This window comes from Lissotriton vulgaris, chromosome 4_1 (assembly GCF_964263255.1).
Source record: "Lissotriton vulgaris chromosome 4_1, aLisVul1.2, whole genome shotgun sequence".
Classification (NCBI taxonomy): Eukaryota; Metazoa; Chordata; class Amphibia; order Caudata; family Salamandridae; genus Lissotriton; species Lissotriton vulgaris.
The window spans coordinates 1,551,623,717-1,551,695,805 of NC_141691.1; positions in this window are offsets into that span (position 1 = coordinate 1,551,623,717).

A 72,089-nucleotide genomic window follows, 5' to 3' on the forward strand; every position below is an offset into this window, starting at 1 on the left:
CAACCTTGGTTTATTCACACAACGCGTTTCGGCGACCTGCCTTGATCACGTGTGACAACACAGTGAAAAAAAGTGTGCTTTTTACATACAATAACATGAAAATCGAGGTAGGACTATGGTTAAATCAGCACCAAACGGTCAGACATATTGGAATGGTCATCATATGTCGACAATGTGGCAAAATACAATCCATCATATAAAACAATACATATTATATGAGTGGCATTAAAGTTTATACCACTATTATCCCCTGTAGTGGGAGAAATTAATCATAAAACTGGCATTATTCAGATGTAAAGTTGTTCATGGTATTAAAACAAAAAATTGTTGTCAAACAGTCAGACATATTGGACTGGTCATCATGTGTCGACACTGTGGCAATATACCATCCATCATATACAACAGTTCATTTTATATGGGTGGCATATAAAGTTAATACCACTATTATTCCCAGTAGAGGGAGAAATTAATCATAAAACAGGCATTTATCCGTTATAAAGCTGTTCGTGCTACTTAAACAAAAAGCTGTCAGCCATGTTTCTACACCAAATGATATCACCCAGCAATGAGAAATATCATCAAAGCCAGGTATCACACTATCATAGACATCAAGTGGCATAACATTATAACACATGCGGTCCATTGATCATGTAGACTTGATAAATATTGTCCAGCCAGTTATCCATATTCCAATTGGATATCAAATGTGCGTGTTGGCAATGAAACGAAAGTCAAAATGAAAATAATGCGTTCTAGCCACCATACATACGCGGCAAACATGCCAGTGCCCCGGGTAGTGAGTATCCCCGAAAGAGCATTCTGATTGTGTAGAAAAGTGCTTCAGTGCAACATGCAACGATATCAAGACCACATAAAAGTTCATGGGGGTCTTGATCAAAAGGTATTTCTCCGCATAGTAAGAATGGGGATCTTAATGACAAGTGTCCATGGGATGAAAAAAGTGCCAGTCAAAAGCCACTCTAAAATAAGGTGCTAGAATAACGTTCACTGAGTCCTACAAACGACTTAAAAAAGTGAAAAACAGGTGAGTGAACGATACCTGACCGTGAAAAGGTGTCTAAGAGAAGAAGTGCAAACTGGAAGTGTCATTGACAGTAGTGCCCAAATCTGGAGTCCATTCATACCAGGAAACCCTGACTGTACACCTGTAAACAAATACATGAAAAAATAAAAAATCATTAAAATAATGTTCAAGAGTAATACTAGCACACCTCAAACATTTCGGCAAAAAACAGGCAAATTACAATATTAAAGCACATTCTTATACCAGTTACCCATTGTATTCAGTCCTATATATTCGTATAGTCTAGGAGTCAGCCCTCAGGTGTATTTCTAACTCCTCATCCCAGTTGAGCCCACCTGGGTGCTTGCTTTGGAAGTTAATAATGTGTTTAGACTCCTGTTGTCTAAGGGCCCTTAGCCCTTAGCCCTTAGCCCTTAGACAACAGGAGTCTAAACACATTATTAACTTCCAAAGCAAGCACCCAGGTGGGCTCAACTGGGATGAGGAGTTAGAAATACACCTGAGGGCTGACTCCTAGACTATACGAATATATAGGACTGAATACAATGGGTAACTGGTATAAGAATGTGCTTTAACATTGTAATTTGCCTGTTTTTTGCCAAAATGTTTGAGGTGTGCTAGTATTACTCTTGAACATTATTTTAATGATTTTTTATTTTTTCATGTATTTGTTTACAGGTGTACAGTCAGGGTTTCCTGGTATGAATGGACTCCAGATTTGGGCACTACTGTCAATGACACTTCCAGTTTGCACTTCTTCTCTTAGACACCTTTTCACGGTCAGGTATCGTTCACTCACCTGTTTTTCACTTTTTTAAGTCGTTTGTAGGACTCAGTAAACGTTATTCTAGCACCTTATTTTAGAGTGGCTTTTGACTGGCACTTTTTTCATCCCATGGACACTTGTCATTAAGATCCCCATTCTTACTATGCGGAGAAATACCTTTAGATCAAGACCCCCATGAACTTTTATGTGGTCTTGATATCGTTGCATGTTGCACTGAAGCACTTTTCTACACAATCAGAATGCTCTTTCGGGGATACTCACTACCCGGGGCACTGGCATGTTTGCCGCGTATGTATGGTGGCTAGAACGCATTATTTTCATTTTGACTTTCGTTTCATTGCCAACACGCACATTTGATATCCAATTGGAATATGGATAACTGGCTGGACAGTATTTATCAAGTCTACATGATCAATGGACCGCATGTGTTATAATGTTATGCCACTTGATGTCTATGATAGTGTGATACCTGGCTTTGATGATATTTCTCATTGCTGGGTGATATCATTTGGTGTAGTAACATGGCTGACAGCTTTTTGTTTAAGTAGCACGAACAGCTTTATAACGGATAAATGCCTGTTTTATGATTAATTTCTCCCTCTACTGGGAATAATAGTGGTATTAACTTTATATGCCACCCATATAAAATGAACTGTTGTATATGATGGATGGTATATTGCCACAGTGTCGACACATGATGACCAGTCCAATATGTCTGACTGTTTGACAACAATTTTTTGTTTTAATACCATGAACAACTTTACATCTGAATAATGCCAGTTTTATGATTAATTTCTCCCACTACAGGGAATAATAGTGGTATAAACTTTAATGCCACTCATATAATATGTATTGTTTTATATGATGGATTGTATTTTGCCACATTGTCGACATATGATGACCATTCCAATATGTCTGACCGTTTGGTGCTGATTTAACCATAGTCCTACCTCGATTTTCATGTTATTGTATGTAAAAAGCACACTTTTTTTCACTGTGTTGTCACACGTGATCAAGGCAGGTCGCCGAAACGCGTTGTGTGAATAAACCAAGGTTGCAATATACTTCTGGCCTGAGTTTTGATTCCTGAGAGCGTACTTCACTGGACTCTTGTTATTGGATATATATATACATATATATATATATTAATATTTAAAATTATTTATTTTGCATTATTTTAATGTTATATGTAAAAATATTTTGGATTTACTATTTTATAATATATGTATATAGTATTATTAGTAAATATATATATAATTAAAGTCAATACTTTTGTATTATTTTTAGCAATATTAGTGTGAGCAATATTTTGTTCCGATATTTTTGTACTTACAAGTAGAAGTAGATGATTTTTTTGACATGATATTTGTGTAGGATGATATTTGTTGTTCCTATATTATGTCAGATAATCGTTCTTATCATTTACTCCATCCGTGGTACATATCAGTATACCAGAGCTTCTCCTTCAGTCGGGAGATGGTTTTTCCAAAGTCCCGATGTCCAACATGCACCTGCTGGTTGATTTATCCCCTGATGATCCTCGGAGTAACAGTGCATCTTGCCCTCAGCAGTAACCCACCATTTCTGACACCTAGTTTATGGCAGGCCCTCCACAACATTGAATGTCCTGCCTGCTGACTGCGCCATGTCTGGTCAACTGAAAAAGGATAGGGTCCACTCATTTGATATGACCGGCTCCTTTGCCAGTTGGAACCATTTATCTCCTAATGATGCAGCTGCTTTGTTCTGACAGGATAGTGGCTTTTCGGTAGCTCCAGTCTGTGATAAAATGAATGCACTCTTCCGCATCTTATGTGGAGTTGCCTCTCATGGGTCCTGATGCCTGCAAAACAAATATGCTGGGTTGTTGCACCTGACTGCCACCGAAGTGCATACTAATATTGGTGCAGCTGAAAAATCAAGTTTTCCTTTTTGGGGAATTCGAGAAAAGACGTCCCGAGGAACAGAGGCACCATTGGTTTATAGTTCACAGTTATTTCAAAATTCTGCCCTTATACGTATAAGTGAAAGTGTTAGTACCCCCTCCAGATGACCAGCACCTCCCTTTCAATTTGCAAATAGCTTTGTTCAGCCTCAGCCAAAGCCCGACTGACAAACACAATAGGGCTCCAATCATCTTCAATCACTTTTTGCAGCAGTACGGCTCCCAGCCCTATCGGGCTAGCATCAACCACCAGGCGTGTGGGCTTTCAAGAACCAAAGTATCGCATTGCAGTGTCAATGAGTAACTCAGCTTTTATCACCTGGAATGCTGCCTCCTGGGCACCTTCCCACTGCCACAGCACCCCCGTTTATCTGAGAGATTGTATCTGCTCCATCAGAGTGGCCAGTTGGGGAATAAGCTGGTCATAGTATGTGGTCATTCCTATGAAACTTTGGACTTCCAAGACAGAGGACTGTGCTTTTAACTCTAGAATGTCCTTTGCCTTCTGAAGATCTACGCTTACACCTAAGAAGACATAGAACTGCACTCTGTCAGTGTGGAACCTGCTATTTTTTATGTGGAGAGCAGGCCTCCAGCTTGTCTTCACTCAGTTGCCCGAGCCATGTGTTGTGTTGTGTTCTGGAACCGTCTGGGCATATATCAACATTTCATCACTAACATTGAGTACTCAAGGTAGTCCAGACAGGGAATCCCTGATCAAATTCAGGAAAACCTCAGAAGCAGAGGAGATCCGAAAACTCAGCCTCCTACATTTCTTAAGGCCAATATGCATGGAGAACGTTGCAAAGTTTCTAATTGCATCACTCAGTGGGTTTTGGAGGCATCCCATATTTAGACTAAACTTCGAGAAACTTCAGTCCTTTCAAATCCTATAGTAGGTCATAGATGGTAGGAGTGCTGTTATGAGTTCATGTTTCCCACTCACGTTTTCACTCATATTGAGGTGTTCCAGCTTCCAGCTGTATGAGACACTCTAGTTCTTTGAACAGTTGGTGGAACTCCCTTACAATGTTTTCAATGCCCCTGCGATTCACCTGGCTGGCAAAGGGCATTAGTTTGAGCGTCTCTGCTGTTTTGCAGTTGAGAACAGTGTGGATCACTGTGGCAGGAACGAACAATTTCACTTATGTGATCTTTTCCTTATGTCTTACGCTGGCTGTGAAGACCCTTGAAATGGGATCAGGTAACCGCTACCATATGCAAAGAATCTAGTTCTCGTCCTGCCCAAAGCAAATTGGGCCGGACCCATAACATTCACTGATGCCTCTGTGTCAATGTATTTTAGAAAAACAATGGTTCGTATTAGTGATTGACTGAATTTTAAGATAACACAAAGCTACAATGGCTGTATACAAGTATACTGTAAAAAAAAATAATACTTAGGATGTGAAGAAGATGGAACCAAATGAAGCAATAATACATCCATATAATAAAAAGAGGCAATATAAATGTATGCGTTCCTTAGGACAACAATTAGAACAACAAACAACTATATACGTTTCAATATGCCACAGGAGGAGCTCCCTCCTCCACCCTCAATTCATCGTGGTAGGAGATTTTAACATCCATATGGACAAAACAGACTGTGCTGTGGCAGAGCTGCTCAGATCTACGTTAAATACGGCCAAGCTTAGGCTGATTAATGATGGCCCTACGCATACAGCGGGTCACATGCTCGATCTCATCTTTTCTAATATTAAGGATGTGCAGCCAGAGGCACCACTACCACTGACATGGTCAGACCACTCATTGGTCCCATTTAAACTGAACATGGCATATGACAGTCCGGCTTCAAGCAAATGCTCTTTCTTGAAGAGACAATGGAAAAAACTGATTCCCGATATTATGGGCCCTGTTCTGGCACAGAACACCCCATCTCTCACCGCCAACGCGAACACAGACGCACAGCTTCTTAATGATTGGGTCGGGAATATGGTTTCTTCCATTGCACCGGCCTGACGAGCGCTATCGAAGAGAGACTCCCCCTCAGCCCCCTGGTTCTCGCAGGATCTTAGAAAAGAGAAAGCAGCCTGTAAAAAGCTGGAAAGACTATGGAGAGCAAACTACGGGATGGAATAAAAAGCCAAATATAAGGAAGCATCCAAAAAACTACAGAAAGCTATTAGAAAAACCAAAAAACAATTTTATGCGGACTCTATTCAACAGGCAGAACAGTCAAGCAAACAGATCTTTAAGGTGGTACAGTCTTTTTTTAAACCCAAGTGCATTGAGAGGGAGGTCCCTCTGTCACCTACTCTATGCGAAAACATCTCTGAGTTCTTCGACCAAAAAATCAAAAAAGTTTACGAATCCTTTAGGCCAGAAACAAAAACGGTGAAATCGGACCTAGCGATTAAAGATGCGATGGGTGAAACCCTCACTCAATTCAAGACTATACCCCTGAGTGCGGTGAGACAAGAACTTGCCCGATGCAAATCCGGCTCTCCGGACGACCCATGTCCAGCCAAACTATGGGGCTCCTTAGCTGATTTTGTAGCCCCTACAATACAACAAATCTGGAACTCATCCACAGCTTCGGGAGTATTCCCGAATGTCTGGAAACATGCTACACTCCTCCCGCTGAAAAAAAAACCTAATGGGGATCCAGAAGACCTCAGTAATCTTCGCCCGATCTCGCTATTAGCTGCCCCCGGAAAAATGTTTGAGAAAGTAATACAGCGCCAGCTGAGTAAATTCATCGAAGTAAATAAGATACTTCATGAGACACAATCAGGCTTTCGTCCCAGCTTTATTACGGAGACAGCGCTAATTGAGGTAGCAGAGTCAGTAAGGTGGTCGATGGATGCAGGCAACTCAGCGATGCTGGTACTCCTGGATCTGTCGGCCGCCTTCGACACGGTTGACCACGCCAGACTACTGATGCGTCTGGCCGAGACAGGTATCCGTGACAAAGCACTGGGGTGGATACACTCGTATCTGTCCCTGAGAACACAGAAGGTGGCACTAGGGACGGTCTCTTCAGCACCCAAAGTCCTCAGTTGTGGAGTCCCGCAAGGGTCGGCACTCAGCCCCCTTTTGTTCAACATCTACCTCGCTCCTCTCTTTACGTTGATTGCCAACTGGGGTGTCAAGGCAATTTTTTATGCCGATGACACCCAGTTGGTATTTCCGTATTCAGAGGTGTCGCAGGAGTCCTTCTCGAACTTCAAAGGCTGTCTCCAAGATATAGCCTGTTGGATGAATACGAACAAATTAAAACTAAATGCCAATAAGACTGAAGTGATCTTCTTTGGAAAAGGCCCTACTCCTCCCTCAGAACTATGGTGGCCTACGGAGATGGGCTAAGCCCCCTTACCCAGCCGCACGGCAAAAAATCTTGGAGTGAGGTGGGACGATAGCCTGTCCTTTACCTCGCATATTCAACAAGTTGCCGGCTGTTGCTTGAGTAAGCTGAGGAACCTCCGTAAGATCCTGAGACTCCTCCCAGAGAGTTGCCGGAAAACTGTAATCCATGCCACTGTTATATCTAGGCTGGATTACGCCAACGGACTATATCTGGGCCTACCAAAATACCTGACGCAAAAACTTCAGGGGGTCCAAAATGCAGCGGCGAGACTGCTGCTGCGAATCCCTTTCAAGCAGTCAGTCTCTCCGCATCTGCGATCACTGCACTGGCTTCCAGTTGCCAGCAGAATCAAATTTAAGGCACTCACGCTGGCCTTCAGATCTCTGTATGGCACCTGCCCGGAGTACCTGAAAAGCCGGCTCCCGAGATACTCCCAAGCCCGCGCGCTGCGCTCCAACTGCCGCGTTCAATTGGCTGTCCCACGAACTAGAAGGGCACGATTAGGAGGTCAAACTTTTTCGGCAAATGTTACACCATTATGGAACGCCCTACCCCCAGCAATCCAGCAAGCCCCCTCCGAACTTTGCTTCAAGAAGTTGCTAAAGACTTGGCTCTTCACTCAACCTCGCTAACTCTCTCACTTCTTACCCCCAGGTCAACTGTGTTCTCCTAGCGCCGGGACACCTCCTAGCGAGGTAGCTGTTCGCGCTTTACAAAATGCTGTATTATTATTATTATTAATTATGGTAAATGTGTGCCCTTGTAAGGGGACTTAAAACTTGGTTTGTGTGTGTTATTTATGTGTCGACGACATTTTCGACCCAGTTAAGGGTTTTGGGTCTCATCAGGACCAACAAATATAGAAACACCTTAATTATGTCCTACAGGACTGAAAACAGAAAGTGAAAGCAACAATACCCAATGTGCTTTAAAAGTAAAGAATTGCTTACTCAAGGAAATCCAGTAAATGAAACCTAGAGAAGATACAGCATGGACACATGTGCCTTGAGAATCATGCACAATGAGCAGTTACGGTAAACTGCTGGCTGGTATGCGGTCACAAGTTGGTAGGAAAAGGCCCTGCATCAAGTGCCTCAAAGGGATGCAATTGGAAAAAGTATGTCGTTCTGTCGAGTGTATGCTACTAGTTTGCACGTGGTATTTAATACGTAAGGGAAGGAAGTATGTGTTAATCATACGTTTCTGTATCACACCAAGTACAACAACTTGTTTATATAGGCAATGAATTTCTTTACTTTTCCTTCATATATAGGCAAATGAATGAAATGACTGTCTACGATATGCAACACATACGGCGAAAAAACAAAATACAATTTATATTTAGTGACTAATAGTGATATGTGATATCGTGCTATACAGGTGTGACATACATGACATATGTGATATGTACAAAACACGGAAAACTACTTATGTTTTCAGTCCAATGATGAATGCATAGATACCAACCCTGATAATGATTTCTAATTCAAGTTGGGGAAATGCCCAGGCTCCCATTCCCCATCTGAGCGTCGAACCACGGTTCTCAGACCAATCACAATGCTGCATTTCAGTGTTGTGATTGGCTTTGGGGAACCTGGGTGCTTCCTGCTTCCTGTTTGTACAGAAGCCAGGAAGAGGACGGAGTGGACGGAAGCAAGAGAGGCGGTGGCCCGCCAGCCAGCTGGCGGGTAAATGATCTTTTAAAAAAAAAATCCCACTCAATGCCTCACTACTGCTTCCTGGGAGCAGCCGCCACTGGTTTGGTGTCAAGCGTTGTCTTTTCTTTCATTTGTCTGCTGAAGTCTTTACCCTCAGCGAATCCATGTCTCAAAAAGTAAAGCACATTTGCCCCCACAAACTATCCCGAAGGTAGGAAGCCTGCACAAGCTCCCCAGAGGCATCAGTCTTTCTGATCTTCTTTCCAAATATAGGATAGCTCTCTATAGCCAAGTTATAATTCCCAGAAGAACAGCATGGGAGGCACTCGTGTCTGGCCATGAGCACCAAGAAACCTGTAAAATGAATGAGTTTCATAGGACACAGGCTATGAGATATGTCTGAGAATATTATGTTTGTGCAAATGAAGGGAGCTACACCGGTGTAAGGACAGAAACTAAACATAGTACTCAAACTAAATAAAAATATGGGTTAGAGTTTTTAAAAGTCTACACAATAAACAGAATTGTTGTCAAGTTGACAGCAGGGGATTGAGACCATATGTAACTCATTGAATAACACCTATTGGACACAAACCTGAGTGACTTCCAGTGAATAGACCTGTGCTTGATAGGAAGCTTAGTATAAATCTCCTTTCTCACTAATATGAAGAAGTAGAAATCTCATGGGATCAGGCTTGTACAATCACATTTAACTAGGATTGTTCAACAGGATTTATCGAAATACAAGGAATGTATCAATGTGCCACAAAAGAAATGGAGGTCCTTTGTAATGCTGAATCTGTTCTAAGGCAGAGAAACAACCACCCTGGAAGTGGAAATGCTTCAAAGATTTGGAGGATTAGCATACCCATTGAAATACTACAAGATCTCCAGCAACTGGCATATTGTATTGTATTGTAATTGCATTTATATAGCGCGTACTACCCCTGACGAACCATCAAAACACTTTTTCAGCGAGTAGCACGCTACTCCGGAGCGATTAGTGTTGAATTAGTATTGCAAAATATGAAAGAAATTTGAGTGGTGAATATTAGTCAGTGATTTGGATTGAAAAGGATAGCGGAGGAATAGAAGAGGTAAAAAGGTTTGCCTTTATATAGTGCTTGTTACCCCTGATGGGGTGGTAAAGCACCTTTTTGGCGAGTTGCACACTACTCCGGAACCCATAAGGATTAGTGATGAATTTTTATAGTGAAATATGAAAGTAATGTCATGGATGGCAGAGAGATTGGAGCAATGGAACTTCAGTGAGAATGATTACTTCACTTTATATGGTCCGGATTAAAAGTGGTGAATGATTAGTTTATTGCCTAGATTTTTTCAAATCATTCACAATAATGCACAAGAAGAAAACGTAAGCAATATAACTAAAATAACCATATAAATTGCCATACTATTAAAAAAACTTAGAAAAATACTCTGCTGTTAAAAACCACAATAAGCAAGAAGAATCCTGCATTGAATTACAGGTTGCTCAATCGAATAGTTCAATTTACAATTTGTCAGAGAAAGTCTACAAAGGTACATTGGTAAAACCAAATTGAAAAAGAAAACAAAATCAAGCATTGGCATAGCCAATAGGTCTCGCTTTTTGGACCGTATAAGTATTTAGTTATGCAGCAGAATATCCTTGGTGCAACAACACCAACTGTTACATGGCTAAACCCTTATAAGGTCCCTAATGCAAAACCTATTGGCTATGCCAATGCTTGTTATAATAGGGACAGCCCCGGAAGCACACAGGCGGGATGGTCAGGGAACAGGATAATGCGCATGGGGAGGAGCTCATCAGGGTGCTATAATCAATATGTGCAGTGTTGGGCAGAGGTGAATGGCAAGGAATCGCAATGGCTCTTGTTGTTTCCTTGTAGGTTCTGTGCCAGGTCCGATGAGAGAGGAGATAAACGTATGGATAGTGGGTGATTCCTTTTTCAAGAAACAAGCAAGATGAAGAAAGTACGAACTATAGTTTGGCTTTGAAGAGTGGGGTATAAGGGTGACATAGAATGAAAAGGGTGGCATGCCATGGAGAGAATTGTTGCAGGTGTTAGACAGGATGAAGTTCGAAGCAGTTACATTTTTTTGGGGTTACTGAGTCCATTTGTTAACACACGCAGGCAATAAACACATATACGACCATATGATGCCAATAGAAAGCACCATATTATGAGGGAAAGCTAAGCTCAGCCGGACCCCTTGAGATTTGAAGGGTACGTGGCACTTGCCCCGTAAAGAACAGTGATGGGCACATCATTTTTCTTTAGGAGTAATGTTGGTATTGTCTCTATACACATCACAGCACTGTAGCATGCTGTATCCTGTGGCTGAAAGTCAAGCAACACCCGAGCGTGCATCCGCACTAAGAGCAGCGCTCGCATCCTTTCATCTATGGGGTTATGGTGCAGACTGCTGCTCGCTCATGCACTGTTTGGGGACGCTCCCGCAGACCGGATAAAGCGGGTATATATCCCAAAAATCCAGCGAGGGCCGGTAGTGCAGAAGGGACCGGGGGAGGGAGAGCAGTAGCAGGCAGTGATCAGCTGTGTGTCTGGGGCGGTGGGGGGTGAACCCGGGCACACGGGGTCCTGTCTCAAGCTCGCCTCCTCCGGGAGCAGAGGGTTAAAGAGGTTATGGGGCTACAGGGCGCGAAAAGGTCAAGGGGGCTTAGATCTAACCTGCTTTCAACGCAAGTCACTGCTGGTGAGTACTGCTTTTTTACGGCATACACGTGATTAACAGCCGCTATAAATGAGATGTTTAAGAAACAGTTGTTAGCAACTGATAGAACTATTAAAATATACACTGGTACTGGACCATTTGAAGCACTGCACACGTGTTTGTACTTGTCAGAGGAGATAATATATTTACAATAGGATTTTTACAGATCTTAGAATTATACAAGTACTTAGAATTATAGTATATATAACAACATCTGGTCACCTGAATGGTGGCCATCCTCGTTGGGGTCATGTCCCACTTCTTCGGGATCAGCGTGGAACTTGGGGGTGCTGATTGAACATGCCCTCTCCATGACCCTGCAGGTTGATAGAACTGTCGCCACCTGTTGGGGCATTATTAAAATACTCCGCAAAATAAAACACTATCTGTCCCCTCAGGCGCGGAAGCAAGTGGTGGTAGCACTTGTAGCATTGTGACTGGATTATTGTAACGCCCTATACATCGGCATTAATAAGAGCCTAATCCAACGTCTTCAGACCGCTCAAAATGCGGCAGCCAAATTTGTTCTTGACGCCCCTAGATTGGCTTCATCAACGGCAGCCAGGAAGGCCTTACACTGGCTTCACATTGAAGCGAGAATCACTTTCAAAACGCTCTGCCTGACCCACAGTGCACTCTCTGGGAAGGGTGCGGGGGGGGGGTCAAGAAACCTTTGCTACCTTATGTTTCAAGCAGACCTCTACGCTCCTCCACTAAGAACCTGCTGGTGGTCCCTCGCTTCCGTAAGAGTAGATGGGGTGGAAGAGCCTTTTCTTCAATTGCCCCTAAGTTATGGAATCTCAGGCTTCCGTCCCCGCTTTTCGAAAAGCACTGAAAACCTGGTTGTTCACGAAGGCGTACCCGTAGATACTTTTCATTTGTTTATACTTTTTTGTTAGGCGCCTTGACGCCTTCGGGCTTAGTTGCGCATTATAAGACTCTTTTCATTTCATTTCATTTCATATACAGAACATTTGTATTTAGCTGCCACGTTCACAGAATGTAACAAACATGGGAGTTGTGTGTGCGCACGATGACAGAAAAAAAAGCAGTGTGCGATGCGCGCGACAATGACGAGAGAGGAAAGCCATATGGCGCCTCTGCTTGTCATTGTGTGTGTAACCGCACTCCCATGGCCAGCAAAAGCGTCTGCTGGTAGGACTTTTGAAAGCTCACAGACTAAATGTCTCGCCGAGCAGCAGATGTGCTTACTCAGCGAGACCTAAACAATTGGAAAAAAAGGGCAGGTAAAAGAGGGAGGGAGTCGGGTGCGATAGGCAATATCACACAAAGTAAAGAAGGGTGCGAGGTGTCATTGTGTGCTACAGGATACCACCCAGTGGTAGGTGAAAAATAGAAACAGCAGAGAGGTGGTTTCATAGTAAAAGAATGGGTGACAGAAAGGGAGGGTGAAGAACAGGACAAGGATGAAATGAGGAACAACATTTTGAGATAAAAAATTATACCAAAATATTTCTTCACACAGACTGATTTGAACCAATATGGATTTTTTTTGCAAGTGGGTTTTCAAGACAATTTCATTTGAATATTTTGATTTGAAACAGTATTTTGGGGATTAAAGACTCAAAGTATTACAAATCAGGTGCGCTGAGTGTAGTGATTGCATGATGTAGTATGGCTGACAAAGATATCAGGAAGCAAGAACCAGGTGATAATAGAGGTACTGGTCCCTCAGGTATGCACAGTTCTAGGTGAAGGTAGACAGCTAAAACAAAGAGGAGGAGTCCCCAATGTTGGGGGGGGGGGGAGGGGGATCACCATCAACTTCAAAGTCAATCTAAAATGTAAAACAATTCCTTTCAGATCTTTGTCAACGTTTGAATGTCAGTAAGTCATATGACTCAGCTGATATTTCCAACCATATATATAATACCACATGCATTCTCATAATTTCAGCTTACACTAAACTAACAAACACTGACAAAACAAATTGATCTCGCCTATGAGATCCTATTGGCTTTGTAACTTTTTTTTTAACCATGCTGAACAGCATCATGGCTAAAAAAACAAAAGAAATAAACAAAAGCTCAGTGACGCGGCCGTTGCATCATTTTGAACACATGTATGCGCCTACAAGAGGATTTTTTTATTTACCGATCTAAGATGGATTAGTAAATTTAAAAAAAGGAATAAAGGAATGATAAAACGTTTTTTAAAAACTTAGTGCAAACGCGTTTTGTAAAACAAAGAAATTAAACCAGGTGAACAAGTTGCACAAGAGGGTAAGTGAGAGAGTTCGAAGGTGAAGTAACATGGCCTGGGGTAGTAGCAGCATGGCAGGCAGGAAGAGAAGCAACATGACAAAGAGCTCCTGGGGAAGAGGAAGAAAAACACAACGTGAACTGCGGGAGGAGAGAAGCACATGGGCCAGATAGAGCAACATGTAAGTGGGAGAAAGGCCTACGAGGGAGACAGATGGAAACCACATGCACCCTCATGGAGTGCTTAAACAAAAATATAACAGTAGTTCCCTAAAAGCAAGCAGAGAAAGCATAGAAGACAGCCAATCGAAGAGAGAATAAAGAGGCTCTGCTTCGTATTAGAGACAAACAGAATATGGACAGGCTGAAACAAGGAAAGCCACCGAGACGAAAGCAAGCAGATAGAATGACAGTTCTTGGTAAGCCTATAATATATCTGGTAGGCTCGACCTAAAACGTAAGTTCATTGACCAGTAGTTGTCAGCTGTATCTTACACACCAAACGTGGAAACCGGGAGAAAACAGGGAAAAGGGGCAAGAGAAAAACAGGACTGTATTCAAACTTTAGCTGTGTTGGTCTCACCTGGTGATGTAATCTGACTATTTCTACCAAATAACCTTGGGGACTTTGAGGGGTTATGAACCTGATGTGGGGTAAGTAGAACACAACAGTTAGGAGTTTGAAATATTGTAGATTGAGGAGACTAGAAAGACTAGGTTGGTCATGTAATGAGACTTACCTCTCATACTGGTGAAAAGTATTGTGACAAGCTCCTCATCATACCAAGATATTATGTAGGAAACTTGGATGCCAAAACACAGTCAGGTTGCAAATCAAAAAAGCAAGCAGAGAAACTGAAGGAGCAGAACACAGTGACTGAGAGACCGTGAAGGGAACTTAAAGTAAACCATAACTACAAAGAACCGGAAAGGTAGAGAACAACAAAAGTGCAAGGGTGGGTTAGCAGGTGCAAACTAAACCAAAGAGGAGAACCACAGAAACTACCAGACAAGTTGCCGGTAGTTCGCTCTATTTTGAAGGGATCTCTTCACTAACACCCTGGTAGTGACAAGCTAACATGTAAATGAAGATGTAAGCTGAATATGCGTTGTGAGGTCAAGTGTTTGCGTGGGTCCAATTTCCACTGCCCCCTCTTGCAAATCTGTTAGGCTTTCCCAAACCTGCAAGTGACTTAGGACTTGATTATGAGTTTGGCGGCGCAGGAGCTGGTCTGCCGCACCGGTGGCCCGCTCCCTCACTGCAAAACCTGTTTGTGCACCGCCCTCCAGATTGCAACTTTTTTTTGTCTCTGCTGTGCAGGTCTTTGGCAGTCCAACGGCGGTGAAATAGGCACCACAATGGGAATGTCAAAGACAGTACCTGCCACACATGGACTGGTGCAGTCCATGCTGTGCAGGTACTGGGGTGCATGCCCACAAGGGGGCACAACATGTGACCCCCTGCATGCACCCCATGGCCCTGAGACACAAGAGGGCCCCCTTTGTTTTATCTCCACCGCAGTTTTCATGGAGTAGGAACCGTCATGCATATTGCAACCTCAAGAGTGCCATGCCACTGCCAGAGATCTCTGATCCCTCATGGTTGCGGTGGTGCAATGGCGGTCCACTTGCCCAAGTTGTGATAGGGCACTTGGAATGCTGGTCTTGAGGTGGCTGGACTGCCACCGCCGCCCTCTGGAAAGTCTGGCGGTCGTAAGCAGGCGCTCAGTGTTTAAGACCGGGTCTGGTGGCTCAGTGGACTAATGCGTCTACTGCAGGGGCCTGTGTTCAACCTCATGGTCACAGATTCGCATCCCGGCGGGTCCACTCAGCCTTTCATCCATCTGAGGTCTGTAAAATGAGTACCATTGAGTTGGGTAACAAGAAACATATGTTATTCAGCGCCAAGATACCCGTAGTGGTCAACGTGCTCTTTACAAATACACATGTTATGTTATGTTATGTTAATCATGACACTAGCTTGCTGAATACATCACACACATAGCAGAAGGCTCCAATCCAAACAGCGCACAGTCCAAAGTCTGTCTGTCTTGCACAAGACATTTTCTTTTCAATACATGATTTACATCAATTTCCCGCACTACCAACCCATAATAAAGGTTGAATTCTTAATCTCATCTTTGCAGAGCCAACATTAGTAAAATATTTCATTCAGTTTAATGTTGACAGCTCCGACTATCTCATGTTACCTTCTATCATCACGACAGACAGCTAACCTTGAATGGATAAGACAAGATCAGAAAAAAATCAGAGACAGCAGACATGAAGAATCACAAAATCCACCCTCATTGACTTCTTACTATAAAAATCACCCCAGTCCCTCTTGGGTAAATTGATATAATCCTAAATGATTAGGACAGAAAACATTATTGACATCCCTGCCTCGATTGCTCTCCTCAAACTAAAATATCGTTGCTCCTATCAAGACATCCACTACTCAACGAGTACTTATCTCGTTTTCAAACATAGAGAAAACAACAATATTTTGAAAAATACCACAACTCTAAGTCTCTCATACTCCTAATCAAACTAAAAGGAATGGTAAAAGGCTATTTTAAAAGCATAAATTAACTATATTAAGGAGCAAATATCAACTTCTTATCCAACTCGAATAAATCCACAATAGGTGTCCACTTTCTAAGACTTCTATCTTCAACACCATCAATCACCAAATGCACAGAACTACTTTAGATTTTAACATAAAATTAGAACGATGAAACAAAAACATTTTTACACCAGCCACCTGGAACACCTTCATGCCTATCACATCAGAAAAATATTTTAAAAAGATAACTTAGTTTAGGCTCACAAGCTATTTGGCAGACATCCATTCCGTGCTATCATTAAATATGACTTGCGTCTCTTTGAGAAAATCCTGGCATCTGTTGATCAATGCATCTCTTACTTTATCTTTCCCAAACAAAGCAACTCACTAGCTCCCTGTTAAATTTCAAACTTGAGACTAACTTACATTGGGAATGTAAAGCCAATGAATGCTGGCAAATATGCCAATGCTGACTACCAATCAGATTTCAGAGCTGGGGTCAGCACAGAGACTGCTACATTTAAGGTTCTTGGCGATATATACCATCGACAGATGAAGACTACCTGCTATAACCTACTGCTTGCCATTCCCTTCCTTTAACTACCTCTTCCCTACTGCTCAGCCAGGATGAGTGCTGGTGTGCCTGGTGATGTTTGGAATGTTGGATGTTTGATGATGTCGTTGAATGCATGGGTGCCTGGTGTGGTTTGGCGTGTCAGTTGGAGTGTGCAGGCTGAGCAGCAGGGAGGCTGCTCCTGGTGGGGCATTTCATGGATTTTACCATCTTCCAGTTACTTTTATATGAAGCTGTTACCTTGCGAATAAACCAAAACTTGTATCTACACGACCTGCTACGAGATATCTTCATATTTAACAGTACCCCTACCTACTCCTCTTGCTTGTTTTTTTTTTTTTGCAACATTTGACACTTTTGATCATCCTAAACTGCTAGTGGTGGTGGTGGTGTAAGGATGGTGGTAGGATGATTGTGGTGGTAGAGTATTGGTGGCAGGGGGTGGTAGAGTATTGGTGGCTGGATAGTCGTTAGAATGGTGGAGGTGAGCAAGGTGGTGCAGGCAGTGATGGTAACGGTGGTGGTACAGAGGTGGTAGTAGAGTAGCAGGGGTGGTAAAGGTGGTGGTATTTAAGGTCATGGTGGTTAGGATAGGGAGGTGATTGTTAGGGTGGTGGTGGTTAGACTAGTGTGTTGGTGGTTATAGTAGGGTGTTCGTGTATAGGGTAGGTTGGTTGTGGTTACAGTGGAGGTTGTTGTCGTTTGGGTGGTAGTGGTTTTAGTTGGGATGATTGGTAAAGTAGTGGTAGGGTGGAGTGGTGAGAGAGGTGGTAGGGGGTAGGGTTAACGGGGTTGTTGTGGTAGGGGGTGGTAGGCTGGTTAGGGAGGTGTGGTTAAGGGGGTTGTAGGGTAGTGGTGAGGGTGGTAGTGGTGTTTGTTAGGGTGGTTGTGGTTATGGTAGCAGTTATGGTAATGGTTAGGGTGGTTGTGAGGATGGTTAGGATAGTAGTGAGAATGATTGGGCTGGTTAGGATAGTTGTGGTTAGGGTTGGTGTTGGTTAGGTAGGATGGTGATTGTAATTAGCGTAGGGTAGTGGTTAGATTAAGTGTCGTGGTCTTTAAGATATTGATGGTGGTTGTTAGGGTTGTGGCTTTGAGGATGGTTGTAGTTAGGGTTGTGGCAGGTAGGATGGTGGTGGTAGGATAGCAGTGGTAGTGTAGTGGTGGTAGGGTGGTGGAGTTGAAGCTGGTGGTGGTGGTGGTGGTGGGTAGGGTGGTTGTTAGGATCGGATGGTGGTGCTTAGGATACACTAGAGGTCAGAATGGTCATGGTTGTTAGGATGGTGGATTCACTGGTTAAGGTGGTGGTGGTGTGTAGGGTGATCGTGAGAATGGTGGCAGTTGTAAGGGTGCTGGTTTGAGTGGTTAAGGTGGTGGCAATGGTTATGGGGTGGTGATGGGAATGGTGGTAGTGGTGGTTAGGATGGTTGTTAGGTTAGTTTTGAGTAGCATGGTGGTGGATAGGGTACTACTGGTCATTAGGGTAGGGTGGACGTTAGAGGGTGGTGGTAGGGAGTCGTGGTGGTATGGCGTGGGACGGTGGTGGTTAAAGTGGTGTTATTGGTGGTTATGGTCGGTGGTGGTTAGGGTGGTAGTGTTGGTGGTTATGGTGGTAAAATTAAGGGGGGGTAGGGTGGTTGTGGTGATGTGGCAATTTGAATGGTGGTGGTTCATGTGTTCGTGGTTAGGGTGACGTTGGTGCTTAGGGTTGAGTGGTGGTATTTAGGGTAGGACAGGGTGATGGTGGTTAAGGTGGTGGCATGGAGGGTGTTGTGGAGGGTGGTGTAGAGGAGTGCTGCATTGATTTGGTGTGGTTTGGGTGGTGGTAGGAAGTTGGTAATGGCTGGTGGTGATTATGATGGTGATAGGTTAATGATGGTTAGGGTGTTAGTTATGGTGGAGTTAGTGGTTAGGGTAGAGTGGTAGTGGTTAGGGCTGTGGTATTTATGTGGTGGTGGTCATTAGATTAAGGTATTGGTGGTTAGCATAGGCTGGTAGTGGTTAGGGTGGTGTGGTGGCGATGTGATGGTAGGGTGGGGTGGTGGTAGGGAAGCGGTGGTGGTGGTGGTTAGGGTGGTGGTGGTAGTTTGATGGCAGTAAGGTTTGTGTGGGTAGGGCATGTTGATTAGTGTGGCGGTATGATGGTGGTAGGGTGGTATGTGATGTTGGTGGTAGGGTGTGGTGTTGTTAGGGGTGGTTGGGTAGTAGTAGGGTGGTGTGTGGTGGTGGTGGTAGGGTGGTGTGGTGGTGGTAGGGTGTGTGGTGTTGGTAGGGTGTGTGTGGTGTTGGTAGGGTGATGGAGGTCAAGTGGTTGTGGTAGGGCTGTGGTACACATACTGATGCAGGAAGGAGTGGTGGCAATAAGGTGGTGTGGTGTTGGTGGTAGGGTGGCTGTAGTAGGGGTTGTAGATTGGTGGCATATATATTGACATGGGAGTGGGCACATGGAAAAAGAAACAACAAGGACAATAGCAACAGAAAAAGAAACAAGCATTTGCAATGCAATAGGTCTCTCATTAGGAAAGTTCGAGCTATTGGTATTATAAATGACACATTTTTTATTTATGTGCTAGTTTTGAAAATAGCGAAATTAATAGCTTTGTCATTTACAATGCCAATAGTTATAACTTTCGCAAATGTGACACCTGTAGCATTTGTAATGCAATATGTGTTGTATTTACGTGATTTAGATGTATTAATATTACAAACAACAATGGCTTTACATTTTTTATATTAATACTTAAATAAAAGTTATTGTAATTTATAATGGCAATAGCTTAAACTTTTGTAAATAACTTTTGTGAAAATTACGTTCAGTCTATTTTATTGTGACGAAAACCCAAGAACAGAAGTGAAATATTAACATCTTTTTGTGACATTTGTAATAAAGCTTGAAACATTGAGAGAACATATTTGAACCAGTTGTTGTTGAATGGTTGCACAGATTGATGCTGTGGTGGCGCTGAGTGATGTTGTGGTGGCGACGAGTGATGCTGTGGTAGCGCATAGTGATGTTGTGGTGCACCTGAGTGATGCTGTGGTGGTGCTGAGTGATGCTGTTGTGATGCGATAGATAGAGTGAGTGTGATAGATAGATAGAGTGAGGGCGCTAGATAGATAGAAGGAGGGCGATAGATATATAGATAGAGGGAGGGCGATAGATAGATAGAGTGAGGGCGATAGATAGATAGAGTGAGGACAATAGATAGATAGACAGATAGATAGAGTGAGGGCCATCAATAGATAGATAGATAGATAGATAGATAGATAGATAGATAGATAGATAGATAGATAGATAGATAGATAGATAGATAGATAGATAGATAGATAGATAGATTTATAGATAGATAGATAGATAGATAGATAGATAGATAGATAGATAGATAGATAGATAGATAGATAGATAGATAGATAGATAGATAGTGTGAGGGCGATAGATAGATAGACAGATAGATAGAGTGAGGGCCATCAATAGATAAATAGATAGATAGATAGATAGATAGATAGATTGATAGATAGATAGATAGAGTGATGGCAATAGATAGAGTGAGTGCGATAGATAGACAGATAGAGTTAGGGCAATAGATAGATAGACAGATAGAGTGAGGGCGATAGACAAATAGATAGAGTGAGGGCGATAGATAGATAGATAGATAGATAGATAGATAGATAGATAGATAGATAGATAGATAGATAGATAGATAGATTTATAGATAGATAGATAGATAGATAGATAGATAGATAGATAGATAGTGTGAGGGCGATAGATAGATAGACAGATAGATAGAGTGAGGGCCATCAATAGATAAATAGATAGATAGATAGATAGATAGATAGATAGATTGATAGATAGATAGAGTGATGGCAATAGATAGAGTGAGTGCGATAGATAGACAGATAGAGTTAGGGCAATAGATAGATAGACAGATAGAGTGAGGGCGATAGACAAATAGATAGAGTGAGGGCGATAAATAGATAGATAGATAGATAGATAGATAGATAGATAGATAAATAGATAGATAGATAGATAGATAGATAGATAGATAGATAGATAGATAAATAGATTGATAGATAGATAGAGTGAGGGCAATAGATAGAGTGAGGGTGATAGATAGATAGAATGAGGGGGATAGATAGAGTGAGGGCAATAGATAGAGTGAGGGCGATAGATAGAGTGAGGGCGATAGATAGATAGATAGATAGATAGATAGATAGATAGATAGATAGATAGATAGATAGATAGATAGATAGATAGATAGATAGATTCATAGAGTGAGGGTGATAAGTAGAGTGAGGGCGATAGATAGATTGATAGAGTGAGGGGCGATAGATAGAGTGAGGGCGATAGATAGATAGATAGATAGATAGATAGATAGATAGATAGATAGATAGATGGATAGATAGATAGATAGAAAGATAGATAGATAGATAGATAGATAGATAGATAGATAGATAGATAGATAGATAGATAGATAGATAGATAGATAGATAGATAGATAGATAGATAGATAGATAGATAGATAGATAGATAGATAGATAGTGTAATTATGTGGCATGTAATTATGTGGCACTGAGTGGTATTTGGAGTGTATGTTGCGTTGAGCGCAGTGTAAATATGTAGCATATAATTATGTGGCACTGAGTGGTATTTGGAGTGTATGTTGCATTGAATGCAGTGTAATTATGTGGCACTGAGTGGTATTTGGAGTGTATGTTGCATTGAGCGCAGTGTAATTATGCAGCATATAATTATGTGTCACTGAGTGGTGTTATGAGGAGTGTGTGTTGTATTCAGTGGAGTGTAATTGTGGGGCGTGTAATTATGTGGCACTGAGTGGCATTGTTTGGATTGTATGTTGCATTGTAATTATGTAGCATATAATTATGTGGCACTGAGTGGTATTGTGTGGAGTGTTGTGTTGCATTCAGTAGAGCGCAATTATGTGGTGTGTAATTATGTGGAACTGAGTGGTATTTGGAGTGCATGTTGCGTTGAGCGCAGTGTAATTATGTAGTGTATAATTATGTGGTACTGAGTGGTATTGTGTGGAGTGTATGTTGTATTCAGTAGTGTGTAATTGTGTGGTGTGTAATTATGTGGCACTGAGTGGGATTGTTTGGAGTGTATGTTGCATTGAGTGCAGTGTAATTATGTAGCATATAATTATGTGGCACTGAGTGGTATTGTGTGGAGTGTGTGTTGCATTGAGTGCAGTGTAATTATGTGGCCTGTAATTATGTGGCACTGAGTGGTATTGTTTGGAGTGTATGTTGCACTGAGTGCAGTGTAATTATGTAGCATATAATTATGTGGCACTGAGTGGTATTGTTTGGAGTGTGTGTTGCATTCAGTAGAGTGTATTTATGTTGCGTGTAGTTGTGTGTCACTGAGTGGTATTTGGAGTGTATGTTGCATTGAGTGCAGTGTAATTATGTGGCGTGTAATTATGTGGCACTGAGTTGTATTTGGAGTGCATGTTGCATTGAGTGCAGAGTAATTATGTGCGTGTAACTACGTGTCACTGAGTGGTATTTGGAGTGTATGTTGCATGGAGTGCAGTGTAATTATGTGGCGTGTAATTATGTGGCACTGAGTGGTATTTGGAGTGGTATTGTGTGGAGTGTATGTTGTATTCAGTAGAGTGTAATTGTGTGTGAGGGTGCAGAGTGTGTGAGGGTGCAGTGTGTGAGGGTGCAGAGTGTGTGAGGGTGCAGAGTATGTGAGGGTGCAGTGTGTGAGGGTGCAGTGTGTGAGGGCACAGTGTTTGTGGCCTAAAGTAGTGTGAGGATGCAGTGTGTGTGGCCTAAAGTAGTGTGAGGGCGCAGTGTGTGTGTGGCCTAAAGTAGTGTGAGGGTGCAGTGTGTGTGGCCTAAAGTAGTGTGATGGTGCAGTGTGTGTGCCCTAAAGTAGTGTGAGGGCATAGTGTGTGTGGACTAAAGTAGTGTGAGGGTGCAGTGTGTGTGGCCTAAAGTAGTGTGTGGGCTCAGTGTGTCTGGCCTAAAGTAATATGAGTGCACAGTGCGTGAATGCGCAGTGGGTGAGTGTGCAGCGTGTGAGTGCGCAGTGTGTGTGGCTTAAAGTAGTGTGAGGGCGCAGTGTGTGTGGCCTAAAGTAGTGTGAGGGTGCAGTGTGTGTGGCCTGAAGTAGTGTGAGAGCACAGTGTGTGTGGCCTAAAGTAGTGTGAGGGCACAGTGTGTGTGGCCTAAAGTAGTGTGAGGGAGCAGTGTGTGTGGCCTAAAGTATTGTGTGGGCTTAGTGTGTTTGGCCTAAAGTAGTTTGAGTGCGCAGTGTGTGAGTGCACAGTGTGTGAGTGCGCAGTGTGTGAATGCGCAGTGTGTGTGGCTTAAAGTAGTGTGAGGGCACAGTGTGTGAGTGCACAGTGTGTGTGGTCTAAAGCAGTGTGAGGGCGCAGTGTGTGTGACCTAAAGTAGTGTGAGGGCGCAGTCTGTGTGACCCAAAGTAGTTCAGGGCGCAGTGTGTGTGGCCTAAAATAGTGTGAGGGTGCAGTGTGTGTGGCCTTAAGTAGTGTGAGGGCGCAGTGTGTGTGGCCTAAAGTAGTGTGAGGGCGCAGTGTGTGTGGCCTAATGTAGTGTAAGGGCGCAGTGTGTGTGGCCTAAAGTAGTGTGAGGGCGCCGTGTGTGAGTGCGCAGTGTTTGTGGCCTAAAGTAGTGTGAGGACACAGTATGTGAGTGCGCAGTGTTTGAGTGCGCAGTGTGTGAGTGCGCAGTGTGTGAGTGCACAGTGTGTGAGTGTGCAGTGTGTCTAAGTGTCAGTATAATGTACATGGTGCTCATGTAAGTCACTCCAGTGCCTTCAGGTACACGAGTGAGGGCGCAGGACATGGCTGAAGCAGGGGGCTAAGTAAAACAGAGCACGGAAAAGGACGTGGTGGGTTAAAAAACATCATGGCGGCAAGCAGGTCAGGGGCTAGTGGGTTAACACAACGAATGCATGCCTACGGTAGAGCTGCTGACCCTGGAACTGGGTTCAACTCTCAGCGTTGCCTCGGGTCAAAAGCAGCTGGGGTGTTGTCTGTAAACAACAAGCTCTGGAATTGCGCGGAGGGGCGGGGGAGCGGATTCCTTTGAAGTGTAAACCAGCATGAGTGCGGAGAGAGGCTCACAGGCTGACAAATGGTGTGCAATGTGCATGCACCTGCACACATGCAGTGTAGGTCATCCTCCTGGATAAAACCTTTGGGAGCATTTTTTAAAGCCCCTACTTAATATCTCGCCAAGCATTGCTAACGCATGGCTTAGGCGAGACCTAAAAAGAAAGCAAAAGTACCTCAATCCTAGAGCAAGCAGCGGAAGGACACTATAAAAAAAAGCAATTAGTAATTGGCCCATATGCCATGGAAGGGAGAAACGACCAAAGAGAATGTGAAATTGGACGCACTGACCAATCAGGAGTCAACAAGAAGAGTAACAATGAATCCAATGAATGTTAAGCAATGGGTGGACTCCAACCCATTTTTAGTAAACAAAATCTCTCACAAGCAACAGCACAAGTCACAGGCAAGATCTAACAAGTGACAGTGTTTGCACTGTCTAAAACTAGATCTAAAAGAAGACAACTGACAATCTGAGCACAGTAAGGATATGTTGTTTTCTGACCTGAAATATTTCAGTATACACTTAGAAGAACAGTGGATACTCACTAACCTTCATTGATAAACTACATTGCAATAAACAGCCGGGCTTTGCTGCCTTGGGCAAAAGTGTCATTTTGCCATCGCATTACCTCCGATCTTGCTTTGTTCTAAAAGCAATCCTGACAAACTGGTAAGCTAGACCAGCATCTATTGCAGAGATCTATTTGTAACCTAAAGGTCATAGGTATGAATGCTGATGTTTCCATTCAGCCTTTTATTCTTCAAAAGCTGCTAAAACGTGCAGTAACTGAATAGTCCTGCTATGAGTGGCAAAAGACCAAGCAAGTGGTAGAGTTCGCTGTATAACTGTAGTAATTGGGGACCAATGCGAGCTGTGATGAGTCCTCTTCCTCCTTTTCAATTATTAGCTATCTCAGGCCTGTCCTGCCATCCAACCCTTGCTCCGCACTGACTAATACTGTTGTCAACTAGGTGATGCATGCATGTGAGACACTTCAAAAATATAAATATATGCGAACACGCACACATTTGCTGAAATGCATGTACACGCACACACACAGGCACTCATGCACACAAACTACAAAGATCCTGCTATAGTTCCTGAGTCTAATTACAGAGTTTCTGCCTGTTATCGCGAGCATTCAGGAAAGATTCTTGTAGAAGCATTTTGGACTGCATGTTCGGCAGGGGCCTGGCACGAATATTAAAAAAAAACATAGGGGCATGTTTACAAGCCCCTTGAGCCACCGGTGCGTCACATTTTGAGTTGCACCTGTCGCTGTCGCGCAGTATGGTGCTCCATATTTACAAGGAAACTTAAATCCACCCTGCGTGGTTTTTCATGTCCTTGTAAATATGCCCCCTTTCATGCAGCACTTTGCGTGAAAGGGGCGTTCCATGGGTTTTGCTGTGGGTGTTCCCATGCAACACCCATGGATTCTGCTCGTTCCTGGATTTATAACGTTTCCTAAACCTGGGAATGCGTCAGAATCCCAGGGGGAGGCTTAAGGAGGCGGAACAAGGAGAAATACTTTTATTTCTTCTAGCATTTTCCTCTTTCTATGTGTGCTGTATTTTGCAGCATGCATAGAGAGAGGAAAACACCTCTTGTGATTGTTTTTGTGCAGGAAGCCATCCCTTCCTTCGCAAATGGAGTGCAGCACATCACTGCATTACTTCCTTGTAAATATGGCTATAGGTTTTTTACTGGCTGCTAATTCAGGTAAAACCTGTGTGACCGACTATCTACACTTTACATCTAATATCAAACAAAACACCTTTTCATACACTAAAAACATGAACTGCAAAATAACACTCATTTGAAATCATAATTTACACAGAGTACGGGGAAAGTCTCCCGCCTGTCACCGTGCTCCTGCACATCATTAATAGCATGGATTTCATATTGAGCTCACTATTTTCTTATGAATTGTACTTTCTTTGGAATCTTGTAACATTCCACAAATGTGAGCATACCTTGGATTTCTTCATTCTGCAGCATGTATAGAAAGAGCAAAAAGCCTCCCCCAATTGTTGTTGTGCAGGAAACACAATCCTGCATGCAATGCCGGCACGCTTGTACCGTGATGCAAGGGTGCCTGCATTGACGTTAGGCTGTCGAAACGTCCCCAGCGCAGGGGAAAGGACAGGAATGTCCCATAAGCCATAGATACAGCACATTCCTGGCGTTTCACTTTGATGCGAGGCGGCATATCAATGTGACTTGCTGCACTGACCTGAGGCAAATCCCCATACATGTGCTCCTAACTGTGCAATATTCAGTGCTGCAGGACGGCCACAAAAAAGAAAAAAATCCATTGACTAGGAGAGGGAGAAGGCAACTCTAAGTAGGACAAAGATGCAAAGAATCAAAACCGAGGAGGAAGACAAGGCGAGAAAGAGGCACTGAATATTAGGAAGCAAGGAAAAAAGAGTGACACTGGAGCCACGTGGGAGCTAGCCAATGGTAAGTGAGAACAATGAAGGAGCAGCTAATGTTAAGTAAAATAAAGTAATGCACGGGCTCTACGCCTCTTTTAAAGTTGATAGGCTTATGGCGGCCCTGGGCAGGGAGCATAGGTAGGGGGCCCCGGAAGAGGGGGTCCGGGCGGGGCTGAGCGCGGACGCCAGTGAAGAAGGGGGGTTAGGGTGTTTGGAAGTGGAACAGAGCCGGAGGCTGTCAAATCCCTGCCAGGGGCCACCACGCAAATATGTATCCATCCTCAGAGGATTAATATATTAGGCACATATATTGGCGTGGAGGCCCCTGGGGTTTGTTGGCCCTGTGCAGGTGCACAGCTTGCACATGCCTAAGGCCGCCCCTGCTCTAAGAACACACTGCCACTGCCTATCCAGCAACCATGCCGTCCCTTTTGTAAGCTGCAGACAGCTAGAGTTGCATACACTGACCAAGATCTAAAAAAATGGACGTGAAGTACCTATAGATGAATATTCCTCAAGATGTTTATACAAGTCCCTAGAAAATGCTCTGAGATTCACAGACAGCGCTATGGAATTTTCCTAGGGTCAGTGGCCTTTATCCCTGCGGCCACTGTGGGATCTGTCCTCACACTGAACTCATAAGGCAATTTAACTTAAGACTGACCACTCTTTGGGAACTGTGCAAGCTCACCATTACAACAGTGAGACATATATTTAATGACTTTCCCCTTTGGTTTACGTTACAAGAAAATGAGCCCCAGAAAGTGAGGTTGAGAGTGATTGAACACAAGGGCAACTCAAAATGTAACCACTCCACTATCATGATGACAATCCATTTACTACAAATAGCATACTAAGAAGATGATACGAGATAGACCATCATTGAGAAACTTCACCTTTTGTGCCCCCTAAATGAGAGATCATCTGTCCATCTTCTAATTGAACAAAGATGGGCCATTAAACTAAAAACCCATGTGACAGGAGTTAATGATGACATAACTTGGGTCTATTTACAACAATAGCAACATGAGACTTTGCAAACTGGAGGGAATTGTCTAGCTGTCAGTCATAAGGCCACGTGGGATACAACCACTATCTTGGTAGATGCTATTGTCCCATCACTCACATCCGGTCATACAGGAGGTTACCAACACAAGATTGTATATTCATGTATCCTTCCAACACATAATCTTTACATATATGATGGTGTCATGATATGTTTAATTTTTATAATTTAATATTTTTGATTTCCATAACATATGGTCATTGTTAGGGTCATATTTTCGATAATATATACCCTCAAACGCATGACTTATCATGTAGCTAGAAAGCTGAGCAATAGTGGATGTTCAGTATTCCTTTTTGACAAGCCTAACTATATTAACATTATTAGTAACACTAATCTTTGTAACACAGACATTTTTTAAGTGCCCCATAATTTCCTTGTCAAACTTTGTACATGCTGCTGACCGGTTACTACATTTTCCATCATTCTAAGTTAATTCTATGTTATCAAGTTGTTTGTAATGGGCCAAACACTTTCCCAGTTTTTTTTACCTGCGGTACACTACATTTCTCATTATTTCACACAGCTTCGCTGCACCCTATGGTGCCTAGATGTGCTGTCTTTGAGATCAACAGAATTCCTTAGAGACATCACACTGCGTCTCCTCACCCTTGCAGATGGCATGGTGGGCCAGGCGTTTGGACCCAAAAAACGGATACCCCAGTGGGTATATGACTCTTTGTAACTATGATACTTTTTTGCATAGAGCCTTGCAGTCACTACTGTAGACTGACTGTTCAACTTATTAACGTTCACATGGCCCTCCAATTAGTACAACAATTAGTGACCAAGCTGCATGGCTGTTGTATTAATGGAGACACCTTTATCCTGATTACATAACATATTGGCCCGATAAAATCCTTATGACCAGTACGTTACATAATCAGTGTATTTATATTAATACAGGATTTAGCTTTAAAAAACCCTGATTAATACTGGTTTGGTGAGCTGTAGTATGTAGCTCCATTGACACCTATATACCAATCCCCACGTATTATATGCAATGTTAATAACCAGGAACATTATTTCTTTAAGTACTTAGGTTGTCCACGCCTAGTCTGGAGGAAGAGTTGAGGCTACGTAACAAACTTAGATAAGCCTTTCTATTTTTCTCCCACGTATAGGATGCTGTGTCCTATGTTCACCTATCACCCGCATAGTGTGGCACACTTTTTATAATGCGATTTGTCATAACCGTGAATTCTATGGTAGGGCGGATCATTACTTGTCTTGCATTGTCTGAAATGCCGTCTTTTAATTTTCTGCATTTTAGAACATTCAGCTTGTTTAGCCCATAGCCATATAAACAGTGATTTGCCAATGGTTTTGTAACTCCTAATTCTAATATTTGTAACTCATTTACTGAGTTCAGAATAACAGAGAGGAGTAGGTCCTGACGATTGCCTCAACACATTGTGATAGAGGGCATACAGATGTGTTGACCAGCTTTGCAGGGTCGAATGAACCATCTCCCTTTTAAATACCTACCCACTGGTGATAAGAATAAAATTGTATACAAAAAGTAGGTTTAATTGCTTTTCAGGTTTCGTCTGCACAGTGCTTGCAAAATCTCTTGTATGTAAGAAAATACATCAACTTTAAGAGAGGCTTGGAGCCCGTACATTACTTTCTTTTACTTAACATTAGCTGGCTCCTTCATTGTTCTCGCTTACCATTGGCTAGCTCCCACGTGGCTCCAGTGTCACTCTTTTTTCCCTGCTTCCTATTATTCCGTGCCTCTTTCTCGCCTTGTCTTCCTCCTCGGTTTTGAGACTTTGCATCTTTGTCCTGCTGTGGAGTCTGGACCAAGTACTGTTTCCGATGGGCAGTATCCTTCCACTGCAGGTTCCAGCGATGCAGGTACTCTTTTTTTGTTTTAAACCTTCAACATGCACTCTAATAGTATAGTCCCTCTCCTTCACCCACGCTTAATTGGTCAGCTCACTCCCTGAAGCCCATGTAAAGCACTGCTGTGGAATGAAGCCCTCCTGTTGTCAATTGTAAGCTCTGTGATTGACACACCACTGAGCATCAGCAAACAGGAGTGCAGCAGTTCTGTCATCTCTCAGCCTGGGAATGTCCAAGTTAATTGTTCTAGGTATTCACCAGCATGGTTTACTTACTGACTGAACAGACACAGTGCCAAACGACTGAAAAATGTTACAGCATTTAAATAACTCCTCTGAGACTTCTGTTTGATTTCAGAATAAACAATGTACATATTCACAAGCTCTCCATACCTTGGTGCTCTTTCAGTAACCCATGGGTGGCGTATTTTACATTACGCAAACAAAAAAAAAATCCTTCCTGTCCAATCTGTCATCTATGGTAATTATTGCCCTAGTAAGCCCATGTTTCATGTTGCTGGAACCATCAGAGTAGAATGTGAAGTGGGGATAATGCACTTATGGCGTGATGCCCGCCAGTGAGTTATGGTAACAGATCACAGATCACAGATTCATGGCCGTGCAAGGCACTAATCTGTGTGTTTGCACACCCAGCTTTGTGCATGTTACTTCCTAGAGCTTGATTTTTGCTTTCCCATCCCTCCCCTCCAGTCTTCTGGCCCAGATGTGAACCAACTGGTTCTATGTCAGGCCCATAGGCAGAATCCGGAGGGCTCCAAAACCAACAGAAAAAGTACAAAATATAACAACTGTGGCATGTAACATCAGTGAGGTGGGGACAAACCTATTTGTGCCATTCCACGAGACAGCACTGGGTATGTACTTAAAGAACAAGTCACAAAGTGGCGTGACACCCTTGGGTTTCACTGTGGCAAATGATGAAGCATGTGACATTACGTGAGTGAGCCATCCTCGTCCAATTCCTGGAATTTCCTAGACACTGGGAGTAAAGTAGGTAGTGATAGCAGGGATTTCACTACATCCTTTATGTCTCACTAAATAGCCGACTGGGCTTATAGTGAAATCCAACGGTATCGTGACACGTTGTGTTTTTTTAAGTAATTAAGGGCAGGCGTGAGCCCACCAATGCCCTTGATCTCTTCTCTTGTGTGATATTGTAGGTACTTAAAGAGACATCTGCGGCACACGCATGTGTGCAATGTGCTCTACGGTTCTTGGAAGCTTCTGTTATAAACCCAGGGTGTCCAACTTAAATCACGATCCAGGCTTAACTTTCAAAATATCTACTCAAGATAAAATTTGCATCCAAAGGATTTACAGGATTAGAGGCGGACCTTTGAAACTGAGAGCCAGAGCGAGCTAACCCTCCTGGACCAACTTCGCAAACCCCTGCTATAAATAGCTCCTTGTATTAAACTATAGGTGAAGAGTTTGCACGTTGCAGATGTTACTCACATTTGTAACAAGCATTGCCAAAGCTAATAGGTTTCACCTATGTGTAATCTATTGGCTTTGTTAGTGTTTTTGTTTTTTTTCATGTTGGGCCGCAGTGGAGCTGCCATGCAACATGACTCAAAGTGAAAAAGCACTATGGTAGAGTCAATAGGGGCCATATCTTAGCGCTTTGTTTTTTTAACTTAGGGCCATTTTATACAGCAGCTCAACATGTGAAAAAAGCCATAACAATGTAATGTAATGTATGAATACTTGTTAAGCGCAGCTGCCGCCCAAAGGGTATCCTGGCGCTGAGGCCATATCATTCCATTAGATGAAATACACTACATTGCTCTTGGAAAGAGGTGGGTCTTGAGATCCTTCTTAAAAGAAGTCAGATCTTGCCTACTCCTCAGCGCCAGAGGTAAGGTGTTCCATAATTTGGCGGCCGTGAAGCTGAAGGCACGACCGCCCATCCTCACTCTGTTAATCCTGGGGACCGTCACCAGGAACGCTGAAGAAGATCTCAAGGGTCTAGCAGCTTGATACCAGGAGAAAAGATTTTGGAGCAGCATTGGTCCCAGTCTGTGCAAAGCCCTAAAAACAAGGCACAAGGCCTTAAAAGCAATCCGCTGCTGGACAGGTAGCCAGTGGAGATCAGATAGTGCTGCAGATGACGATGCAGAACGTGGGTGAGATAAAGCTAATTTAGCTGCCATATTTTGAATCCTCTGCAGCTTTAGTATCAGGATCTTAGGAGCTCCCAGAAGCAGTGCGTTGCAGTAGTCTAGCCTACTGAGAATGGAACTACGCACCACTCCTGCTCTGGCTCCTAGGGGAAGTAACAACAAGATTTTTCGTAAGGCTCGAAGCAAGCCCATACAAGTCGCCGTGGTCCTGTTAACAGAGGCGTCGAGCTGCAGGCTAGGCTCGAACAAGACCCCTAAATTGCGGGCCGACTCAGCGGCAGTCACCGTGCCCAAAATAGAGGCTGGCCAGAAGTCATCCGGCAGCGGGCGGGGGAGTCGATCCAAGGAGCAATGAAGAACCTCAGTTTTTGACCCGTTGAATTGAAGCGAGTTAACTCGCAACCATTCTGCTGTTGCCGACATACACAGGTGAAAGGTGTCCCTCGAGACTGTCTCTTTACCCTCAAATGAAAAAATCAGTTGAGTGTCATCGGCATAATTGATGACTGATATGCCGAATGACTTTATCAGACTTACTAGGGGTCGAAGATATAAATTAAAAAGGATCAGACTGATCGCTGACCCCTGGGGTACACCCTGATTCACCTGTCGTGTGGCTGATCGAAACGGTGGTAACGCTACAGCTTGCTGTCTATTGCAGAGATAAGATGTTAACCAGCTTAAAGCCAGGCCAGTTACTCCCGCACTCCGAAGGCGGCCCAGTAGAACCGCATGGTCCACCGTGTCGAACGCGGCCGACATGTCGAGCAGCACTAAAAATGCTGACTTACCCCTGTCGACGCGCGTTCGTAGATCATCCAACACGGCGACCAAAGCGGTCTCAGTACCATGGGCCGGCCTGAAGCCAAATTGGGCTACATCCAGACAAGAGTTGATTTCAAGGAAGTTGGATAAGACTCTTGTGACCAACTTCTCTATGATTTTTATCGGAAATGGTAAAAGCGAAATGGGCCTATAATTGGCCGGACATAGGCGGTCCAGAGAAGCCTTTTTTAACAAAGGTGTTACTATTGCCAGCTTCCAACTGTCTGGGACTGATGCTGTAGCCAACGACTGACAACAGATGGTGTGAAGCGGGGGAAACAACTCGGTTTGGAATGACTTCCAGATCTTATGTGGCATTGGATCAAGTGGTGAACCTGAGGAGACGCCATTGGCCAGTACACAAAATTCCTCCAAGGAGCAGATAGGAAAACAGGACAGCTGAGGAAGCTCTTCCTTGTCGTCGTTCCGCTCAGAACCCGAAGAATAGGGGAATTCTGAGGAAGAAGGCAATGTCGGCTCAAACTGACCGGAAACTAAAAGTCCATTCAAAATTGTCCTGATTTTCTCCTCAAACGCAGAGGCCAGGGAATCACACAATTCCTGAGAAGCCGGAATAGCTGGTACTGCACAGGCCGGGTTAGCTAGATAATTAACCAGCTTAAAAAGAGTCTGCGACTTATTGGAAGCCTTAGCCAAGGTGTCTTCCAGAAACTTTGCTTTGGCTCTCCTTAGCTGGGCTTTATATTTCTGCAGGGCCTCTTTATATGCTGCCCTATCCAACTCCCTATATCCTCTCCTCCAAGCACGCGCCGCCTGTTTACAGCGAAGTTTCTGCTGGCTAAGGTCGCTAGTAAACCAGGCATTGGCTCTCATGGGTTTGTCCCTCACCCTTGGTAAGGGGGCCAGTTCATCTAGTGATGTCAAAATCTGCTGGCAAAGGGCGGCATAGCTCTTATACACACTGTCCTCCACAGTAAAGGCTCTAGGCAGTAATGTAGGTAGACTCGACTCCCTTAATGAACGAGACCATTGCCTGCTAAACTTGGGCCTGCCCGGACCATTTATATTTAACGGTCCTCGAGGCAAAGAGATGGACATGAGAATCAGTGCGTGATCAGTCCAGCATTGATCCACGACCTCATTAACTACAACCAGCTCCTTGTCAGCAAATACTAAATCCAAAGTGTGCCCCTTAGCGTGAGTGGGTGACAGCACAAGTTGCTCAAGTTGTACATTGCTACACGCTTGGCAGAGTTCTCTATAGGCCAAATCTTGAGGGCCAGAGGGCCAAAGGTTGAAGTCGCCCAGCACTATGAATCTAGCATGGGAGTTAGAGAGGTCATAGATCAAATCGACCAATAGCTGGAAGGCCGAGGTAGTCAGAGAAGGCGGTCTATAGCAAAGAAGACCTGCTACCAGAGTACCACCCTGGGCCGTTATAGAGAAACCCATGAGCTCAAACCCCTACACCTCTTTTACCACGAGCTGCGAGAGGGAGAGTGAGTCTCTATAGATGTATCCCACTCCGCCACCTCTACCAGAAGCTCGGGGAGTGTGTCTTATGATGCAATACATTTCAGATATGTGAAACCTATTGGCTTCGCTAATGCTTGTTCTCACTTGATTCCTCTCTGCAGCTTTTTAAACTTGACAACCATGTCATCGCTCATAGGTGCTCCTCACAGATATTTCACACCTCAAGAACTTTTCTCCACAAGGGCTGCAGCACACACTGATACTCTGCTGGGCATCAGTGTGAGGATGAGCGCTATGACACAAAATGCCACCCTTGGGTGGGTAAGGGTGTTCTTCCTTTAGAGGAATTAATCAGCACCTTCCAAACATTTTAAGACACATAACCTGGAATATTTGTGTCGTTATTGGACTTGTGCCTTCAAGCTGATGCCAAAATCAATTGTTATTTACTATTGAATACATTTATCGCTGGATCCAGCCAACTGTTAGATTGTCTTCATATTTCTCTTCTTGTATCCTCCAAGCTCATACAGAGTATTTTGTTGACTGGACAGTTTGCACAATAGGCTCTACTTTCACTGTGTGATGAATGAGTCTTTGAGTTTGTCTTGTTGGTGTTTGCATACATTATAGCCATAGTTTTTGTGTGGATGAGATGTTCCTCAAAGAGTTTCTCCTTGAAAAGAAGGTAAGAGTCTTGGGAGCTTGGGGGGTCTGTGTCAGGTGCAGATTCAAATTCTGCGGTGCATTCTGATCATCTCCTTTTCACCCTACTTTTTACTAAGACATACAATATCATTTATGAGTGTGGAGAAGGGTTTAAAAATTTTCAAGAAATAATGTTAAATGTGAAAAGCTAATGAAACTTAAAACATGAATTTAATGCACAATTCCACTAGGCAATCATACTTAAATGTGCTAGGCCTAATATGCTGAAACATTGCTTTATTAAAGTTTACAGAGCTAAAAACTGCAAATCCAGCATTCAAACTGGATCGTTACTGTTGTGTCCTATAAAGGTAGACACCAGGTGACCAGGATGTATATTCAAGTCTTCTTTATTCAGTTTCAGTCCAAGTTACATCAGTCTTGAGTCCAGCCAGCATTGGTGTGGTACCAGCCCCACCAGGAGCAGCCTGCCCAGTTGCTCAGCCCATCTCTAACTGCCTCACTCATCCACTCAGACACCCAGGCATTCCATGCATCACAGGCACACCAACATTCCATTACCATCTCTCACTCTGGCTGAGCAGCTAGAGGCAGCAGGGCTGGAGTACATGTAAATACAACTTAGTAGGGTATAACACTTACCTTTTAAACCAACTTGCTTTTTTCATTAACGATGAATAGTTGGTGTGCAAAAATTTTTGTTTTTTGTTTATATAGATGTTTCAAAATCCAAAAATACCATTGTTAACTCTTAAATAAACTTGTTATTTAGAAGGTTAGAAATGAAGATTCACACATTGGAATACATACTTAAATGGGAGGTTAATTCATGGGGAATTTAGAGACGGTATACCATAATTGCAGTTTAGAAGTTGATGTCTGAAGAATCTGTGAAGAGATGGGGAGTGAATGCGTTTCCACTGGCTCATCCAAAGCTGTTGACAGAATAAAGAAGAAGCAACATGAAGATTGAAACAATATTTTTGTCTGTGCATAAAAGTGTGTGTTCCTAGACTAGGACACCACCACTACACTCCATCCATCATCCACCCCCACCACTTTACACTTTTTCCATGCTGTTTTGAGAATCTACTGCGTTTCTTGAACCACTCTTCATAAGGAGTTCTGCTTTGTTTGATTCTTGATTTATTGAGCTAACTTCGAAGTTGAAGCTTTATGCTTTATTATTACTATCGATTCCAGAACTCTTTATGGGTATCTGGCCGGACACCATTTTTCCCTTCTCACCCATAGACTAGAGATTTCTTCCTTTATGGAATGCACTTAATGCATTTTACTATGATTTATTGATTACTAAATATGATTATCAATTTCTGTTAATATTGATAACTAAAACTAATGGAATTTAACTTGTGAATTGAAATAAAGATGGCTTACTAAAATATTTGGATAATAAAACCCTTTAACTCAAAACAACTCTCTTTATTGCGTGACATAGATAGAAATTGTAATAATGTAATGTGATGTACAGGTCCTAATCTCCGAAACAACGGCAAAAATTCATCAACCTGAGTAGAGAAATAAGACAACCGGTATTAGCTGATGATAGAAAATCAAGTCTCTGTTTGAAATCATCCTAGCAAGTGTGCTGCATTAGCCACTGGAGATTGGGTATGTGTCTACCGCGTAAGATAGCACAGTGGTTTGTTAGTTGTGCAGCAAATTTTGAATGTGATGCAGGCAGAAAAATTGAGATTGTGAAATACCTGAAGTGTACGAATAATTGAATCAAGATGTTTCTCTTCCTTGATCAGTTATGTTGCAGCATAGAGAAATCACATCAAGGATACTAGGCAGGTACACAGAAGAGCAGGCAATTGCTTCTCGAAAGGTGGAATCGAAGTAATATTTAAAAGGCTGCTCTGAAATTAGCTTTAGGGAGGTATGACTTCCCTACTCTGCACAGAAAGTAGAAACGGTGTTAAGCTATCTTGAGTCTTCTTGACGATGTAAGTGTGTTGATATGAAGACTGCAGTCGATAAGGAATCTTAGATACTTGATGCTGTTAGTCAGCTGAGTTCATTTTTATGTGCCAATCATGGACTTGTCTAATGACATCCATAAGGCTTAATTTATTCATGCGACTATTGCCTTCAAATCATGGCTGTTTCAAGGGTTCGATTATGCGCTTATGTAATTGTGATAATGTTTTAGCAAATAATACCTTACACATTGTCGTGATTTGTCCGAAATATAATCACTTGCGATTGAAGTTCTTTCACCCACTTTTAAAGCTTGTGTTTACTCAAGTTAGACCTGCATTATTGTATCGACAGTTTTTAAATACATCCACAGTTTGTTTTTTTCTTTTACGTTACTTCTCTGGGGTTTTAAAGCAAGCCTAATTTTAACTTGTACTGATGCTGATCTTTCTGCTCTGTTTTTTACTGTTTTGTCTTTTAGAAATGTTATTCTTAAAATGGAATAAAGAATATTGATTGATTTGTCTACTGTTGTTAGCAATCAGGATGAAGTCTTTTTCAGAAAATGGTGAAAGTATCACTGCAGAGGTCCATTTGAAACTTTTGCTGAAACATAACATTGTTGATTACAACATTTTAGTTGGCTGTCTGGAGAACATTGGTCTCACTTGCCTGGATCATCTGCTTCCCTACAGACATATTTATTTGCATTTCTTTCCATTTTTCCACCTCAGAGTTCAGTTTCATTACACATAGCATTCCCCAAGTGTCTTCCACATCCTTCATCCTCCTCAATGTCAATGTCTATGTCAAGTCTCTTGTTTAGCTTATCTGGTCCCACAATATTCATTTTAGATCTGGCATAGCAACGACCTCCTGTTTTAAACAAATACACAGAAAGTGAACTCTGGTCAGTTCCCTTGAGCCTTTGGTTATTTTGGGCTAGCCCTCATCAGCCAATGTATTTAGGCAGCATAATTCATATCTTGGATCAGTCCATAGGAATAATTCTCTCTCACTGTTATAGTTTTGGCTATTAGCGGTATCATTTCTCTGCCTAAAAAGTGGCATCTTTTCAATACCTGATGAGCACTGTTTTCAAGCGCAACAGCACCAGGCAGGGACAGCTTGGTGAATACAGATAATAGCTTGAAAATAAGACTTGCACAATTAAAAGCAACAAATTCCGACTGATTCAAAAAAGTACTTAGCTTTTGATGTGTGTATTTAATTTCACTAGAATGTTTAGTAAGTGTTAAATCTTTTTTGCGGGCAAAAGAATGTTAAACGAAAACTACATAAAACCACTTTATTGTTAAAAAAAAATGCACTGGCAATGCTAATAGGTCTCACCTTTATAATGACAGTGCCAACGTTTGTTTAGAAAGCAATTTTTGGAAAAAAAAGAAAGGTAAAAAAACAAACACATACATTAAGGTATTACAAAACTGTACACTGCATCAATATTTTCAATCGTTTTTAATGGCATGGTTTATTTTTCAAATACGTGTCACTCAGTAAACTCAGAACCAAATTTCAATAGACTAATGATCTTTAAAGGAAACTGCTTGCCAGAGCCTAAGTTATTGTCAACATAACTCAGAACTGAAACTTTCTCCAGTTCTTCTGTCCTCTACAATAGCACAGGGAGCCGATTTATGGTCATCCAGCTGATGAGACATCTCCTTTTAAGTCATGCTTGTTACACCTTCCACCTAAAACGCCATCTGAGTGCAGTGACCAGCCCCTCTCCCAGTGCCAAAAACATTGTTGTGTGGCAAGGCCTGGACTTTTATGCAAAATGTGGAATACCGACGATAAAACAAAAACTAACCATGATGTCTGCTCTTTAGTCATAGCCTCGCAAAAATATTCCTGCTTGTGTGCTTTTACAGAAAGGGTGGGGAGCAAAATAGTGCAGGGGGCAAGAAAACTCACACCAGGGAGAGCACAAGAAAACACATTCACTGGAGAAGTGTGGCTCAATGATTAGAGCGGCAGACCCTGATGCAGCGGTCTAGCCCGGGACCAGGGTTCAATTCCCCGCCTCGGCGTGTCTTGGGCTCAAAGGAAATCCCACGGACCTGATAATTCTCGCCTCGGTGCCTATTCCAATCATGGAGTGCCACTCTGCAACTCTGGGCAATAGTTTACTTAATCTCCACAACGGCCCCCACAACGCTAAGGATGCCTGGCCTCCACCTTGGGGGCGCCCAGGAGTGGACCCTCACTGGGAAAGCCGGGATGAGATCCACAGCGGTATTTGTACAAGCGCATTGAGACCCTTGCGGGTGAGTAGTGCGCTATACAAGTATCAATTTACATTTTACTCTCATGGAGTGCTGAATGAAATGGGGGGAAAAAGCAGAGAAAGGATACAATTTAGCCAATCAAGAGGATGGTAAATAGGCTTTGCTCCAAGGGAGGGACAAACCTAATAAGAGAAAAAGTCATTAAATAAGCAAGCAAATAAGAGTGAAAATATAGCCAACCAATGGTAAGCAATGGATGAGCTTTTGGCCCACTGTTTTTTTGGTATGGTCTTCAGGCTTTTTTTTACCTATAATCAGCTAACGGCTGTTGGAAGGGCGAAGCCTAATAAAACATAAGTATTTTAGTTTATCTAGGTAATACTTCAAGTAAGTATTTCCTTCTTCACTTGTTTTACTTGTTTATGTTTCAGTGTTTGAACTTTTTTTATTCTCTTTACAAGTTTGTGAGGGTGGGCTTTAGTACGTCTTTCTTTCTGTGTCCTCGCTCCTGCTTTCTCTCCACTGATGTGCAATCAGAGTAGAATTAAAGCTGAATTCTCCATGCTAGGTTTCTGTTTAGCTGTCTTGAAAATTTGCCACTTGTTGAGAATTGCATTAAGCTGATGTCACCTGTATTCTTTTTTTTTTTAGGTAGGACCCAGACGTGTTGTGAGCTTCCTTCCAGGGAGGGCTGACTTTGTTCATAGACTTCTTTAAAGAGTGAATACACTTGTTTTGTAATTCATCAAGCTGATTTGCGCTTGCAAAGGGCCAGATTCTGAGAATCTGGCCCTTTGCGAGTGCAATTTTTGCATTTGGGATTCATCATCCCAAATGCAAAAATCGGTAAATGCGAATTCGCAATTTAGCGAGGAATTACATTTAAGGAATCTCTATTTGAGATTCCTTAAATGCAATTCATCATCCATTTTTAAATAGCGAATTCGCAATTTCTGCCCGCTATTTACCGCGAGGTCAAACCTCGTGGTAAATAGCGAAAACTTAGAAAAATGCTTTTAAAAGCATTTTTCTAAGTTGCATGTTGCACACACACATGTCCTTTGGACATGTGTGTACGCAACACCTGTTAAAATTTGCATTTAAGGGGTGCTACAGGGTGTCCTTTGGACACCCCTGGCACCCTTAAAATCGCTATCTTATTTGCGATTAGCAAATTGCTAATCGCAAATAAGGAATACTCCCCATTCATTCCTATGGGCCTTTTGGCCCATAGGAATGAATGGGGAGTTTTTCCTTATTTGCGATTAGCAATTTGCTAATCGCAAATAAGGAATGTGTAGGAATCGCATTTTATTTTGCGATTCCTACATGAATACCGTTTTGCGAGTCTCAAATAGCGATTCCTTATGAATCACTATTAGAGACTCGCAAAAAGGTACTTTGATGAATCAGGCTGAAAATCTTTTGAGAGTTGAGCTTATTTTTAGTTTCTTTCAGCATGACTTGGCCCTCTATGCTTCTTTGTAGCCTGGACTCAGTTTGTTTAACCTTTGCACCTAAAAGTGTCTCCAGACTCTTGCGGCTGCACAATGGTGATTTTGCAGCTAAATGTAATTTTGTGTCTAAGTGTTTTTGCACCTAAATATGTTTTGTCATTGAAATGTGTTTCTGTACTTCTACTCGTGTTGCACCAAAGGTGATTCAAGACCTCATAGAGATTTTCCACCGAAATGTGTTTCTTTGCATCTAAATGTAATTTTTGCTCCGACAGGTGTTCCCACATTTCTATTGATGTTGCAACGCGAGTGACTTCCACTGAAATGTGTTTTTGCTCCTGAAAACAATTTGTGCCCCTAAAAGGGTTTCCATGTTTCTGCTCAAATTGGACCAAGGAGGATTATGCCGCGTAATTAATTTTCCACCCAAATAAGATTTTACTCCCAAAAATGAAACCACAATTCTGCTTAGTTTCCGCTAACGGCAATTTTGCATCTAAAACTGATTTCGCACTTAAATGGGATTTTGCACATAAACTTGATTTGTGCTCCTACACATTTTCCATTTTGATACTGATGTAGCAACATGGGCGAAATTGCACCTTAATGTTCTTTCAATCAAATGCGAGTTTATTTGGCTGCACACCTTTTACACTTAACAGGCACCTTATTACAACTTTTTACACTCTATATTACGTAATACCACATGGCTGTTAATTGCCGCTATTCCATACAGAATCTTCTTCTCAAGACCAATAACCTACATATGTTTCGCATGATGTAATATTGCCATAACATTTAAATAAATAGAGGTTTATATCAGAAAAGTCTCAGGATGGATGAAATAATGCTACCCTATCAAAACTTTGCACAAAGACCAAGTCCTGGGGTCCAACCTATCAACATTAACCAGTGACAATTTTTGTTGTTTTTACTAAGGACAAGCCTTTCAGGATTGATATATGATCTCTTAATTTTCTTCTTATCCACAAAGGAAATAAAAGTACCTTATGAAAAAAAAATAGTATTTAAGGTTACCATAATTCACAAGGATTGCAAAGCCAATAGGCTTCACCTATGTGAGATCTACTGGCTTTGTTAAATGGTTTTTACAAACTGCTGTGCAACTTGGCTTTAAGTATAAAAAACAAAAACCATATGCCGTGGCCACCGTTGATCACATCTTAGCATTTCTTTTTTACTTAAAACCATGTTGCACAGCAGGGGGTCATACAACATGAGGGGGGGATGGCAGGATGTTCATCCTGGCTCTCACCGTCCAAGCCTAGGTGAAATTTAAAAGGCATATATATATACAACTCTTGGTATTTGTAAGGAGAGTATTTATTAAAAATTGATGGAAATAGAATATCTCTTGCTAAATTGTTGCACCTCATCTTTTGCCAGTCCATTACAATTTAAACAATGCCCAAGGCCATGAGGTATGTTCTCTTACAGAAAAATGTCAGGCCTCTGCAGCCCACCAAGCACACATTCGAGAAGAAAGTAAGATAATACTCAGGAATGCTTCATTATGGCCTGTCTTATCTCACCCCAACACAAGCACATCCCTCAGGAATAAGCTGAAGGACTTAAGCGATAAAACTTACCACACAACGGGGTTAAAGTGAAAAAATATTTGTAAAAGTATTTTCTAAACTTGTTTTTTTTTTGTACACTTGTTTGCCATCACTGGCAAAGAGGGGGAAAAGTTCAAGGACAGCCAATGGATGCACTCCTTTCCCTGACTGGGACTGTTGTAAATTGTTGCCAAGAGCAGCCCACCACCCTGCATGATGTCACATGACTATAAAGCAGGTTCAAGAATGAATTCAAGCTGGTGTGCTGCTCTAAGCACAAAGACCTCATTATTTATACAATCATCATGGCCAACTACCTACCACACCTCTTGACTTTAAGTGGGGGGGAAGAGAGCTAGGACCGGCCAGTGTTGACCGTGTCATAGCACCTTTTATCCACACAAAGCCATGTTGTACATCAACCCACGCTGCTGTGCAATAAGGAGCATGGTGGTGGGGGCGGTGAGAAGCGGGTGCCGGAGTCACAGGTTCGGTCAGGGTAAGTGGGAAATGAATGGCGGGAGGGGGATGATGTAGAAACAGATCAGATGGTAGGAGAAGGGGGTGGTGAGAAGCAGACGATGGGAGGAGGGGGCAGGCGTTCTGAGAAACAGAGAAAGGATTAAACAAGGGACTGGGGGTGATTAAACAATAATGACACAGGAAGAGGTTTAATATAATCATGACACAGAAGGAGGGTGGGAAAACAACTGACATTGGAGGAGTATGAGAAGACAAAAGGGCATCTGGAAAGAGGGTGAGAGGGCAAGGGACAGCAGCGGATGAAGACTTCAAGAGGAAGATGTACTTGGTCCATGCGCCACAGAAAACACAAGCACACGTGGTAAGAAGGACAAGAAATCGCATGCAATTGCCAATAGAAAGCAAAGAAATGAGAGTGACCAGCAAATCAACAAATGGTAAGTAATGGGTGGGCTGTAAGTCCGTTTACATTTTCTTTTTCTTTTCAAGATATTTAGCAAAAGCTGTGTGGGGAAAACCTAAAAATGTGAGACAGACATACCTTTTGTGAAAATTAAGAGGGCATGAACCAATCCTCGCATATCAACCTTGGTATTTTAACCACAATGTTTGGTATTCTGAAGTCAATTAAAGGAGACAAGCCAGCTCCCAGCGAGCTGTCTGCCAGTACATTCTAGAGAAGTGACAACATCATCCTCTGGGGCATTTCAGCTAGGTCACTGTGACATCAGATAGTCCTTTCTAAAAAAGACATGCACCACAGTGCATTCAGCAAGGCGACTGCACCCCCACTCACTCCTTTACAATATCCTCAGACCAGTCGAGAACAAAAAATAAGAGATAAATAAATACTGTATGCATTCATTCCAATAGAGACTTTGAAATCAAACGTTTTTCAAACAATCATAACCTCTATAAAATATCTTTATTTGAATCAAGCAAATCAATCATCATTTGTAGAGTCCAGCATTTTCACCCCTAAGGATATCTGGGCTGCAAGTTCTCTGTCGAAAAGCCAGTTCTTGGGTTTATTTCTGAAATACACCAGGGATGATGTCCTGGGAGGAGAGAGGGGCGCTGGGTGGCGGAAGGAGGTAAATAGCAGGAAGACGGCAAGAGACTAGTAGAAAAAAGCAAAACAGAGGACAAGAAACAAGCAGAAAAGGCAAAAAGAGAGCAAGAAACGAGCCGAGAAGGCACAAACAGACAGCAAGAAACGAGCAGACGTCGACTTGCTGCTTTGTTTAAATTTGTTACTGCAAGCATACATCTGCCATTTTTAGGCGATAGCATGTTTTGTTTTTTTCCACTTTTATTCACTTTATCTTGCATGTGTGGCTGAACTTTTGTTTGTGCTGTATTGTGGTAGTGTAAGTTGGTGAATGCAAAAATGATAAGTGATTTATGGATGCACAAGTGCAAGGATGAGTGACAGGGTGCTTGTCTAATGACTTATTCTGTGCTTAAAACAATCGGTGACTAAGAAGTAACTTTAAATTAAAAGCAAGACTTATTTCTCATTGCCAATGCTTGTTATTTACCTTTAAGTGATAGCTGATTGACTTGCCTTGTTGTACATCTTATCACTCAGTTGCATACCCAAGCAAGAAAAGTGTGCACACCACCATTCTATTGCTGCACATAAGAAAGAAAAATTAGAGAGAACATTGTTGACAATCCGTAAATATAGTCTCCGACAAGTGTGCTGAAAGATAGCAGGCTGGGGTAAGGGAGATCAATTCCGCCATTTGTGCAGAGGTAACACCCCGAAGTCAGGAGGCTTCTACCACTTCCTAAATAGTGAAAACAGCATAAGCTGCTTTACAAGTCCCCTCATTATCTCTCAAACATGAGTTACCAACAAATGTTACATAACCGGGCACATCAAGGGGTTCACCGTTAATGTCAGGTCTTGTCTTGCCACATAAATCCTAACCGTGAGACAGCCATGTTCAACCTTTTCCCCATCAGTGTCATTTTCAGGCAATGGTAACAGTGTAGCTGGATTGAGAGTTTGACATCTTTTAAGCACTTAGGGGCATAATATCAAGAAACGGTGTTAAAATTATTGCTGCTTTAGCGGCAGGAAACTGCCACTAAAGTGGCGATAATGGACTTGGTAATATGCCCATGTGAATTCCCATAGAATCCCATGTTTTGGTGTGAACATGGGCTCCTATTGGAATTCTCAAGGGCATATTATCAAGCCCATTATCGCCGATAAAGCAGCGATAGTTGTTTGTCAAAAAATTGGGTTTTAGTATGAGTGAACAAAATCTCAACAAAGTGATGGATCATCACTAAAAGAGGATGTCTCTTCACTATGCTCTTGCTTCTCTCAATACTGACAATCAATTAATGTCCCTTGCTGGTATCTTTCCCTTCAAAATGGTAATCGCCTCATCAAACTTTGTCATCACCATAGATGAGGGTGCATGGGTATGTGCATCTCTTGGGGGCTCCGTACATGGCCATTGCACAGCAATCTTACTCTCAGCCCCTAACTCACTTGTTCTACAATGTCAAAAAAGGTATTTAAATCTGGCCACAATACCTTTGAAATCTTTACAAACTTGTCAACTTGTGTATACTGTAGTGAAGGCAGACCTCTGCTTACGTACATTGTTAAGTTAGCATACTCTTATTCGAAGTTTAAATGCCATTTTGCCCTTTTGCAGCTTTTGCACACAACACTGTATATAACTGTTGTTGTAAGTTTAACTGCGTGGATATCTTCACATGAGAATGGCTTGTTTTCAACATCCCTAGATTTACACTGCAACCTTAGTCTGCTAAAGTTCTAAAGCCTCCAAATGTATCATAACAATGTTAGCTGTTTTTCGGGGTGATCAGCTCACGCTTAGACACAACATACACGCAGCTGAAATTCTGGCGCCTTTAATATGGCACTGCATGCATGATTTTAGACACTTGGAAGAATTCGTTTCCAGAGAGCTAGAGAGCTTTTTCAGATCCTGATGCGATTCAACTCTGCTGATCTTGGAGGTATGGGATCCCCTATTCAAGCCTAAGAGACCTTCTATAGTTTATAAAACATAGTTCCTAGCTCAGGAGGGTGGCATACCAGGCACTATAGGACCTGTTTACACTATCATTATAATACAATTTCTCCTTTTATGTTTTATGGAATTGTAACAATGCTGCTTGTATTATTTTTAATCATATGTCTGCTTATATTGGAAAAAATACTGCATCTTAGAGCACGTCGTTAAAATAAACATTTTAAACTTTATTGTGTCTCTTTTTACCCATGTTGTGGACTGGTATGAGAATAACAAACAAAAGAGTGTTCTTGAGTCCCACCATTCCAGAGAGTAACCTAAGTCGCATGTTCTGGGTTGTATGTATGGTTGTCTAATCATTGGTATCTTTGCTATAGGAAGAAGAGCTAATGTGACACTGATGCTAGTTGGTTAGGGGTTCTAGGTACTGAGGTGAGTTTTTGGTCCACCACAATTCACTGAGGTCCTGGGTCTCTGTGCACAGTTCTGTGTATGAGTAGAATCCCTGCAACAATACGAGGCAGGCTTCTCTTTCAATTTTTGTTCATAGGAGAGAATGTGGCGTAACGACCAGAGCTGCCAACTTTGGAGCTGGGGAGTTTCGGCTCAACATCCTGTGATTTTGGGCGAATCACTTAATCTCCCCATACCTATATGGACAATGCCTGGATACCCTCATGGGTGATTAGCAGTGCTTTACAAATCAGATTCTTTATTAATGTATAAATGTTGCAAGATCACCTCGGACCCATGGTACAATAACATACCCTCCACTTGGTATCTCCCTCATAGGAAATGTTAAAGCCTCATTCTCATCTAGGACCACTGGAGGCTGTTTATTATTTACCTCTCTAGTTTCTTTTTCTTTCCTTGCTTCTTCTCCCATTTACTCTTGAATATAGTCAAAATGGCTTCATCATCTGAATGCACCCTGAAGCTTTTCTGTAAAGGGTTACTCAAAGATAAATCTAGCTCATATTTACTTACCAATTCTGCCAATTTATCATGAGTGGCAGCTGCACGCCTCGTAATTTTCTCACTCAGATATATTAGCTCAAACTTCTGATATTCGCTCAAAAGTGAACTATCGAAACATCCCTTAATAATTTCTTCCACTCCACTTCAATTTTGGTACATCTAAGGGTCTTGCTCCGTCTTGACTTGTGGATGGTCTCTCCATATTTCCTGTGTAAAAACAATGCACCTCCCTTCTCTTGAAGTGTGAACATTCTGTGGCGGGTTCCAAGCAACAATTTGTGGGTTTTGCAACATTGGGATTGACCCTGTCGCAGCAACTTTTGCTACAGTTCCTGGGGTCAAAGGATTCAGAACAATATTAATGGTGCAGTTGCAACAGAAATTTCTAATGTCTGAGCCGATGCAACTTGAGACACTGGTGCAGGAACAGTCATAATAAATTCTGTAACACCTGGAGCAATTGCAGTAGTGCAGTTGTAATCGTAAGTGTTGAAGGTGGTCCCCCGATCTAAATTATATTTGGGTCAACAGGGGCTGTGGCCACTTTATCCCTAGTGGTTGTAGCATTTTCTGAACCTGATGATGGAGCAACGAATGATGGTGGACGTGAGGACAATAGAGCATCTATTGTAGTTCCGTGAGTTTGTGGGTCTGGTTCGGTGGTTCCGAACCCGTTCAATAAAGGTCGTCGGAAATAGACGATTTTGGTGTCAGCAGACCGCAAATGGCGAGTGTAGCGTGTACGAGTGTTTTCGCATGAATTGATCTATGAGAACACTACAAATTTGGGGATTTTGTTCGAACCCTCGGGTTCCATTTTGTGTATGGCAGCCATTTTGAATGGTTGCCCTCACATAGGCCGATGACTGCGGCCGAACGAGTCCTTGAGACACGTATGCCTTAGCTGACTTCTGAATGACCTGGCCGAACTGACTCCTTGCCCGAGGCTGACCTCGCTGAGCCAGTTCCTTGTTAAGCAGCTGGTCAGATAAAGATCAAAGAGCAGGACATGCCCGAGTTTATAGTACACTGCTCCCACCTTTCTATCTTGCTTCCAATCTGTTTCTGTTCCTTCCTTTACGACATAATCACTGATTTGGGTTGAGAGTTTTATGATGGGTTTGCCCGGCCAGTTCGAACAGGAATGTTGGATTTTGCTTGGTCATTTCTGGTGGGCTGGACAACGGAAAGTGGGATTGTCGTCATACGCTACTTTTAAATTGTCACAGTGTCATTGGTCAATTTGTAAGAACCCAATGCTAATTTTGAATGTTGCCTGAGGCTTGATTTTTGGCATAAAAGACCATGCTCCGCTCATTGAATTTGTGCAGTCTCTAGCGAACCACCTGTGTGTGCTTCGTAGATCTCTGTTCCTGGTTGCAGCCAATAAACTTTGGTCTTTGACGTCATCAAGAAGTATCCCGTGTCTCTGTTATCCAAGGCAGGGGAACTCGAAGGCATCGGGCGTTCTCCCTGCTGTCACCTCATCTTCATTTCCCTGCTTTCAATTCTTTTTTCTTTGCAATTTTTGCTGGATACATCCTAGCTCCCTCAACTATACATTTCCTCCATCTTTGTTGCTCTTCATCTCATTAAGCATTAGAATAATTATGCACTGCTCTTTTTGCTTTATTCTGATATCTTTCCTTCTCCTTGATATAGGCTGCACCTAAGCATTTAGTACTTCATATTGTGTGGGTCTAAGAAGCAACTTAATCTCCTAACTTTTCCCTTAAATTTTCAATAATCTTTTAATCAAAGGTACCATATTATGTAAACCTTAATCTGCATTCCTTTGCTGTGATCTTGTGCCATTGACAAAGCCATAAACATGTATAAAGACATACCTGAGTGACCATATAATGGCGTACTGTCTAGTGGAACCTCCACAACCTCATGGACAGAGACTCGAACATCAGGTCTCATTAAATCTCGAAGAGCTTTAAAGCACTTCATGATTACAAGTCAACAAATAACAAGCACATTTTAATTAAATTAAATTAATAGTTTTTGTCCAGTTCTCAGTTCTGTAGGAAATAATGTTCACACCACATCCCAATACAATTCTTTCTTTGTGAGCCTATCACAATACAGCACCTGATGATTCACCAACAAATCCCAGCGTAACACTTTACACAAATTGACCTATCCAGTGCAACATACTCTGATGTAATTCTCACTTCTCGCAGTGCTATACCCTCCTTTTAAGTATTTTGTACACTAAGGGCCAGATGTAGGAGCCCTAATACCGGTTGGTAACGGCCGAATTCGGTTACTCAGTCAGATAACAACTTCAACTGCTCAACATCAAACACATAAGCACAACTAAACCAGAAACTTTACCAGACCACAAAATACATAACTTCAACACAATAAAGTAAGCTCAACGTAGACAATTGCGGCGCACGACCCTATTGATACTCACACCTCCACCACTAACACTGCCTTCGGAACTGCAAACTCAAAATTTGGGCTTTTGTTTTAAGAAATATGGGCAATTTTAAACTTGGGAAATTTAATTTAATTTCAGCTCCTTTCTCTCTTGTGACACTAGCCATCTTCTGCTACTACCTGAGGGTTTTTATATCTTAGTCTTCGAGTATAATAATTAACTAACCCCCACTAATGGTCATATGGACCTTTGTTTGTCGAAAGAGTAATGGAAAGGAGCAATTATGTACATCAAACTACATAAACAACGAAGATCATTTAGGGCTTTACAGGTGTAAATAAAGAGAATTTGAGTAAATTAATCGATTTTATCATCAAGCCAAAAAGGTTAAATTGTTTTATTCAATAAATATTAACCATTTAGTCATCATTATTACAAATTCAGATAAACCCTTAATCTGTATTTCAAAACAAATTAAAATACCAAGTTAGTGAGTATTACAAATAAAACAGAGATAATACAGCAAGTGTGTTCCATAAAGAAATTTCCTAATCTAAATTAAGCATGAAATGGCAATTTCTTCAATAAGCTTGGGAAGGTGTTAGCTCAGAAACACAAACCATGAGTTCAGTTGAGAGAATAAAATGCATAAGCAAGAAGCATTTGCACGTAAGCAATAAAGAATTTTGCGAAGCTGGAAGGCATTCTCAGCTATAAATAAGCAGACATCTCTGAAAAAGAGAAGGGCTCATAGGAGATACCTCAAGAAGAGAGATATTCCTAAAAATCGCAGACAAAATGGAGTCCAGAATGTGCTAACCTACAGTTGGAACTCACGTTAATATAAATGTGCTTAAAAATGGTTGGTTACATCTGATGCATTCCACGTACTTGGCATCCAGTTGGATTTTAGCAAACTCTGGCAGAAGGTAAACTCCCTAGTTTCTCATGTCTTCACAATAAGCCACAGAACTAAGTCCTTGAAAAGAGAATTTTTCTGCATCTTGCGTCTCATACCGTTGCCATCTCCTCTCCACCAGATGAGAACCTCACTATCAGCTGTCTAATACATAACAAATGTCTGTTCACTAACTAACAGAACGCTTCTAGAAAGATACAGCACTTATAGTGGAAGACAAAAACATCTTTTATATTTAAATGTGTTTTTGTTTGCAAAATTAAGAAATTTGCGTCATCATCAGCAACCTCTCCTATCACTTGTTGACATTTTGCTGGTCTTTGATCCTGAACAGTGCTCCGCTGCCTATGGCGGGTTAGCACTATAGAAATACGATATACATGCACACATATAAATACTGTTAAGGACCAACTCCCGAGCCCTCTGGTACGCACCACTAACCCTCAAACCAGCCCCAACTAAACTTCTGATCGAGTCCAAGCTACACCAAAACAAGAACAGAAAAACAGACTTTCCGTAGAAGTTATCGACCACGCATATGTATGATGCTGAAGAAACCTGAGATTACTTATCTCATACTTCATTGCAGTCACGTAATACTGAGCATAGCTTAAATCTCTTATTGACTCCACACAATTAACTGCTTGACATCAAACTGAAGCTGCATCACAAGTCTGCAAACTACACTTTATCTCTCTCACAAGCATTCTCCTCTCAACCTTTGCCTGCTCACTTTTCACACCTACCTCAACACTTCCAGTCCTCAAGAGCCCCACATGCACACCAGCCTTAATGCTTTAGGGAATTTCTCCATGCACATAATTTCTAAGGCACCCCACAACCCTGAATACTTCATGATCGCAGATGCCACTACACAATGTATGACCTCAACCTCCAGAGGTAGTTCTCTTTATCTAGAAGGTCAATCTGCTCTAAAAATCTCAGAAGAATCACATTTGAACCCAGTAATCACTCTCCTACGCATCACATCAATGCTGCCATCCTGACCTGCAGAACTATGGTCTCTAACCTGCAGAAATATGGTCTCTAATGCAACTTTAATAACTGTCACCTTTCTGCTATTGCATACATGGAAACACAGTTCCTCTCCTTCGCCATTTCACTATTTTTCCTAACTTCAGGATACAAAATCCTTCATCTCCATCTCAATAGCGTTGAAAAAACTGGTGTAGGAGTTTCCCTAACACAGAACACAGAAGGAATCACTAAAATGCAAACTAATTACTGTTATAAAACCCCTTCGTTCGAGTGCTTCTTAGTGAGATTACAAACATGACACCTAAACTACTGAGGGTGAACATGCAGCAGCAAAAGCTTGGGAAATTAAAATAGGACATAGAAGGCAGATACATGGTGCAATAAATCCGTGTGCATTTGTGCTTGCCTTAAGTTTGAATGCTCTAGCTTATTACAGCCAGACCTATTGACTGCAGATGTGCTTGGTTGAAGTGTGTTGATCACATTGAAATCCTTTGGGAGGAAGTGGTGAGGACTGCTAATATAGGCCAATTGGTGTGTTATGGAGGTCATGGCATGGTGGGGAAGTCACTGGTCAAAATGAAATACCGGCAAGATGGAGATCCTGTTTGAACATGGCAGTGACTTTTTAGCCCTTTTCTATGACTGAAATATGGGAAGTTGTTATTTCCGTGTTCAAATTATGCTTTTCTCTCTTCGCTTTTATTACAATCCAAAAGCCAAGCAGCCAGAAAGATAAACAACACATTATCAAACAATCAAAAAACTACAACTCCCTACAACCAGGGAGGAATGTAAGTCCATAGTCCTTCCACCATTTCCAGTATGCTCAGTACATAGTCACATGTTTGTCTCTCCTCCTCCTCTTTCTTTGCTGCTTCGCAGCCAGTTAAGTAGTTTTCTGTTCTTCTCCTGAATGTATGCCACTGATGGTAGATTGATGTTGAATTGTGGTTTTCTGGATTGTGTTTGTGATTGCTATGCAGGGCCTGACTGGGAACAAAAACCGGCCCTGGCAAAGATGCTGCAAAAACGGCCCTGTAACAAAAACGGACCCCAGGGTCCCCAAACCGCCCCCCCCCCACCTGTGTGGCGCACCGGGGGATTGCCCGGTGCCCTCTACGGCCAGTCCGGCCCTGTCGCTATGTGTTGGGCAGCTTTTATTTCCCTGTGTGCAGGTTCCCATTTCTGCTGCAGGAGCGTTTTTTCTCCACTCCTTACGCGGTCGGACCCCTGCTGGAGCGGTGCCTTTGAAGCCCACTAGAGGGACTCGGCCCTCTCGTTGCTTCGCGGCGCCGCTCCTCATAGAGGAGTTGTGCGGCGAGAGTGAAAAGTTGTTAGCCTTGTCCCCGCCTGCCTCACCATGACGCCTGTGTTAACGGATAGTATTTCCCGCAATTTTCAATAATTATTATGCCCGTTTTGGTTGACACGCTCGAACGATTGTTGTAGTACACAGCTTCCCGCTTTAGGTGACAGTGCACAAAGGCGCAAACGTGCCCCTCATTCCTCACAAATTCTGCGGTACAAGAGCTGGGAGGCAGGAAGCCCGGTCAGTTATCTTGAGGGCTGTAGCGCGTTTGGGGGTCAGTACAGCTCCTATTGTGACCCTTGGGGTTACCCATACTTGCACAGCCTTTCAGCCTGCCTTTTATTTGTTGGGCTTTCCCCCCCACATTGAACCTTGGTGCTCAGCACCTATTCTAATACATAAGTGTTTTCTGTTCTGTATCCCCACACAGTTACTTATCCCTAACGCTAACTTGGGTGTTTGGATTGGGGTTGTTTTACTCATTAGCTATGGAAGGTCATACAGAACATTATGAGGAGGAGGTCCAGGGATATCTGCCCTGGGATGATGATTTTTTTGAGGCAGTTGACACCTCAATCTACCGAGTTGTAAATGAGGTGGTTGGTCCTATGGAGTAACGCCTCTCTGAGAGAATAGTTCAGGAGTGTGTGAAATTAGCGGCAGCACGTGCAGAGCCCTCTGTGGATTCCAACTAGCATCCTGGGGAGAATCCACCACCATCCAAGAAGCACCGACCCAAAGGGATGGATGTTGGCACTTTCGCACGCCTTAAGTCTGCTTTTTTGGCTTTAGGGGTGCCTTCTGCTCCCCACCCTCCACCGGTGGAGACCCCGCAGGAACCCTATAGCCCCCGTCGACAGACAATGATGCCACGCAGGGGAATACCGACAATGAGGCGGGGTCTTCACGGCCTTGGCTTCCGTCGGCGGCCCCTTCAACCTCCACCTCTACAGTTCAGGAAGATTCCGACATGCTTAATCCCGACGAAATTATGCACCCTCGCTCGGCGGCTTGGGTCCCCGGCGATAAGGTGGCCAGGTTTGTGGCTGGCAGGCTCCGGAAGCCCCTTGAAAAGGAGGCTTGAGGGTGTCTTCGAGCGGAGTGCCCTAGGCCCTCATTTGCGAATAAAATTGCTTTAATGCCCGAGCTGGATCCCAAGATGGCCACTTTGGTGAAGTACATGAAGGATCCCAGGAAGGGCATTGACAGGTCCTGGCGATCCTGTCAAGATAAACTGATTGACGCAATCGGCCCAAGAACAAAAATACTGGACATGGCGGAAGAGGCGAAAGTCTTGGGGTCCCCCATTTCCCCTGAAGTCCTTTCTAATTGGGCCCAGCGTGCTATTATTTTCATGGGCAACGCTAATTGTGCTCTGTCCACCGAGCGCCGCCGCTCTCTTTTGATTCAACTAAACCCTAAGCTAGGTGATTTGGCCTCCTCGGAGGCAGGGGCAGTGGCCCAAGGGGGCCTTTTTGGCGACCCCTTTTTCAAGGAATTAGGGAAGTTTGCCGCAACTTTCACTTCGCTGGACAAGGCCCAGTCCAGTATCAAGAAAGTCTTTAATCAGCCGGTTTTCCCGCTGGGCTGGGCGAGGCAGGGACCGCTCACCTGGCCACAGATTCCAACAAAACTCCGCAAGGGGACAAGGCTCTGGTCGCGGACAAAAGAACACCACTGCAAACTGTACCAACTTCTGTCCAACGCGAGGACAACGCTTCAGAGGACGCGGGGGCTTAAAAGCCAATGCTGGCGGTAATTCCAATGGTAAGTGTGCTTCCAGCATCACAGGTTCACATTGGGGGTCGACTAGCGGCCTTTCGGGGTGCTTGGGCGGACATTACTTCAGACGCATGGGTTCTCCAGCCCATTCAAGGTTTTCATATAGAGTTTCACAGGGACCCTCGGCAAGAGGCACCTCCTCGGCCGATTTCTTTCAGCGTCCTTGATGCTCAGTTGATCGACGAAGAGGTCTCTGAGCTGCTCTGCAAAGAAGCCATTTGCCGATCAACCCTACATCCCCACGGTTTCCTCAGCAAATTTTTTTGGGTCGACAAGGCCGACGGAGGCTGGCGTCCAGTTGTCAACCTCAGAGACTTCAACCGCTGGTTAGTTTATCGCAATTTCAAAATGGAGGGAATCCATCACCCCGAGACGTCCTCTGGATGGTGCGCCTGGACTTGAAGGATACCTATCTGGTGGTTCGGATCCATCCGCCGCATCGTCGGTTTCTGCAGTTCTGCTGGAAGGGTCTGGTGTTCGAGTTCACCGCCCTTCCATTCGGTCTTTCTTCAGCACCATAGTGTTTCACCAAGGTGCCCCATCCGGTGGTGGAGTTCCTCCGCGCTCAGGGCATTCGCATGATCGTGTACTTGGACGATCTGCTCCTCATGGCACAGTGCCCTCGGGCGCTGGCCTCCCAGCTCCAGCAGACAGTATCTATTTTGAAGGGCTTGGGGTTCATGATCAACAAAGCCAAATCGGTTCTTCAACCTTCCCAAAAGGTAACCTTTCTTGGGTTTGTGATAGACTCCGTTCAAGCAACTCTGAGTCTCCCGTCTGGCAAAATAGCGAACATTCATCACGAGTTGCGCCAAACGATTTCCAAACCTCACATTCCCTTACGACATCTAGCCCGGGTGTTGGGCCTTCTTTCCTCGTCCAGGGCCCCTACACTATTGGGCGCTCCAACGCCTCAAGGCATGTTATCCGAGGAGGGGGAAATCTTATGACCATATAGTTCCCCTCTCGGCGGAACCCAGGGAAGAGATAACGTGGTGGATGTCCCACATGGAAACCTGCAACGTGCGAGCGATTTTTGCCTTGGTTCCGGACCTTATCATAGAGTCCGATGCTAGCAGGTCAGGCTGGGCCCGCGGTGCAGGGACTTTTCCACCGGAGTAGCGTGGTCTTCAGATGAGCACAACCTTCCCATCAATTGGCGAGAACTTTTAGTGGGCTTCTTTGCAGTCCGATGTTGGACCAAAGACAGAGTGCGTTCCTGTGTTCTTCTGAAAATGGACAACGTCTCCACAGTCCATTACGTCAATCGATTGGGAGGCTCCCGCTCCCAGGTGTTGGCGAATTTGGCAAAAGATTTTTGGGGTTTATGTCTGGATCATCACATTTCGGTCACAGTGGAATACCTTCTGGGCCGGACCAATCAAGTCGGGGAATGGCACTCGAGGAACCTTTACGATTCCAGTCTCTGGACGTTGGATCCCCAAATCTTCCAGTGCGTCCAGTCTTTATGGGGTCCGTTCTCGGTGGATCTCTTTGCCTCCCGTCTAGACAATCAGGTTCCCCGGTTCTTCAGTTGGAGACCGGGCCCGATGGCGGTGGCCACGGATGCTTTCCTTCAAGACTGGACCAAGGAGCGCGGGTATGCATTTCCTCAGTTTTCCATGATAACGAGAACAGCGGCTCAGATCCGCTGTCAAAGGGCGGAGGTGATCATGGTAACACCTTGTTGGAGGTCAAAATTTTGGTTTCCAGTTCTTCTGGAACTTTTTTGGGGTTTTCCAATCCTACTCCCCGTGTCCTCACCTGCTTCAGAATCTGGATGGGATGCCGCACCATCTAGTCACAATGGTACGGCGTCGCCTCATGGTGTGGTGGCTTACAGGCAACGTTTGTCGCTGCCAGGCCTTTCGAGGCCAGCTGCAACCCTCTTGTCAAAAGCTTGGGCAGAGAGTACCACGAAACGTTATAAGTTCGCTTAGACAAGATGGGTTCATTGGTGTCTTCGAAGGGATTTGAATCCTGTGGTTGCGGATGTCGTTCATCTCTTGCATTTTCTAGCAGATTTAGTGTCTGACGGGCTGGTGTATCGCTCAATAAATGCGATTCGGTCGGCTGTTTCCACGGGTCATGTCCCGCTAGATGGGAACCCAGTCGGGGAACACCCTTTGGTCTGCAGGCTCTTGCGCGGTATCCAGTTGTCTTTGTCTCCGGAACCTCGGTATTCGGTCCTTTGGGACGTTAACTTAGTTCTGAATCTCTTTTTATCTTGGCAGCCCAATAAATATCTTTTGTTAGGTTGGCTATGCTGCTATGTTTGTTTTCATGCAGGAGAGTTTCTGATGTCCGAGCATTGGAAATTTCGGCAAGAACTTTTATGCCGGAAGGGGTAGTTTTTACAATAGGGCGTTGTACGGAGTCACGTACCCGGACAGTGTTGTATCCGGCTTTTCGTGATACCCCAAAATTATGCATGGTAGATTGTCTTAAGGCATATGAAGACACCACACAAGGCTGTGTCTTCTCCTACAATAGCTAGATGGGTGCGTTGGGTCATGCAAGAAGTGGGCATTGACACAAAGCAGTTTGGTGCTCATTTAACTAGAGGAGCTATGGCCTCTAAGACGTTTGCGCTGGGAGCGCGCCTGGAGGATTTAATGCGAGCAGCGAATTGGTCTTCGGACTCCACGTTCAAAAGTTTTTTTTTTAAACCGCTCCTGGATGTGGCTCAGTTGGTAGTAAGTAAGCTTTGAACTAGTATAATCTGAAGCCTCCGGTCCTGGCATAGAATCGGAATTTGCTAAGCAGAGTGAGGGTAAGTTTCAATTCTATTAAGGACACGGAGGCGAGGATTATCCCGCCCGGGACACGATGGTGTGAACCCACCCGTATTGTAGTAAGTAATCACTTCTTGGTTTTCTTGGTGGTTTGCTAAGATGTTCTGTGTTCTGCCTCAGTTCCATGTTGTCGATTTTGTTGTATTTTGCAGTTCTTGGAGGTTCTCTATACCCTGACTTTATCCTTGTTCTTCCAGGAAATGATGGGTCAAAACAGGACCAGTGATGAGTTGCTGTGTCTCGCATGAAGAAAGAGGAGGAGGAGAGACAAACATGGGACTATGTACCAAGAATACTGGAAATGGTGGAAGGGCTATGGACTTACATTCCTCACTGGTTGTAGGGAGTTGTAGTTTTTTGATTGTTTGATAATGTATTGTTTATCTTTTTGGCTGCTTGGCTTTTGGGTTGTAATAAAAGCGAATAGAGAAAAGCATAATCCTCGCCTCCTTGTCCTTAATAGAATTGGTACTTACCCTCACTCTGCTTGGCAAATTCCAATTCTAAGTGAAAGCTGATTTTTCTCCTTAGCAGTGATTAATTAAAAAAATATATAAGTTCTGGGGCTTGCTTCAGGAGGCAGTTTGCACCGGCCCATTTTTCCTGTTAGCACCGCCTAAAACAGAAGAAACTATTAAACATAAAAATGGGGAGAGGATGTGGCATAGTGGCCTGACATGCCACCCTGGGAGTGGGGAACCAGTTTCGAGTCTCGGAGTTGGCGCAACAGCCTGAGATTCTGGGCAAATTATTCTCCCTGTGCCTACCATAAATGAATGTATATTTATCCTGTGCATGGGCGTCCACAGGGGGGGGGGGGGGCAAGGAGGGGCACTTGCCCCCCCTGGAGCACCTCTCCTTGCCCCCCTGCGCACGCCCATGTGCACAAATGCATCCCGGAGGGAGGCCTGACGCCTGGACTCATCCTCAGGCAAGACATCATCCAACCGTCCGTAAAGATGATCCTTTTTACAGACGCCTTAATTTTAGTCATTGCAGGGAACCAAGCTGTTCCCCTGCAAAAGGCCTCATCTCCCTGTTGGGACCGCCTCACACTCCCCTGAGCACAAGAGCAGCCCCACTCCGCCCATTATCATTCTGTGTGGGGCTGATTGCTACATACAGAATGACAATGGGTCAGTCTGGGCTGGCACAGCATGTGGTGGACTCCTACAGCCTCATTCCTGGGCAGGGCATTCTGTCACATGTCCAAAAACGCCCATGCTGCTGCTAGGTGAGAATCCAGTTAACCAAAGAAAGGCGGTGAAAGAAGTTCAAAGGAAGGGATTATAGTTCTAGTAATATAGCTTGCTGCTTTTTTATTTTATGCAACTAACAACCATAGACAACGCCAATAGTGCTGGCTTGTTGTAGGTGTAATGTTACTTGTTCTAAGTGTAACGTTACTTGTTGTATTATATATCTGGATGCAATGACAGAAGCAACAAAAATACCAGTCGGCAGAACATTATATTAAGCACAGATTTTTAGCTGATGTGTTTTAAGCCACACATTTTATTACATCAAACACCCTTTTGGGAGAGATCCCCCTAGCTTTTTCATCCCACTTAAAGCTCTGGGAACAACACCATGTCACAGTCGCCTTACGTCAAGGCACTGTGCATCATGCATTACTCATGCCTTCCACTTTTTCAGATTGCCTACGTGCAGGGGCATAGTGAACCCTGCTCCACCGCACCCCTTGCTTTATGAACTACGGCGAGGGTGGAGTTCTTGATAGGTCTCATAATTAATATGAAAAGGTGAGTGAGTAAGTAAGTGAAGGGATGGGTGGATAGATGGCTGGATAGATGAGTGAAATGATGGATGGATGGATGGATGGATGAGTGAAAGGGTGCATGACGGGTGAGTGAATGGCTGGATGGAGGGTGAAATGATGGATGGATGGATGAATTGATAAGTGAAAGGGTGGATTGATGAATTGATAAGTAAAAGGGTGAATGGATGGACGGATGAGTGAAAGGGTGGATGTAAGGCTGGATGAGTGGGTGAAAGGGCGGGTAGATGGACAAAAGAATGGATAGATGAGTAAAGGAGTGAAAGGGTGGATGGATGAGTGAAAGGATGGATGAATGATAGGTACAATGGATGGATTCATGAGTGGATGACTAGATGGATGGGTGGGTGGATGGAAGACTGGATGGCTAAGTGAAAAGGGAATTGAAAGAGGAAGGGGGATGGGTAAATGGATGACTGAACGGGTGAATGGATGGATGGATGGGTGGAAGAGTGGATGGGTGAGTGTATGGATGGATAGGGTGAAAGGGTGGATGGATGGATGATGAATGAGTAAAAGGGTGGATTGAGGGATAGATAAGTGAAATGATGGATGGAAGGAAACATGATGGATAGGTTTGTAAATGGATGAATATGGACATTGTTGGGCACACAGATGGAAGGGCAGAATGAATGGTGAATGATGGATGAAAGTATGATTGCACATTGTAAGCCCCATTACCTTAAGCAACATTTCCTATACATTGACTTTCCCATTTATATGAGTGATTGTCTCTATATAATATGTGTGTGTTGTAACGCACTCCAAAACTCTGCCCCACATACTTGGGATGAGTAGTACTATAGAAGAAATTAAATACACATGAGAGAGGGTCTATGTGAAGATAAGGGGCGCCATTGGAGGTTGGTATCAAGGCCAGACTGGCCGGACCGGGCATCAGGTGTTTTCTCTGGGAGCTGGAAAGGTGGGGAGAGTTTTGTTACCACAAATAGACCTGCACATTTGCTTAAAACTGCGGGTATACTGATAAACCATGAAGTGCACAATTGTCTCAACCTAATATAAACTTATTTTCACTTGTACTTTAGTGGTTGTCTATTTACTTACTTATATACTATTATGCAACCTTCTCTGATGTTTCTGTAAACCTTACCTTTTGTCCTGAATTTTGACCTCCTGTCCTGAATTTTTGTCCCGAATTTTGACCCATTGTCCTGAATTTTTACACTCACTGTCCTGAATTTTCACCCATGCCAGTTGGTCACCCTAGACAACAGGGCGACCCCTCCAGGTGCCGGTGGTTGGGGGTGGGGCAGTGATCCAACATCACGACCAACTCCGACGACACCCTCACCGCCACCGAACACCTTCACTTCCAGATCCACACCGACCCCAAGACCACCCTCAGAGGCACTCTCATCTACAGACACCCGGGACCACAAACACAATTCAGAGAAGCCATTGCAGACTTTGTCAGCCCGCACGCCCTCACCTCCTCTGACTACATCCTCCTAGGGGACCTCAACTTCCACCTGGAGAACAACAAGGACTGCAACACTGCTGCCCTGCTGGACAACTTCGCCAACCTCGGACTCAAGCAACTGGTGAACACCCCCACCCACTACGCCGGCCACACACTTGACCCCATATTCTCCTCCAGCAAGCACATCTCCTTCAGCCCCTCCACCACACTACACTAGACAGACCACAGCTGCGTCCACTTCAACTTCAGGAAAACCACGACCCACCACCACCCACAACAGGCTCCCCGCAGAAGCTGGACCAAGATCACCGCCAACCAGCTCACCACCGCCCTCAGCCAGAACCCACCCACCAACACAATGGATCCCGATGAAGCAGCCCGCAACCTCACACAGTGGCTCACCGACTGTGCCGACGAACTCACATCACTGAAGAACCCTCTCAGCAGACCTGGCAGCAGGAAAGCCTCGTGGTTTACCACCGACCTCGACACCGTCTGCCACCGCACCCTGATACAGCGCCTCAGCAACACCAGAATCCAAGGAGCGGCCCTGGAGTGGATCATCTCGTTCCTCGCCGGAAGAACCCAGAGAGTCCGCCTCCCCCTGTTCCGTTCCGCGGCCACCGAAGTCATCTGCGGCGTCCCGCAAGGATCCTCACTCAGCCCCACCCTCTTCAACGTCTACATCAGCCCTCTCGCAGCCATCGCACGCCAACACAACCTCACCATCATCTCCTACGCCGACGACACCCAGCTGATCCTCTCCCTCACCAACGACCCCGCCGCCGCCAAAGCCATCCTCCAGGAAGGTATGAAAGACGTCGCTGAATGGATGAAGATCAGCCGTCTGAAACTGAACTCAGACAAGACGGAAGTCCTCATCCTCGGACCATCTCCCTCCGTGTGGGACGACTCCTGGTGGCCCCCTGCCTACGGCAGCGCGCCCAAACCAACGGACCACGCACGCAACCTGGGCTTCATCCTGGACTCCTCCCTCACGATGACCAAGCAAGTGAACGCAGTCTCATCATCCTGCTTCAACACCCTGCGCATGCTCCGGAAGATCTTCCGATGGATCCCCACAGAAACCAGGAAGGCGGTCACCCAGGCCCTCGTCACCAGCCGCCTGGACTACGGGAACACCCACTACGCTGGAACCACAGCCAAACTCCAGAAAAGACTCCAGCACATTCAGAACGCCTCAGCACGACTCATCCTGGACATCCCTCGCCGCAGCCACATCTCTGCCCACCTGAAAGACTTGCACTGGTTCCCCAATAACAAAAGGATCACGTTAAGACTCCTCACCCGTGCACACAAGGCTCTCCACGACATGGGCCCGAAGTACCTCAACAGCCGCCTCACTTTCTACACACCCACCCGCCAGCTCCGATCCGCCAGCCTCGCCCTCGCCTCCGTCCCACGAATTAGGAAATCCACCTTCGGAGGAAGATCCTTCTCCTACCTGGCAGCCAAGACATGGAACTCCCTCCCCACCCACCTACGGCTGACCCTGGATCACCTCTCCTTCGGGAAACAACTCAAGACCTGGCTGTTCGAGCAGTAGCGACCCCCCCCCCCCCCCCCCCTCAGCGCCTTGAGACCCTCACGGGTGAGTAGCGCGCTATACAAATTCCGTGATTGGTTGATTGATTGATTGATTCTCGGCGTTCAGATGGAAGCAGGGGGCTACCAATGACAGAAGAGACAAGTGTAGGCGCCCTGCACCCACTCATCACCACCACATGAAGGAAGAAAAGAACCCGATCAGCTAGTCAACCCAACTTCTAGAAAAAAACTTTCAGACCCCATGGAAAGGCAGCAGCATTTGCTGTCTGCGAGTCTGTCAAATTAGATTTGTACAATAAACCCATTCGAAAAGGAAACTGCATTAAATGTCTGCCCAGTCACGGTCACCACTCTGCGTCTTCAATCCCTCGTTCACCCCTCTTTTAAACCTCACGTCAACTCGTCTCCCTGAATTATCGCGAGAGGGGCTAATTCATCCAGCCAAAGCCATGTGCAGAGTGGAGATGCAGGGGCTCTAAGTAGGGATGAACACACAACAAAGCCGCATTACCAAGTAAATGGTCTTTTAAAGACATGTGTGAAGTACTCGGTGCGGCTGTGTGTGTGTGCTTTGCCTGGAAGCTGTCTTAGACAGGCACCTCCATTCTTATAGCATTCACACCGCTCAGAATGACAAATCACCACTTCTAGCTGCCTTGTCTTGGGGTGGGAGTGGGAAGATGTGCACAGCAGGGGGAAAGGGATGGCCAGTGCAGGTGATGCTTTTCTTTTGTATAGGAATTTCTGCTGGCATCATAGCCCAGGGTTTGCGGTCTGTGCACTTGTATAGATGTGTATTCCATACTAGTGCACAGACAGCACACCCTGGGCTATGACGCCAGCAGGAAGTACTTTACAAAGGAAAAGTGTCACCTGCACTGCCATCCCTTTCACCTTGCTGTCTGTGCACTTGTATGGAATACACATCCACTGCGCTGCTCACCAGATAAATGGTGAACAGGGCCATGGATCTGTCTCTTTTTGCATCCAAGGGCACAGGCGAAGAAGCAGATGAGGCCCCGCAAGGAGAATCCAGGAGACATTTGACCCACACCTATCTAGAAAGTGAGACCTTCGGGAGGGGATGGATGCCAGGACGACAGTGTTGCTGATCAGCCCGACTCCACTGAATAGTATCAGAAGAGCAGGCAGCAGTTTTTAAGTAAGTTCCAGTATTTTAATGCATTATACAGCATTATCAGCATTACCTACTGGCTGCATATCCAGATCACGGTGTTTTAGTTAGACTTACATGCATGGAAACGTCAAGGAGGACAGTCCCCTCCGAATATTCAAATGTATTGTAAGCTTGTAGGGGCATATTTACAAGTCCCTTGGGCCACTCTTGCGTCACTTTTCCCATGATAAAAGTGACGCAAAAGTAGCGCAAGGGGCTTGTAAATCTGCCCCGTAGCGTTCGGCTTTTGGGATGTCAGTGGGGTAATTTTAGGGTTCAGGGTGGGTATGGGTTTTGGGGTGGCAGTGATAATTTTAGGGTTCAAGGTGGGTATGAGTTTTGGGGTGCCAGGGGTAATTTTAGGGTTCAGGGCGGGTACGGGTTTTGGGATGCCAGGGGAAATGTTAGGGTTCAGGGTGGATATGGGTTTTTGGGTGGCAGGGGTAATGTTAGGGCACAGGGCGGGTATGAGCATTTGGGGGGCAGGGGTAACTTTAGGGTTCAGGGTGGGTATGGGTTTTGGGGTACCGAGGGGTAATTTTAGGGTTCAGGGTGGGTATGGGTTTTGGGTTGCAAGGGGGGGACATTTTAGGGTTCAGGGCGGGTATGAGTTTTGGGGTGCCAGGGGGACAATTTTAGTGGTCAGGGCGGGTATGGGTTATGGGTTTTGGGGTGCCAGGGGGCTAATTTTAGGGATCAGGGAATGAATGAGTTTTAAGGGGTCAGGGGGGTAATATTAGGGTTTATAAGTGTGCTCTAATTGTTGTCCAGTTTCAAATGCAGAATTCACCACTTTTTTTTCCTCCGCTTGGCCTGAGCATTACCCGAACCTGATTGTCTGCCATTTTAGCCCCACCCCTATTGATTAACATTAGCCACGCCCCTTCTTTAGCCAGGATAGCCCCCCCCTGGAAAAAATTTTGCGAATGCCCATGATCCCGTGCTCATGAAAATCGCGGTGTTGATGATGAAGTGCTGATGCTGGGCACCAGAAACTACTGGCTCAAATTATGCACTGCCCCTTAGTGATTATTTCAGCTGTAGGTCCGACAGGCGATCCTACCGACTCACTCCTTTCAGCCACACGTCTCATATCCACCGTGACAGCTATTGTAAGATCCCACTTTGATTACCACAATGTGCCTTACCCAGGCCTGCCCAAATAGCTCTGGGTGACCTTCAGAATATCCAGACAGCGCCTGCTCGGTTTATTTACGCAGTATGCAGATTTCAGGCGGGACTGGAGCTGCAGGTGACCTGGCACTGCTGCCTGCCGCGCTGAGGATGCAGTTTAAGGCTCTCCGCGTGGCCCATTGACCGGTGAATGGAGCTGAATGTCACCTTGTCCAGAACACGCATGTCTGCCAATTTCTTTCTCGCTCTGTGCATTCTGCCTGTCAGATTAAACTCAAGATTCTGTGATTTTGCAGCCTGCGTAGCTATGGAAGAATCTTTTCTTTGTTGTGTATCTTTTCTCTGACATGAACTGCCACAACAGACTTAAGAAGGCGTTACAGACCTGAATTTTCACTCCTAACCCCTAATTTTCTCACTGTGTGTTCCAGTCTAGAAACGTAGGGTGTGTGTAAGTTGTAAGCACCTAACACAACATCTCTAATGCTGGAACCGTTGCACACACCTTCTTTGGCTTTGGTCAAATGAAACGTCTCATATTTTAAGAAAATGTGTTTCTTTTTACCAAGCGTATATGGAAACAAAATAAAAAGCACACTCCTAACTATTGGTTTAAGACATAATGGAACGCATTTTGGTGATGCTTCACTTCTGAAATAATTTCTCGAAACTGTGGCACCAGGTCAAGAAAATCCACCTTGTTCTAGTGAACTTTGATGGCATATGAAATCTGGTTATCAGAGTTGCAGCAATGTCTACAAATAGTCTATGCAAAGAGAATGTGCCTGAAAAAACATGGAATCACAAGCAACCCCTTACCATCTGAACCCCCTGCAGCTGTTGTCACCAAACTTATAGCTGGTTTTCAAGCACAAGGATAGTTATCCCCCGCCTGCTGCCAAGGCAAGATGAAAGCTCTCACTACCAACACAACATCGACCCACAGATCACAGAGACCTGCGCCGGAATACCAGGCATGTATGTTGCACACTGTTATGAAATCAATGAAGTCAATATCCACAGATGACCTGCACCTCAACCAAAGAGGGGTGCAAATATCTGACACTCTACTCAAACACATTCTAATTTAAGGACTTGCCATCAACTAAGTTACATGTAGTGGTCTGCCACAAACAATGGGTACTCAAAACATAAGTACACTGCCTCCCTCCAAAGCAAGAGAAAGGAAGTGACTTGCTGCTAAACCTTGCCCCATCACATAAACATAAAGGAAACAGCAAGCCATGGGTACTTACATTAGCAGCCTCACACAAAAAGGGAAAAAAATTGCTCAAACCTGTCCCTGGTCAGAGGCTTCTTCTTCAATATGCAAAGAGATTGACTGCAGCATAGCTACAGAAGGGGACTGGTGTGCCTTGGAAATCCCAACTCAATAGCAAAAGTCACCACATAAAATCACCTTAATGTTTGGAAGAACACGCGTCCAGAGGAGCAAACCCACACCCAGAGTCAGAGACACCAATAATAGGCCCTGAGGCCTTTAAAAGGAGGATGAACTGGTAACCAGCTGTAATGGAACAGAAAGACGGTGCACAGATACACTGGGTAAAGACAATGACATGACTGAATGCACTTAGTACAGGTGGGGTTGAAACCCTTCAAACTACCCATGTCTGGAACCACAGGGGTTATGTAACAGAAATCCTTTATCGCTAATAGGAAACATGAATATAATTAGTGTAATTGAATGTAAGTGACACTGTTGAAAAGGCTCTGTGTACAAGAAATATGTGGCGCTATCAACAGATGCTCAAACATAGCCGTTTTGCTCGTACAAAAAGACAACGCGAGCTTAACATGGCGCCTGTATTTCACAGCTGCAATTGGAAGCCAGCTTACTACTGTTATTCACCTCTATTTTAATTTGTGCTCTTGCTTAACCCATAATTCTCAACAAAGTAGTCACTTCTGATTGCTAGCTAGAATATGCAGGATTTAAGGTCCTGATTTTGAGTGTGGCCGACGGGTTACTCCTCCACAAATGTCACATCTGTCTTATTGATGGTGCATTATATCCTACTTACAATGAGGCGTCCAGGATGTCTGTCAGGTTTGAGACTAGGGCCCACATGCATCATTGTTTCATTTTGCACTTCCTAATTTGCGATTTTTAGGGAATCGCAAATTAGGAAATGCAAAATGCGATGCATGTACATTTTCGCAAAATATTTGAGAATCGGTAAAAATCGCAATTTTTACCGATTCTCAAATATTATGCGATTAGCAAAGTGCGAATTCGCAATTCCCATTCATTCCTATGGGTTAAAATGCCCATAGGAATGAATGGGAATTGCGAATTCGCAATTTGAAATCGCAATTCAGCAATGCATTTCAAGGGTGGAGAGGGGGGTCCAAATGACCCCCCCCCTTCACCCATGAAATGTACTTTTGAGTATAAGTTACATACACACATGTCCTAAGGACATGTGTGTCTGTAACTTTACAGTTTAAAAAATGCATGTTTGTGCTTTTTTAAACAATTTCGCAAATTACCACGAGGTTCAACTTCGTGGTAATTTGCACTTGCAATTTCAAATTTCGCAATTTGAAATCAAATGATGCATAGCATTTTTGAAATCGCAAAATTGCGATTTCTGAATTGCTATCGCACTTTTAGAAATCGCAAAAAAGTTGCGATTTCTAAAAAAGCATGATGGTCTCAAAAAGCATTTTTGGAATCGCAAACGGCCGATTTTAAGGAATCGCACCGTTTGCGACACCAAAAATGCTTGATGCATGTGGGCCAGAGAAACTTATCCGCCAAATTCTAAACGAGGCCCTAAATTTCCTCTCTTCCTTGACAGAAGCGCAGAACTACAGACTTCCTGCAGTGAGAAGGCTCGTCCTGCAGGAAGCCTGCAATGAGAAAGAATTTGCTCATGACTATCGGCCAGGATACCAAGATCATTGTCAATGCTATAAAAAAATACAGTGCATGCAATATGCAGTCTGGTGTGGAAGGACCTAGTGTTCGTTGTACGTAGAAGAAATAGGAGAATTTTGCACACCGCGTGAGGCTATGCAGACGTGGCTCAAGATATCTAAATTGGTATCGCAGGCGCATTAGAAGTCTACCTTTATGCAATTTACATGGTCCACATTATATCACACCACAACCTCATTTTAAATCAGGTAACCAAACCTTATTCACAGTGCAGACATACACCCTACCAAGATGTTGCTCACCTTCTGATTTTTGGATTCACACGCAGGAGATTTCCTAAAATTCAAAAGGAAATTGCAACCTATGCAGAGAGGAAAAGTGTCATGTACCACTCATCACTTCCACGGCCTTACGCGTATCTGAAGCGAGTGTTAGGAGTCAGACAGGTCAGAGAATGTTTAATAACTGTGGGTGGTAAAGCAGAACTCCATCTGAACCCCAAGAAGACACAAACAAGGCTAATTTATCATTTATTATAATTTTGTATATCTGTTCCTGTATAAGTCACGTGAACAAGCGCAATCTCATATTTAAATAAAATCAAGCGATGAAAAATGCAATGACGGTGAAAACTACACCTGAAACACTACTAATCACACATACAGTATATTTTCTTAGTTATACTCGATTCAGCTGGCTTACAACTTGACATATTAGTTGCGCATTTTGTTTGCAGAGTCACGCAACATTCCGTGTAAAGATATTTCATACCTTTTAAAGCTTAAAGAGACGTCTGCAGATCCAACATTTGTTGCACATGATAGAAATACAGTGCTTAATTTGTACATGGAAAAACCTGTATTGTATCTTTTAGTTACTCTGGAAAAAAGTTTTCACAAAGTCAAATGGTTTTCAGATTTTTAGCCACTGTGTAGCAGAGAATGGACTAATCTATTTTTCACTTTCATAATGTGAGCAGCAAAAATAATATTTGAACATTTAGCTCACACAAAACCCTGTTGGTCTGGCTCAAGAATGAAGGTAAGAAGCTCACATTGCTAGAGGCCTGCACTAGGCCTGGCAGATTCATAGTTAATAACTCACACACTCAAATCCTTTCATTGTACAAATAAGACCAAATAAGACCAAAGTCATGAGAGACGCAACATAAACAAGCACATAATGACCAAGTTGGCTACCTTCGGTAATGCTCTTTTTGGTGGATAGGCTATCTAACCACAGATTCCCCTCTTTTAAAATATCCCCAGGCGCCAGACAGGATCCAAAATATTTTACTGCATTGCCCCCGCATGCCGGTGAGAGGCATAGTGTGGCTCTGCGCTAACTTTGTTTTTTTCTGGAAGTCACGAACGGAGCCATATAAGCTCCAACCTGCACGCTCATGTCAGTTGCTTTCTTGGCTCCATCTGTGCCCTCGAGCAAGTGATCCAACAATAATCAGCAGTACCAGTGCGCAGGTTACTAAATTGGGACCTTTTAAGATTGGAAAAAAGATCATACGTCGTAACAGGAAAGAGGTGGTGAGAAATCTGCAGTTACATAAATTTTCCACCGGAAAGAGAGTTACAGAAGTTAATAAACTTATTCTTCTAAAGGATACTTCTAAACGCAGATTCCTCACCTTAGAATATATATACTAAAGCATTACCTCCAAAGGTGGTGGGTCTGTGAAATGGCTCAGATCAAAAAGGTCTCCGTGGACCGAATGAGCGAAATGCCCTTATCTTCAGAATTTGCTGCCAAGGTAGTAGCACATCATGAAAGTGTGAACTGACTCCCAGGTCACAGCCTGACAGATGCCAAGGACAGGCACTCCACGTGCTAGCTCATTTGCCGCAACCTTGAGTCTGGTGGAATGGGCCCTCAACTCCTCTGAAAGCTTCTTATTGGCCAGTGCATAGCAGATCTTGATGCAGAGGACAATCCACCTTGATTAAGTCTGTTTCTACACTTTGTTGCCCCTCTTTGCCCCAGAGAACTTTCCAAAGATCTGATTGTCCACTTCATGGTCTCTTGGTATGATTAATATAGAAACTCAAATCTCTTTTACGATCCAACAAGTGAAGTCCCTCCTCTTCCTTTGAGGATTGAAGGGCAAAGAATACTAGAAGAGTGATGGATTGTCCAACGTGCAAAGCCACAAACAAGCAAGTAGCCCACCCTACTCTAGAGTACCACTTTGTCTCAAAAGAAGGTGGTATAGGGTGGGTGAATAGAGAGAGCCTAGAATCCACTCACATGATGAGCCAAGGTCACTGCGATCAGAATCACAGTATTCAAGGTCAGAAGACGTAATGGGCTGCTGCTGCATGGGTCTGAATGGTGTACACATGAGGAAAGTGAGAACCAAATTAAGATCTCACTGTCTCATTAGAAAGCATTTGAGGAAATATATTAGTAAAACCTTGCAAAAAATCTCATCACATAGGGTGATTTGAACAGAGACAATTGGTTGGGTAAATGTAAAAAGGCCAAGAGGGCCGACAGATAACCTTGAACTGTGCCCAGTGCGAGACATTCTCGGCCAAATATAAGAGAAACAATAGGACAGTCAACAGTTTGGCTTGCAATGGATCAGTACTGTGGGTGTCACACCAGGACACAAACTTGTCCCAGTGTCATGCATACACAGACTTAGTAGAAGAATGTCTGTCAGCCAGGAGGACATGCACACCTTGGCGGGGAAAGATTGAATGCTGTCAACTGCTGCTGCCCAATCCACACCTTGGCGGGGGGAAGATTGAATGCTGTCAACTGCTGCTGCCCAATCTCCATGCATGGAACTGCAGATTTTGCAAGTTTGGTTGCAGGAATCTGCCCTGCTGCTGCGATAGGAGGTCCTTCCAAAGCAGTAGCCTGATTGGAGAACAGATGCTCATGTCCAGAAGTTACTAGTAGGATGCAGGATGGCAAGTGACCCAGAAGCCTCTGTGTGACTCTCACTGATACTCAGGACTAAGGTTGAAACATTGGGATCATAGTCCAAATGTCCTAGAAATGTGGGGTTGGAAGGAAGGCCCAAAACTGCACTACTTAAAGGATCGCTCCAAAGAAGGGGAGCCTGTGTGTAGGAGTTAGGTGTGACTTCAGTATGTAAATCATGAACCCCAAAGATGTCAGGGGGTTTGATGTTGCCTGCAGGTTGTCTAGAACTGTCTGTGGCAAACGCACCTTCAACAGCCAGTCATCTAGGTAGGGGGAAACTGGCACTCCCAACCACTGAAGGTGTGCAATGATCACCACCATTAATTTTGTGAACACCCTAGGGGCACCGGGGAGGCCACAGGGAAGAGCAGCAAACTGCAAATGCTCCTGCCCCACCTTGAACTGCAATTATTGTCTCTGGGACTGCAGTATGGGCACATGAAAGTTGGCAACCTGCAGGTTCAAAGCCACCATCCAGTCATCTGCATTCAGGATAGACAAAACTTGGTACAGCGTTAGCATCTTACATTTTTTCTTCCCCAAGAGGGCATTCAGAGAGTGTAGATCTAAATTAGGAAAAAGGCCTCCATCCTTCTTCAGCACAAGAAAGTAACAGGAGTAACAACCAGCCCCTATTTCCTGGGCCATAACCCTCTCCATGACTCTTTTTTCCAAAAGAGCCTACACTTTGTGGAGCAGGGTGGACAAGTGCTGTCTGACATATGTTTAGGTTTGGTGTGGTTCAAAAGGGAATGGCAGGGCAAAGCCTCATTAGATGATGTAGAGAACCCTCTTGTTGCAGGTTATGTTTTAACATCCCTAGAGGAAATATTTGAACCTGCCTCCCACAGGATAGTTGTGTGCTGCTAAAGGCAAACTAAAGTGGCTTGGAGGCAGATGCTGAAGGGGCGGAGACTGGGAAGTTTGCTGACCCTGATGCTGGACATTACCACTGGATTCCCATCCTGATCCCAATTCCAAAGGAATAGGGTGCCTGTTGTGGGGTGGTTGGTCTTGGAGTGGACAGTATTCCAATATTCTCGAGTAGCATTAAAGTGGACAAAACTGGCGAGGATACTGTCTCATGGGGGTAAAAAGGACTAGGAAACCTACTGTGGCTCTGCTTTCTTTAAAGTGTTCCAAAGCTGAATTGGCCTTCTCTCCAAACAGTCGAGACCCATCAATCAGCATTGCCATTACAGAGAAGCCTGTGGATTACATTCAAGCATGTCGCTGAGGCACCACACTAGTGCCAAGAGCTCTATTCAAGCAGTCGGTAGTGGCCAGTCTGGAGCAGATAATACATTTTGTTGCGTTCTGAACCTCTTGGATGCCTTGAGCCAAATTGCAAATCTCTTGAGACTGCTGGCAAGATCTTGCCAACCATGTCTCAAAATGCATGGGCACATCACACCAGCAAGCAGCTGGAATTAACCAACCCAACGGCTAGGGTGGCCGAGGAAAACATTTGCTTCTCAAAGGTCTCAAGTCTTTTCGATTCTCTGGCACCAGAAGTCATGTGGAAAGTGTAGAGTTTCATCCTATGGGTGGAAGCTTGAACCACCAAACTCTCTGGTGTAGGGTGCTTTGCCTGGAAATCAAGGTCATGGGACACCGGCATGCAGCATCTGGCAACTTTTCTGTTTAATGGAGGGAAGGCCAGGCTAGATGCTGATAAGGATGTCCATGAGAGACTCAATAAATAGGAGCAAAGGCTCTGATGGAGTTTATCCAGGCTTTAAAACCTCTATTAAACATTGGTAATAACCTCCATAGTGGGTAACTGCAAGTAGAAACCTCTGCCGCACTTCTCATTGCCATTATCTGTGGTGATGAGCAAGCACTCTCTTCCGTCACTGGTCCAATGTGTCCAGATTGTGCAGGTTTGGGTGCATGACCCTGCCCTGCTGCTGCAACAGGAGGTCCTCCCAAAGTAGTACCCTGATTGAAGGACAGACGCTAATGCCCAGGGGAAGTATCCAACTTACTGGCATCCAGTCCAGATATAAATCATAATTTTCATAATGCTATGGGAAATACTCCCTCTCATAACTATTATCATCGGCAAAGGTAGATTGTCTCTGGTAAGAGTCTAAAACAATAAGTGGTTGGTGTGCTGTGATGTATCTCCGAGATAAAAGCATGGTTTTGTCTTATTCAAAGTGGATTGGAGCCAAGTGCATTGGTACTGCCTCGAGACGCAACTTCGGTGGAGGCCGATATGGATTTGGCTCAGAGTGAGAGAGGAAAATAGGAACTGAACTGACCTCTGGAACTGGTGGTGTTGATGCTGGCACCAATGTCAAGTCAAGTCAAGTCAAAGAATTTATATAGCGCACTACATACCCAGAGGGTTTCAAGGCGCTTAGGGAAGGGAGGAGGATTACTTGTCAAATATCCACGTTTTAAGTTGCTTTCTGAATGCTAGGTGGTTCTGGGTAAGGCGGAGGTAAGTGGGGAGTGAGTTCCATGTTTTAGCTGCAAGGTATGAGAAGGATCTTCCTCCCATAGTGGTCTTGTTGATGCGGGGTACAGTGGCGAGGGCTTGGCTGGAAGAGCGAAGTTGGCGGGAGGGGGTGTAGAAGGACAGTCGAGAGTTGAGGCATTCTGGTCCGATGTCGTAGAGTGATTTGTGTGCGTGGGTCAGCAGTCGGAAAGTGATCCTCTTATCGACGGGCAGCCAGTGGAGATCTTTCAGGTGGCCAGAGATGTGTTCGTTGCGCGGGATGTCTAGTATGATCCTGGCTGAGGCGTTTTGGATTCGTTGGAGTTTCTTCTGGATTTTAGCGGT